This window comes from Diadema antillarum, unplaced genomic scaffold (assembly GCF_040938485.1).
Source record: "Diadema antillarum isolate AM-2024a unplaced genomic scaffold, OU_Dant_1.0 scf00000149, whole genome shotgun sequence".
Taxonomy (NCBI): Eukaryota; Metazoa; Echinodermata; class Echinoidea; order Diadematoida; family Diadematidae; genus Diadema; species Diadema antillarum.
In genome coordinates this window covers 713,505-785,593 of record NW_027271038.1, presented here as the reverse complement: position 1 = coordinate 785,593, position 72,089 = coordinate 713,505, and the positions used below count along the sequence as shown (strand labels likewise).

The window sequence follows — 72,089 nt, the reverse complement described above, 5'->3', positions numbered from 1 at the left end:
ATTATTCTTTTGAAGTTGGGGTACACAAACTTACAATTTTGTAAATCTCTTATTCATGTGTTCCACAATGTGTACATTTGGGTGTAAAAGCAGGACCCTTAGCAATGCTGATGCAGCAAACATCTACATGTAAATCAGAGGATACAAGGTGTTATGTGTATAATGTACATTGTTTGTATTTAATAATTCCCCTTACAGAAGAGTGTTTATTATTTTTTTTTTTTAACAATAAACATACGTAGGACTCAGAAATTGCTATCAACCTCATCCCAATGCTTAAAAACTGAGAAATTAACAATAGCTCGTTAACAGTACTTACTTACACTGTAAAACACATTCCAATAGAATGTTGTTATGCCAGAGTGTTCTCCAGAATGCTATGTAGTAACATACAGTTGTACAAGACATATGAAAAAGTTTAAAAATTCATAGTCTACCAACAGCTCTTTTGGCATATTTTGTACTTTGGCTTTGCCATGGTGCTCTCTGCTACAAGTACTGTACATATACACTTCCATGTATGTATAGACTGTACGGTCTGTAGTGTAACTGTGGCAGTTTTTCTTGGCAGTTCCAGGGATGGTTCCATGTAGCCCCTTTGTAAAAAAAAAAGAAGCAACAAACAACATGAAACACACACACACAAAAAAAACTTTCTGAGCATCTTCAGTGCCATTGCATCAGATTTTGCAGGAATCATCCCTGTAGGGTAGTGAATGCAAGGCTACACTATAGCATGTTTTGGTACCTTGGGGTACCAAATATGTACACTGTAATTGTAGATATCTGCCATTTGTTGAATTATTAATTTATTTTTTTTTTAAATTCTAGGGCTGTACATCATGTACCCTGGATTACAAAAAAAAAAGTACCCTAAAATTGGTTGAAAGTCATTCTAGTGCTTTATGAAAAAAAAAAAATGCTGCAACAATGAGCTCAAGCAGTGCTGCTGCGTCTTAAAACTTTGGTGCTCATCACACACACACTTTACCAGTGATCTCACACTGGCAGCTGCACTGCACTATGGTACAGTATCATGGATTACTGGTCTGCGGAAGACATAAAAAAGGTGATCATAGGACATGTCAGTGCTTTAAATTAATCTCATCCTAATCACTGTTATTATAACAAGTTTTGAAAAGTAAAAACAAAGAAAAGAAAATTATAATATCAATCATTACTATCATTGCAATTGCAATTAAAAAAACCCCTTTTAACATGGCTAAATTAACGTCCGAATCATTGTCGTCTGCTAAATTTTGACATCTATGATGGCAGTGTGTAAAAATACACGTGTACATCTTACAAACAGAAGATGGTGTCACACAACAAGGTGCCCTGGGATATGCTGGTACCCCAGGGTACCGCATGGTGGTACCCCAGGGTACCGCATGGTGGAGCATCATGTATTTTGAAAGGTGCATATGGTCCCTGATAGGGCTTTGGAGCAAAGCTCTGTTCATTTCAATCATCTACAATGCATCCAGCATAGGTGAAACTTTTGCAATATTGTCTAGGGGTATCTGTACAGGGTACAGTGTGTATGTGCAAAAATATAATCCAGTGTAACTAATTATGGGGCCTTTATTAGCGTGTTATACAGTTTAGTTGGAGATAGTATCAGTGTACAATGTAAAATTGAGGGCACCACAGGGAGGTTTTATCAAGGTCAAAGTTATTTTGAGCTCATGTGAATGTCAAGCCCCTTGGAGATCTTGTGGATATTATCAGCAGTGGTAGTGTTTGATCACTTTTGATACATTTCCTTTAAATTCATTTGATGGACACCTTTAACTGAAACTGCAGTTACATTCTAGGGTACATTCCCTGCAGTTCGATTCCCGCCCAGTGCTTGTGTTACAAATGCAAACAAAAGAAAACTGACTAGAAATGAATATAAATTATTAGTGGAAAAGTAAGCAAAGAAAATGGGATTCCATCGGGATTCGAACCCGAGACCTCCGGATTGCTAGCCCAGTGCTCTACCGACTGAGCTATAGAAAGCCCTAGTTCAGTGTTCATCCCAGAAACCCTGAATTCTCAATGCTCATGTGGTCAGAAGCTATAGCAGTGTGTTTGTGTGTGACACACACACACACACACTTGAACCTGGCATAAACCTGAAGGATAATTCAACTTTGAGATAAATGCGAGGTATCACTGAAGTGATGCAGCTTTTTGAGTATGTAATAAATGCAAACAGAAAACTGACCAGAAATGATGATAAAATATTACAGGCACGGCGATATGGTGCAATTAACTCGCCAAATTATTATACCTCGAAGTCTCACTTGCATTTAAAGTAGACAACTTGTGTATGCAAAACTGCTGGGGAAGTGTTGCTGGACAATCGCAATATCTCGTATCCGGGCAATTACCCCCAGAGGGCAATTACCCCCCCCCCCCCCCCCCCCCCCCCCCCCCGGCTAAATACTAGTTAGTGGTAAGTTTAGAGTTAAGATTAGGGTTAGGGTTAGGTTTAGGGAAGGAAGTTTGGGTTAGGGTTAGGATTAGGTTCAGGATTAGGATTAGGATTAAGGCCAGGGGAGGGTCCGGGGTAATTGCCCAGGGGGTAATTGCCCTAGACACGCAATATCAATATCTCACCTCAGAAGCCATCAAATGATTAAATCTATACAGCAAATTGAAGAAGAAACTATTCTCTAACTCGCAATGTTGGTTATTTTGGGTTTTATGGAGGATAAACGTGTGAAAATAACATTGAAACTTAGGTAGTTTCCAAAACAGAAAATTTGGTCTCAAAACAAGTGTTATTTTTTCACATTTTCCTTCATTGCTCCGAAATGAAACTTCGGTATAAATGATTATGGTAGTATATCCATACTGTGTTCCAAATATCTTTTCTGTATCATTTGGCGCACGGATATGTCCAGAAAAAATCGAGATCACTGTCACTTATGACCCATGTAAAATCCATAGCATAAGCAGTACGCAGTCCGATGTATCGGTTTTCGTGCTGCGTGAAACAGTAGAAGCACATTGCAGGGTTCCTGTCTTGCCCACTCACCACCCTGTGGACCGAAAACCGAAACCTGTCGCATTGCGCCGAACCTGCCACCGCTGATTGGCTATTGACCAACTGGCTACTGACTTCTGGCTACTGACCAGTAGAGAACACATGTGCAGGAGGATGATCTAGTTGTACATGTCCAGTATTTTCTCTTAAATTTGGTTGTCTTTTTGCTCTTATTTTCACTTAACTACTAATTGCTCCAACACGAAACTTCACAGGTAGTGAGTCTGGTGTATACAGACTAGCCAATATATGTTAATCAAATGCATGCAGGCGCAGACTACAATGTATGTCCAGAAAAAATCGTAACCCTTTCCCATGGCTGACTCAAACAGAAAAACACACATATCTTGAAAGATACATCAGCACTTTCTCCCAAAAATCATGTGAAGGATGATATATCCATATTAGATATATGTGTGAAGTTTCAAGGGACTGGGCGGTAAAATAAGGGAGATAGGAGGTGAACTTTAAAGATTTTTTTTGTCCTTCCCTCTGCACAGTGCTCGATGACCGTTATGAATTCAAAAGCTTTGGCCTCTTATTGGTGAGTTACATGTTTTGCACCGTATCGCTGGGGCTGATTAGTGGAAAAATGAGCAAAGAAAATGGGATTCCATCAGAATTTGAACCCGAGTCCTCCGGATTGCTAGCCCCGTTAAAGCACTTACAACTTGTATGAAGCTACCCTGGGCAAGAAGACATTGTTATTATTATTAATATTATTATTATTAGTCTTATCATTATTATTATCATTATTATTGTGATTGTTATCATTATCATCTGTCTTCTTCTTCTTCCTCTTCTTCTTCTTCTTATTATTATTATTATTATTGTTATCATTATTATTCTTATAGTTCATACACTGTACTGTACATACATTATGTAGGCCTACACAGTAGTATGATAGAAATTTACTGTGTACTACTATTGTAGTTTTGTCCGATCATATGTGTCTTCTGAGGTATATTTGTGCATTGCAGGGCTTGAAATAAGATATTGGAAGGTCAAGGCCATTTTTAAAAGGACACTTTCAGCGTATGGCAAATTGGCCTTGGATGCCCCAAAATTTCAAGGGGCATTAAGGCCACTTTTAAGGGGCAGCTACTTCTGGTCAAAATGGCACCAAGGCCATTTTTTTTTTCTCGAAAATGACAAGTAGTGTGCAATGAAAGGCACTTCGGTACCAGAATTGCAGTATAACACGCAATTGATACTAGTGATACGGCGTTAATGTAAAAGAAGTCTGAATAAATCAATTGGTCTTTTGATATGCGTGATATGATGGAGAAATGACGGCCAAAAGAAAAAGGGCAAGCCTTTGACCACAGGGGCATGATGGCCAAAAGAAAAATGGCAGGTAAATTTATGGCCATGAAAAGACAATTTTTCTTAGGGGCTTCACGGCCAACCAAAGAGGCATCGATTGGCCATGGAGCTACTCTGTTAGTAGCTCCATGGATTGGCCATGGCCGTTGATGGCCGTCGATTAATTCGAGCCCTGCATTGTAAGCATAACTCAGGGCTAATCCAGTCGATACTGACGAATGCTAGTGAATATCAGTGTGTTCATTGTACAATTTTGTACATGAACTTAATTTGCTTGCTTTCTCACCAGTACACCTCTGGAAATGCTTTTGAGCATTCTTCAAACATTTTTAAACTTTAGCATTGCTTCAAACATGTGTGTGATACACTGTGCAACTATTTTGTGTAATGAGGTGAGATGTGTACAGGCTGAACAAAAAGCTCTCTTGCTTTGGAGAGCTATTTGTAATGAGATGCACCAGCTGTGTGTATGACTAGACGATAACCATTTCAAAATAGCCAGGAAAATGTTTGCTATTAAAGAGGTAGTCATTGTCATCCTCTGCATGTGAGTTGATGTTCAATAGAAGGATGTGGGTTATTATCAAACATGTTTCATTTCATGCAATGGGGCCCATAAAAACAGTGTATCAAGTTTAACTTTTCTAAAAGGGGTATGTGTAGTAATGTCAGTGAAGCAAACATTGTTAGAAAACAGTCACAGTTTCTCTTCAGAATTCAAATGAATGCTGTGTGTAGAAATTTACTATACTGCATAGAGGAGCCTCCCTATTATTAAATAGCTCTTTTCAGTGTACCGTATAGGCAACTCCCTTTAGAACGAAGTCTATGGGACCGGCATTTTTCTTTCATTACATTATATTTGGCTAAACAGTTTACATACTTTTATATAAATGATGATTTTTGAACCTGAATTCTGTGTAACAAGAGTTTCGTTTACAATATAACCATGGTCATTCTACAGTCTGTAAAGGAATGCACTGTATATGCCGTATAGTTTTATACAATTGTAGTTAATCTATTTTTTTTTTTTTGGGGGGGGGGAGGGGGGAATCGGGATTTCCTGACGTTTTTGTTAGTGGTTAAATTTGCAGTCATGGAGTACAGCATTAATGGATGGAGAAATCAGTATAATTCACTCATTTTCAAGAAGCGAAAGTAGCGATCCTGCATTGAAAACAAAAATGCCATACAACAGTGTTTATACTTTAAAATGTGAACGTGAGAATTGCCCGTAATACAATGCATTCCTAAAGTAATTCAAAGATCATTCGAGTGAAGCAAACATTCATGGTACCGGTACTTGTGCTAGTTACAATGTACTAGTACATGTATGCACTTAGTAAACATGATTTAACACAAGTGTGCAGTACACATTGTATCATGTTCACACGCAATGCATGTATAATGTACAATGTACAGGGTACATAATGTACAGTACTTTTGCTGCTGTGTAAACAGTAAAAATCAATAGCTCTTTTGGGATCAGGGTTGGTAATTTTGTACATGTTGTTTAACTTGAGAAATTTGTAATATAAAGACTCTCAAAATACATGTACATTGTACATCCATGCATTTACCGTATGCAAAATATATGCATTTCCTGGAAACATGACAAAATGGAGAGCTTTTGTACATGACAGGTCTCTTATTTATGGTACACTGCTGTCTGAAAGTCACTGCATGTGCATTACAATTGTATGGAGCTTGCTAAAGATATTGCCAGGGCTATGCAAAGGGTATTATTTTTTGCCATCTGTGTAAAGGATGTTTACATGCACAGAGCACAGGCACTACTTTCTGCAGCAACGAGTGCAGGAACAGGGTAGACAAACATGGGAGGGATACACTGTAGGTGCAGATAGCAATTTTCCTCAGGGTCTAGCCAACTGGTTTGCAATTTTACCAATTCCACTACACACTGATGCTTGCTCTCCAGTCATTTCACATAGACATTCGCACAAAAAATGTGCATGCTCTCTGCCCTCATACACAGGCACATCCACACACACACAAACACATGCACACCAGGCGCAAACATATACACACTGCAGTAGGTAGGATAGTAATGAATTCTTGTGGCCATGAACTCTGCAAAATGTTGGCTCAAGTCCAGAGCATCCACCACTCCCCCACCCCTCTTCCTGCAGTGACTTTGCCCCATATCTGCTCGCTGGGTTTTGTGTCACTGCAGCAATATGCATCTGTAGGCCTATCTTCACACACTAAGCTACAACAAAAATGTGTACTGGATCTTCAAGTGAGGTAGAGTGTACATTTTGCGTGTCTAGGTCCTGGTGTATAGAAATTATTCCTTGGCTTCATATTGCCAGTGACACAAAATGTTAATAGTATTTCATACTAGATCATACAGTATTATTAATAAAACACAAACAGGAGAAAATTTGATGCATACAATGTACAATTGTAGCAACTCTCTATAAATACAAAATTATGCAATAAACACATTTATGAGGCTCCAAACATTTTTGCTATTATCACACTCCAAACAGAAGAGAAATGGAAATACACTGTACAGTGTAATACGCATTTGCACCTATTGGAATGGATGGTGTTTAGTTTCTATACTGACATACAAAATGTATTGCTTCTAGTATCCTGTCTCTTAGCAACAGAATCTTAAAAAAAAAGCACTGGGGATGAATTGAAGTGAATGTGATACATCTCTATGTACTGGGCTTATCACAAGGGTAGCACAGAGTCTATGGTGGACTTTTCTTTGGATTCAAATGCATTATTCTCGTATGCATATAATCTTGTATTGAGTAGTACTCTGCAGTTGTATTGGACATCACCACAATTTTCAAGAAATAAAGTACAATTGTACAAAAGGTCATCCCATGGCAGTCACATTGACCATAACCCATCCTTCCTGGTGTGCATATTTTCCCACGCTACAGTTTGTAATCATGTCTTTATTGATAAGTAAAAACAAAGGACATGTTGACATACATGTACGTGTATACCAGGTCTATGGTCCTGTTCTGGACATACATCTTTTGTATGGCAGGTAAAGACACACTTACAAATACTTACAGTGAACAAATTACAATATAGCTATATTTACAACAGATTTGTGAGGTTGACGTTGAGGTTAACACAATCTTAATCATGTTACATTTCCCCACGCAGTACACATAAAACTCTATTACATTTCTGATTGCTGACATGTAATCAACTGTACTAATTTTATATTTTCCTGGATACGTATTACATAATTTTGAGTGTTTAAGTGTCAATAACCAATGACTTATTCTGTTATTTTTGTCCAGAATGCTCCATCACATGAAATTCAAATCATTATATTTGTCTGGGATACATGCATTTTCAAGTGTTTTAGTGTCAATGTAAAATATGATATTTTTGCGGTGTGAAATTTTTGTGAAGTGGAGCGGAGAGCCTTTTTCATGGCATGAAAATGAAAGTGCCTTTGGCATTCAATGCATATAAACATCGAGAGTAGACAAAAACTTTTACATGCATTTTCATTTCGGAAATCTTGGCTCTCGCTAAATTCACAAAATTAAAATGCACGCGAGCATTCCTTGTTTTACAGTATCCACGAAGTTTGCAAATAAGAAGTTTCTGTAACTTCTGTGTAGTATTTTGTGTGATTAATGCAGAGTTATAGAATGTTGCTATGACCTTTGAAAGCCGTCTTACAGCTGTATCTTTCCCATACAGAAGTCCAATGTTCTGTGTGGCACCACTGAGTTGTGTACTATGATAAAATACACACATACACTGTATCTGTGTATGGATGGGTGTATGTGTGTGTGTGGTGGGGGGGGGGGGGGTGTGAGGGGATGTTTCCTAGGACAAACAAATCATGACTCTTGAATGAATACTGGTATTTTTTTTTTTTCTGGGGTTCAGTATCCATGAAGTTTGCCATAAGAAGTTTCTGTAACTTCTGTGTAATATTTTGTATGGTCAATGCAGTAATAGAATGTTGTTATGACCTTTGTAAACTGTCTTATCTTTCCCATCGTTTTAACAAACAGAAGTCCAATGTTCTGTCAGGCACCACTGACAGTACATGATGATAAAATACTAAAAGGTACATGTGTGCATATGTGTGTGTGTGTGTGTTGGGGGGGGGGGGGGATGTTTCTTAGGCCAAAGAAATAAATCTTTACTCTTGAATGAATACTGGTTCTTTCTGGGGGTTTTGTATTCTATAGACAGCATTTGTAGTGCCCTAACTTACAGTAAGCACAGAAGAAATGAGGAAAAATATGGAAATTCAAAAAATTTCAAGTCATTTTTCACTGAGCATATACTTGTATCTCTTGTACTATATGCAAGATATATTTCCAAGATGTGAATTGTACAGTACATCATCATTTAGTCACAAAACTTGTCTTGAATGGTCTGAATAGGCTAAAAGAATTGAATCGTGTTCTCTTTCCTTGTTTCGATCTAATAATTCATCTGCAGGGATTGGCATTCCTCAGGTATTTCCAAGCAGTGTGGAGGTAGAAGCAGGTACTTCCATTCGACTCCTCTGTAGAGTTGAAGCAGAGCCGCCAGAGGGTTTCAAGATCGCCTGGTTCAGAGATGGTCTGAGTGTAGCAGTGGGAAGCCAAAGGTAATTGAAGATGGTTAGATGAATGATCGGTGGTTAAGTGCTTAGTCGATGAGTCAAAGTCTCTTTATTGATGGCTCCAAGTCGGTTAATGATGTTGACATCTTGATAAAATGATGATGGAAGATGACATTACCTGTTTGTAATATCATGAGAGCCTCCTACACTTCTGTCGTGTACTTCTTGGCACATGATATTGTGTACTTAGGTTTTTCTAGTGATATATGTACAGTATTTGCAAAGCAAGACCGATGATTGATTAAAGAGATTGGACAGCAGAGCTTGATTGAGAATAAATCATTTGCCCAGTGTTCCGTTTTAAGCTGAAATATGTTATTTGTTTGTGTATCATAGAGCTCCAATTTAGTTTTGGTAAGATAAGTTTTTCTGTTGTTTTTTTGACAGAAAACTCAACTCTAGACTTTATTTACTAAATATCTCAAGTACGTTTATACTAAAGCTGAATACATGGAAGTTTTAGTCGATTAATTTCAGAAAAACACAATGAACAGCTCATTGAAGATGATAGATTTTCAAAAAGACTTCTGGTATACATGTAGATATGAATGTTTGGGGCAATTAAGTGCAATGTATGTTTTTAAGCATTGCATTCCAGTCACTTGTTTATCAAAAGTATTTGAAGGAAATTTGATTGAAAAGCTTTGCTTTAATAGCATACTTGTTATTTGATTTTTTTTTTTTTTTTATTTGATGTTAAAGCTGTCATGTGGGAATCCTGACAACATTTTGGGCTGTGGTTTTGTTTTGCAATATTGCGTGGGCATGAGCACCTGAAAGGTGTGGTCAACTTTCTGCTTTCCATAGTAGTTACAATCTACAAAAACTCACTTGGGCACAGAAACTCACTTGGGGAAGAAATACCCCCAGTGGTGGTACCAGAGGTATCAACACCAAGGGTACATTGTATTAATCTGACAGTAGTTACCTTCTGTATTCATCTGTATGCTGAGGCAGAGTTTGTATTTAAAAGAATATACAGTGTATGTACAGTGTCTTGCCTTTATTTTGCCTTTTGTCTTACCTCTTTTGAATGTATAGTTATAATGTATTTTTACTGGAGCTTAGCATTGGTGCACATTTTAATTTTTGGTTTCTATTTCAGCTATACAAGTTTACATCACAAAAGAACAAACATTTTTTTCCTTTTTGGGTTTAAATCATCTTGCGGACTTTTGTATGTAATGCTATTCCCTATATACAGCTGCATATATGCATGATTGCAGGTACTGCTTGTATGGTACATGATCTCTAGGAATTTGCTGTACTTTTGGCTGGTCAACCACATCCCACTGTATTGGGGTGTGTACACAGTGTACCTACTGTACTAATGTCATCAAGAACAAATTTAGACTAACGTAACCAATATGTTATGTACAAGGGCACTTGCCACTGGGCATTACTGGAGTAGAAGAGACTAAGGTATACCTGTAAATCTGGTTTTATGGCAAAATGACCTAATATTTTCTGTGAAGAAAGTGGTAATATCATCATTGTATTGCTTGATACATTGCACCTGAATATAACAATATCCAAGTGTACCAAAAAATACAAGATAAAAGAGATACACTGTAATAGAGTAGGCTTATTTTCGAGTCAAGTAAAAAAAAAGGGGGATTGACATGCATAGAAAGTACTGTACACAGTATGCAAACCATATATTTCGCATGTAATTGGGTCTTGTACGACAATTTCAGGAGTACATTGTAGTTGAATTCGCTGTCTAGGACCACATTGATGACATAAGAAAAAACTAAGAAGTGCTATCACCTCTCAAGGGAACAGTTAGCAATTAGCACCACCGTGGTTGTGGAATACAATGCATTTGTATTAAAGAAAGTAAAACTTAGATATTCATGGAATAAATTTTAACAATTTGCTATCTAAAGGCATTTTGAATAGGACTGCCATACAAAATTTCATTTGAGTAGCAATTTTGTAACATGGAGTTGCATACCATTTTGTTCAAAATATATGTGTGTATTGACTAAAATTGATGTTCAGTTTTGAGAAGGAAAATTATTCCCTGTTAATCTTGCCATTATTGGTCAGCTTGCAAATTCACAAAACTGAGAAGTATAAAGTATAGGCAGTGATTAGTGCAGTGCTTTTACCTATGAGAATCCACTTGATGTATGATGTTATTGTACCATTTGTGTACATTGTACAATGTTTATGCAGGGAGGTGGCACCTCCCTGGTGTTTTGTACAAAAATAAAAAGTGGCTTGATCAGTTTTCTCCTGATACATGAGGATTAGTTAGATTTTTTTTTTTGTTTCTTCTGCAGTGCTCATGTTTGAGAGCAGCATTCCCATTACTTGTTTTAATTTTGCAGCTTGGAATTTCAAGCTCGAAGGTACTACAATGTACTTTGTACATCACCTATAATATTCTGTAGTGCAGAAGAAACAGAAAATTACTGGCGCAGTGTACACTTAACTTTCATTCAAAATTATAGATGTGAGGTTTCTTCTGTAGTATTTTGGGAAGCTGAATCTTGCATGACATTAACTTATGGTAAGATTAATGGTTGTAGTTGATCATATGGTAATTAGAATGTCTATCACATTTCTCTGTAAGAATTTCAAGCAACCAAAGTTTTTTTGTTTGTTTGTTACAAACATTAAATCAAAGGAAATATTACCCGCACCTTTTACTACCACAGTATACATGGATTATTTCCATAAAAGTGGCACACCCTGCATGAATGCAAAGAGCTGCAGATAAAGAATAGTAACAGGGGTAATGCCTCTATTATCTTTTAAGTGCAATCCCATACATACGTACTGTGTTCAAGTTGACTTCATTGAACAGAGGCCGCGTTCATGCGAATTTCGTAGCCAGAATCACAAACATGAATCATGATTCAAAACGGCGTTTCAAATCACGGTCTCAGCGGAAGAGCGTTCATGCGGGCTTTCGCAATGCTGATTCTGGCTCTGCTCATCCTTTGCCATTGCGCAGCGCACTGCGCAGTTTCTGCAACTCGAGCCAGACCTCCTTATGCCAACTGATCAGTCAGTTATTATAGGCCTTTACGTTTTAATTTCAGTGAATACTTTCCAATACTAAGGTGTGGCATTCAGGCTCTGCCCAAAGAAGGGAATAATCCTAATTCTTCGTCTCTCCAATCGTTTCCCTAGGTAGACACAGCGCTGCAGCCATTACTTTTATCAACTCAATCGGAGAGTAATTACATGTATTATTCTATTGCGTAATACTCGTTAGATATTACGTCAGGAGAGCCCGCCATGTGTGCATGCGCAGTAGAACCAATACGTCATCGTGCATGCTGAGATTCGGACGTAGGATTTTATCCCTCCGTTTCTGGCTTTTTTCTTTCGGATTTTGCCTATCTAGTGAATGTGTTTTGGGGTAAAATTGCTTCAAGACACTAGAACTGTACCCTGCAATCGGGCAGACAAACAGTTTCGAGTATCAAATAATGGATTCATCGGTTCCGCCGATCTCGATGAAAGAAAAATTTCGCGCTGCCGCTCCACGTGAGCCCACGGCAGCTTCACACGCCGCCACGGGCGGACAACCAGCCGCCGTACAGGGGAAGCTCACAGAGCTGTGTGCCCCTACGGCTACACAAGATGGCGGGAAATCGAAACCTGCTCAGCGCACAGCACAAGTAAAGAAGAGCAAACCTACAAATCCCGCAAAAACCCAGTCATCGACAAGCTCCGATGTGAACACTAGACTGAGTAAATTGGAAGACTTGCTGGAGTCGGTTATTCAGCGATTACCGGCCGAAAATCGTACTGCAAACTCTACAGGAGTATTGCATCCGTCTGCAGTTACACCGCAGCCACGGGCTGCACACACTACCGATGATATGTATACACATACGAGTACACAGCAGCCATACAGTGGCGAACATTGTGAATACACGGGCGCCGGTATGGGGCAAACGCATTCAATCGCGGATGACGAGGAACGCTACCCAATCATGCCAGACGAAGTGCCACATATTGCGGCGAAGTTCGCAGTGAACGCAGATATCGGGGAACCGATAGAAGAAGAAATTGCTCAGTCAGCTACATATTTGCTCACACATCAACTGGAAAACAAAGCACTAGAGGAGACAGCAGCTAAATATGCTCTGCCCAGTAACTGCCAAGCTATGGATTCCCCAAAAGTGAATCCCTTCATTTGGGACAATCTTCCGACACATACAAAGTCAAGAGACTTGAAACTACAAAAAATTCAGAAATCGATGACAAAGGGCATTAATGCCTTTGTCCGTTCGCTTCCATCGGGCAACATCACGGACCCACAACAAGATGCGCTGGCCCTACTTTGCAGTTCTTCTTTTGAGTTGAATTGCTTACGACGTGAGCTAATCAAACCAGACCTAGACTCGAGATGTGCCAGGCTGTGCAAGCCAGAGAATATGGTTGGTACTACCAACAAACTACTGTTTGGCGACAACCTCAGCAAGAAGGTTAAGGACCTTATGGAAGAACAGAAAGTTACGGCAGGGGTGATGAAGGGACAAAGAAAGAGCTACTCAAGCCCACATCCCTACAGGGGATTCAGGCCCTCGCCGGGGTTCGCTAGTGCTACCCACCGAAGCTACAAGGAAGCAGGCTGGTCCAGATCTCGTGCCCCTGCCACTGCGACTCGGCCTTTTTCTGGTACTGGTGACCGGCCTTTTTTAGAGCGGAACCCGAGGCAGTACCGCCAGAGCCAACCACAAGGCAACAAGAAGCCACTGCCTCCAGCGCCTCACACACAACGGAAACGCTAAGCCTTACAGAGGTGAGAGATGAAATAACTCTAGAAACCCCTCATGATTCTCCCAAAGTTGGAGGTCGACTGTATGCCTTTCAGGATAATTGGCGAGCTGTTACATCTGACCCATCTATTTTAGAGGTCATAAATGGTTACAAACTAGAATTTGCGGCCACGTTGCCACCATCCAGAAACAAACCCCCAAGAAGCTACAGGCTTTCTGAAACTGATAGAAGAGCTCTATCCATTGAGATTAATAAACTGTCTGAAAAAGGGGTCATTGAAAAATGCTCCAGAGAAACAGGAGACTTTGTCTCTAATATTTTCTCTAGACCTAAGAAAAATGGAGGTACACGCCTCATACTAGATTTAACAGATCTGAATAAGTATTTACCTTACCAACATTTCAAAATGGAAAATATCCATACTGCCTCACAGCTCTTGTCAAGAAATGCCTACATGGCATCAGTCGACCTCCAGGATGCATATTATGCAGTCCCCATCCACCCATCTCACAGAAAATTCTTCAAATTTGTTTGGGAAGGCCAGTATTGGCAATATAAGGCCCTGCCTAATGGCTTGAGCACTGCTCCTCGATTATTCACGAAATTGTTGAAACCTCTCTTGGCAATGTTAAGGCAGCAAGGCCACACTGTGGTTTGTTATCTAGATGATACACTCATTATTGGGGACACAGTAGAACAGACAAAGAACTCTGTTAAAGCAGTCACTCAGGGCTTAGAAAGCCTAGGATTTCTAGTACACCCAGACAAGTCTGTACTACAGCCACAAAAAGTGATCCAATTTTTGGGCTTTATCTTGAACTCGGAAGACATGACTCTTCGATTGCCAGAGGCAAAAATGCATGAAATTAAGACGCTCTGCTCAGAGCTCAGATTGTCCCCAAGCACTACAATTAGGCAAGTTGCCAAAGTGATCGGAAAGCTGGTGGCAGCCACGCCAGCAGTCCAGTATGGGCCTTTGTTTTATAGGGCCACAGAGAAAGAGAAAGTTGTTGCCTTAAGATTGCACAGAGGTCACTTTGACAGGAGAATGTCATTATCACATGAATCTAAACAAGAACTCATTTGGTGGGTTTCCAATGTCCAGTCGGCATTCATGCCACTAAGAAGACCCAATCCGTCTGTTGAAATTCGTACAGACGCAAGTGGTAGTGGTTGGGGTGCCACTAACCTACACAATTCCACAGGGGGTAGGTGGAATGAAGAGGAGTTAAGATATGTCAAAGACAGTAAGATAAATTATCTTGAACTGCTAGCCGTAAAATTTGGGCTGCAATCACTATGTAGTAGAGCTTACGATGAGCACATTCTCATCCGCACGGATAACACCACTGCAGTTTCCTACATAAACAATATGGGAGGAATGAAATCAGTGGAATGTAATAACATTGCGAGAGACATTTGGATGTGGTGTATTGATCACAATGTGTGGGTAACGGCATCACATTTGCCAGGCAAACTAAACGAAGAAGCAGATCGCTTGTCTAGAAAGTTTGATGACCGGACAGAATGGATGCTTGACAGGGACATTTTTCAATCCATCACTGCTAGATTTGGAGAACCTGAAATTGATTTATTCGCATCTAGACTGAATAAGCAAGTACAGAATTATGTTTCATGGTTGCCTGACCCAGAAGCAGTGTCAGTCGATGCATTCACTCTCAATTGGAATGGATTGAAATTCTATGCATTTCCCCCATTTTGTCTGATTGCAAAATGCCTGCAAAAAATAAGGGAGGATAATGCAGATGGATTAATCATTGTACCCAACTGGCCCAGTCAAGCATGGTTTCCCCTCTTGCGAGAAATGACAATTGGGAAACCTATGTTGCTTCATAGGAGCAAGACACTCCTAACACTCCCAAATTCGAACACACCTCATCCCTTACATGCAACTCTTGATCTTCTTTGTTGCAGGCTTTGTGCACACCACTAGAGCACCAAGGAATTTCGAGGGACATCATTAACATCATGGCCGCTTCTTGGAGAGATTCCACCAAGGCGCAATACAATATCTACATTAAAAAATGGTACCAGTTTTGCCGTGAGAACAATATCAACTGCTACTATGCGGATGTTACGGATGTCCTCAAATTCCTCAGTAAACTCTATCATGTGGAAAATGCAGCTTACAGCACCATAAACCAAGCTCGCAGTGCTTTATCATCTTTCTTGACACTAAATGACGCTTCGTGTACAGTTGGTACACATCCCTTAGTCTGTCGGTTCCTGAAAGGAGTTTTTCACCTACGGACTCCCTTGCCCAGATACAAAGAAATCTGGGATGTTGGTCCTGTTTTTAGATTGTTGCGTATTATGTCACCAGCAAAGTCGCTGTCTATGAAGAAATTAACATTAAAACTGTGCATGATCATTGCTTTGACTTCAGCGCAAAGGATTCAGTCTCTGAAATTCATGGATCTTGATCATTTGCAATTGAGAAACAATTCAATTACCTTTCACTTTGAAAAACTGATCAAGCAGAACCGACCAGGGAATGTTGGGTTTTCGGTTACCCTGGAATCTTATCCTCCAGACAGACGCCTATGCGTAGTAAGGTACCTCAGAGAGTATATTGAGAGAACAAGTATGCTCAGGGGGGATGAACGACAGCTATTCATCAGCTACAAGAAACCCCACAAAAGGGTATCATCACAAACTATTGCTCGTTGGCTGAAGGAAGTGCTTACATCAGCAGGTATCAACACTGATAAGTACAAAGCGCATAGCACTCGAGCAGCATCAACTTCAGCCGCAACCAGGGGTGATGTACCAGTGACTGCAGTACTTGAACAGGCTGGATGGTCAAACGAACGAACGTTTCGACGTTTCTACAATAAGCCAAAAGACGCCAAAATGAGCTTTTCGCAGGCTGTCACTCGTGTAGCAGAAAACTAATGACCTCTTGGTAGGTGCTTCAGTTATTCACATAACATTTATGTTACGTCTGGGGGAAAAATGTATCGTCACAGGCTTTAAAGTCTCCTGACGTAATATCTAACGAGTATTACGCAATAGAATAGAAAGATTAAACGAGAACTTACCTGTTCGAAGCTTTAATCTCGATTCTATTAAGTAATAGGAGGGTGATATTACGTCTTCTCCACACCCACCCTGCTGTTCTAACAGGAGTGTAAGTCGGCTTTGTTTCGAACAGGATTGCAAGTTCCCGTTATCTTTCATCTAGTGACAATCCATTTTTCACTCTTCGAAAATTGGTTCTACTGCGCATGCACACATGGCGGGCTCTCCTGACGTAATATCACCCTCCTATTACTTAATAGAATCGAGATTAAAGCTTCGAACAGGTAAGTTCTCGTTTAATCTTTCTATTATATTAAACAGCTAACGTTAGATACTAGCATAGAATCGGTGTATGGCGTTGATGTAAACAAATAAATGCAAGTATGGTACCGAAACACACGATTCATAAGACGTACACAAGCGCGCGAACAGAGCAAGAAGCTGTGGGATACCCCTCGAGACACGCATGCGCACAACGCACAATGACGTCATAGAATCATGATTGAAATCACGGTTGCGTTCATGCGGTTTCTGCGATCGTGATTCTGGCAGAATCATGATTCAAAACGCCCTATTTTCTGCGTTTCAGATCGGCGTTTTGAAACGCGTTTAAATGGAAAAATCGCATGAACGCAACGCAACTAAACACGTTTAGCGACTAAACGTGTTTAGAAACGCAATTCTAGTTTCGCATGAACGCAGCCAGAGTAAACTCAGACCCACAGAATACAAGAGGTATGAAAATCTATGTCATGGAATAAGAAAGTTGTGGAATTTTGAAGTTTCACATGTTTCAGAGTATGGACATCGATTGCAACCTTACAGACAAATTGGAAAAGGCATTGATGTCATCTCGATAAAAGTCTCCTGTCAGAGAAATATTTGGTCATGGTTTTGATGATTTTGATAGTACAAGCTCTTTCTCCTAGTTAAGTCATTGCTGCAATAATCTGAGACGAAGGATACAAATTACTCCTATTGATTTCATTTAAAAAAGGAAATTTTATATTGATGATTTCTTTGTGTTCAGTTAAATGGGAGATGTGTGAAGTGATGACATTGTTCACTCTGCCAATTTGAATACTGTAAACGTGGAAATTTTCGCGGTACATTAATTTTCGCGGATTTCGCGCTACGTTCGGCTAGCGCGAATTCAAAAACGCGCGAATATATCTTCGCAATTTTCTATGCACATTTTGAACGGCCTGGTGCGCTTCGTCGATGATACTGCTACGTAGTACAGACATGTTTACGCATATAGCAGTATCATCGCACGCACCGCACGCACCAAGCCCACGGCCGATTGGTGTGCTCATAGAGATGTATACTAATAATATACTAGAGCGCGGACTGCGTGTGGCGCGTACGCAGTGCTCGTGTGCCGAGATGAAGAGGCCGCGCGCCATCTTTGTCCGGGCAAAAACAAACATCGCGTCCGGGCAGCGCAGTAGTGGTGGACACGTAAACACGTACAACAAGCGCTCAAACACGTATTGGCTGTCGGCAAGAAGATGAGGGGGTCGGAGATGAGAGAAGGAAACAACTCAAAAATTTAAGTTGCTAGCAATCTCTTATGAGTGGTAAAGAAAATGAAAATCAAACAAAATTTTACTTTATTCTCAACGAGGTAATACTTTCAAGCCGACCAACACGACCATGGTCCATGCAATAAAAAGGGTTCTCTTGGTCTCTAGACAGCCGGATGCCCCTTGTGATACAGTATACTGTCAATTTTTGTATTTTTTTTTTTGCTATTATATTTGTTCTGTATGAGGGGACTGCATTCTATAGTCCTATCTGTGTATGCGAGTGTTTCATTGTATTTCTTTTTTTTTTTTGGTGGTGGTGGTGGTGGTGGAAATGAAATAACAAATCATTTTTGTAACGTGTAGGCATATAGGTTCCATGACATATTATGTTCAAGCTCAAAAAGCTAATGTTGAAGCTTACATAAACCCTAACCCAAATCATAACACCCGAACCCTAAATCCTCACCCTGCCTTGAACCAAAAGCCAAATAGCTCAGACCCGTGATGCTAATTCTATTTTCAGAAAGATATCAATGCCGGAGCATAATACATTGTATGTCCTGTCACCAGGCATATATATTATTCTGAGCTTTTCTCACACTATCACCATAGTGAAATTAACTGCTGGTATAGCAAAGGGTGGAGGAACGATTTTTTTTTGGGGGGGGGGGGGGGGGGGGCGGGGGGGGGGGGGGGGGGGCTCAAGGGCCAAATAGGGCACTTAGAAAAGAACACTTTTTAAACTTTAAAAAGGGGAGGTTTTTTTGTTTTTATTTTGGAAATGGGGCAAATCCCCCCTCACCCCCCCCCCCGTTCCGCCGACCTTGCATATAGTTATGTACTGTATTAGCTATCTATATATAGTAGCAATAGATCGAGAATAGCTGAGGGAGGGCGGAGTGCCCCTGACAAATTTTGCAAGACCTTTTCTTTTCTTTTTCTTTTTTTTTGTCTTGAATCAATCTGTTTAACACACACTATAAATGTAATTTTAGTTACTTGTGAAAGGAAACTCAGCTCCCCTTCTTTTCACCAGTCTCTTTTCTCCTGTTTCTCATCCAAAAGCAGCACATGAACCAGGCATTTTGCAACATAGATCTATGCTACTTAAAGTAGAATTTGCGAATTTAGGAACATTTTCGATTTCCAAACTCCGATGGAGACCTTGGCATAGATGCTAGCCTACTGCCGTTGCATCCCGTCGTCGATCTCCCCCTGCATGCTTCGCTATAGCGCTACACGTTATCGGTACGGTCGCTAGTCGAAATTTGCCCGGACCAAAATGGCGAACGCCTCCTTCTATCGGTCACAGGGATTTTACGGAGTCCGCCCTCTAGTGTTCTTAGTATATATCTCTATGGGTGTGCTACATCCCCGCGACTACAGTACTAGTCCTACAGTACATGTATCGAGTAAAATACATTGTACATGCACGCACTTGAGCGCTTGTACTCGCACTCGCGCCGCTCGCTACGTCGCTTATCGTACGCTGGCATCGCTGGATGAAAACAGCGACTGTGTATTAACCCGCTGCGGAGCGCGAATTTAAGAACCCGCGAATATGTTTTCGAGCCGCTCAGCGCGAAAAATTAATCGCGCGAAAATATGACGTTTACAGTATATGGCTATGGCTAGTATCACTGATTCTGTAAAAAATAGGAAAATGTAAATTCATTTTCTCTCTCATTTCAGGTCCGATCTGTTGAAGCATCTACCATTCTATTAATTTGATTTTGTTTGTTGTTGTTAATATTGGATTGTGAATGCATTCATGCCTTCTTTGTATCTTCTAGAGTAACCCAACTATTGGCGGGTAGTGCCATCCTACATATTACCTCGGCTAGTCATGGGGACTCGGGCCAGTACAGCTGCAGGGCTAGCAACCAATATGGGGCCAGTAGAACTAGTATCCACACAGCAACTGTCACTGTTGTGGATCCAACTCCGGCAGGCCAAGATCAGTGGGGTATCAAGGTTCCCCCCTCCACCACAAAGGCTGTAGTGGGAAGTGATGCAGTCCTGGAGTGTCTGTTGTGGAGGGAGGAACGGATGGAAGTTAGCTGGAATAGAACAGGTGAGAAATTTGCCACTTGTTTATAACTGATGCACTGTGCTGTACCCTGGGTTGCATGGTACCATCATGGCCCAGGGTACAGCATTGTTTACCAAAAACCACATCATACGCTTAAAGACAAGGTTGAAATCAATCAGTGAAATGACAGGTAACCAGTCATCTCTCTTCACTATGTGGTTTGAAGTGTACAAAGTAGATGAGTGTAAAGTAGTGACTGTAAAATTTAATCTGACACTGCATCTGTGGATGGGATTGGCAGAAATTTGGTCCCAAAAGATGCATGAAACTCTGTAAAGAAACAAGTCATGAAGGAGCATTTGGAAATCTTGTTGCATTTTGAAAATCATTGCAAAATTTGTGTCTTTAGGGGAAAAAAAATGATTTTTAGGAATCTCCATCTATAGATAAACTAGAACTTTGATGGAGAAGGGAGAGATGATGTGGTGATAGAGTAGATTTTCTTATTATTTCTTGTTATTTTCATTTTTATATTCTGAAATAGATTTAAGCTGTTGATACACAGACTACAGTAGGTTGGCAAGATTAAGGGACAAGATGATCAGTGATTTAAAAAAGAAATTTGCATCAGTGCATATTTAAGTCAGTGTGATCTTACATGTAGAATACAGACAGTTGTGAGGACATACAATTGTATGCTTGAAGGAGAGGTCTGAACTTTATTGGATGGAAAGATGTAGCATATTACATGCTTCAATGAAAACTTGTCCCACGCATAGAACAGAAGGCAGGGAAATATTGTTGATGTTCATCTATTTGAAGTTTCCACAAGATTGGTTGAGGTCGAGTCAGATTTCAAGAATGCATTGAGCACTAGTCCACAGTGCTGAGCATGACATGGGGGCCATGACGTGTACCATGCAGGAGGTTTGTGTTCAGACGAGCTCCTTGCTTGTGTCACTCCAACCAATGTCAGTGTGAAACAGCATTGGTTGTGTGTGCTTTTGTCATTTTGAATATGAATGGGGCTTGTTCAAAAATATTAGAACAGCTCAGTTTACCTTTTTGATGAAATCTCTTCTATTTGTGATAAATTGGGGGAAAATGATAATATCAAGATGTGTGGTAAAGGTGTTGTGAATACTCTTGCTCAAAACATGTATTTTCGTACCAATGTATTATATGCTAGGCCCTGTGACACAATTCTTGCCAAATGTGTATTACATGTGCAGAGATTGCTACTACAAGTGTTGATACACTTTACCAAAAGTTGGGAACTTATCCCAGATATTATATATTAGATTATAGAATTACATGATAATGGAAGTTGCTGTATTGCTCTCATTACTCACATAACTTGTGCTGGCAGAAAACATAGACAGAAAATGTGACAAAAATGTAGCTTCTTGAATTGTTTTGCATAGGTGATGGCTTTCCCGTCAAACAAATCATGAAAAAAAAAAACACAATACTTATACCCAGTGATATGTTCCTGTCATTATGAAAGATCTATAGGGAGTAGTGAGAATAAACATATTTTTGAAATCATTATCTTCATTGAAAAGTAAAAAATAATCACATTTATCACCACCATAGACTAATATTATTAATATTGTTAAAGCACACTTGAGAGAATTAATGTCTGCCTCTTTCAATAAAAGTTTAATCTCAAGTGCTAACCTATTCAAACTTAGAAGTCAGATTTTTAGGCCCCTTTTTCAAAATGCCACAAGGCACATACATTGTATAGGATCCTTGCTGTCAGTTTATTCTAATTTCTATCTACCTTCAGCTTTAGTGATTCACTGTTACAGAGAGCTACACATAACTGCTACTGCATAAATGAGAGAGGGAGAGAGAAGGGGGGGGGGGGTGATAGAATGAGTGCAAAAGAGCACGGAGAGGCAAAATGGGATTGTACATAAACAATCCCCTTTGATTCATGGTGATTGGACAAGCCAACAGGTGTCCCATGTAAAGAGTGGGAGGTGCGGAGAGTGAACTTGACTGAAGCATAGTTATTGGTTACACTCCCATAGGTCAAAGGAACAACTGATTTATGGCAAGGCCAAGGCATAGGGTTAGGAATTAATATTGTTGTCATGCTTTTTTTTTGGGGGGGGGGGGGGGGGCAGAGGGGAGAGGGGGAAGGGGGGGGGGGGGCGAGGGGTTTGAAGAGGGGAGGATATAGATATGAATCCTGCCAGATTTTGTCAGTATGCTTACTATCATCCAATGTGTGTCAGCAATGTAGAACATTGAGGTAATATCACAGGCAGATACTGTTTCTTTTTTTCTTTTTTCTTTTTTTTTTTATTTTGTGGGGGCAGTAAAAAGGGTTCAAGAGAGGGAAATGGCCTGATGAAAGAAATTTATTTCATTCTAAGAAGGAATTAAGATGAATCAGTTTGATGATAGGAAAACAGAATCTCTACAGAAGATACAGTTTGTATGCCTCAAGATAAGCAAATTAAATTCTCCCTTGAAATGAAAACAAATGTACATATATGCCAAGGTGGTTCTTACCATTTTTTAACTACTCTGTCACATTTGTTAGGATTTGAAACCCCAGAATGTTCCTCATTACACAATGTATAATCTCCATTGTTGTGATGGTATATGCCAGAGACATTACGTCCTTTGCAGGGAATGTCAATCTGCATATTTGGAGTACATCTTGTTTCAACAATATAATGAGAATGATCATGAGGGACTCAGATTCGTGTGTCATGACAAGTTGGTATAAGTTGACACTAGAAATATGTGCAGAAAATGGTATGGCTCAAAGGAATTCAAAGAGTAAGGTGGAAATTGTTACATGTCATGCATGTTTCTGTAATGTTCCAAGAAATAAATAGGAAGTAGATGAAGAAAAGCCGACCATGAACAAGCATCTTTGTTCTCAGTTCAAATGAAAATCTTTTCAAACTTTCATGCAACTTTGCACATGATAGTGCTTTGGCAGGTAAATGAGTTGCTTTAAATTCAAAGCATATCAGATAAAAAGTAAAATTTGAATATTCATGCCAAGGAACAAATCATGTCTGATGTAATTTCCCAGAGACTATCCTTGCCCACACATAAGGAGGAGATCTCTGAACTATATTGATAGCATTGTATGAGATTGAGAGGCATGAAATAGCCGACATGCAAGCACTAATGATGGGCAGAGATATTTGGCTACATTGTGTACTTGATCTTGGATGTCTCGGTCAAGTGATAGCAGTTACAATAACAGTTGAGTTGCTTAATGTTATCTATGTTAAGATATACTAGGTGTGTATATGTGGGTGGGTATGTGAGTATAAAGTATTTGAGTGTGGATATAATATGTACTGCTGTAGCCAACTTTCTTATTATTTCTTTGTATAACCTCAGATGGTAGGCCTATTCCTTGGCAGAGAAGCACTGTACTTGGCCTGCATAACTTGTTGATAAGGAATGTCACTGTCAATGACAGCGCTGTCTATCGGTGCCAGGTGGAAGACACCAGCTCTGGAGAAGTGGACTCTGCTTCGGCAGCTCTCACTGTTTTAGGTAAGTCAGTCTCTGAACCTTTCCTTGTGAGCTGCATGATAAAAGAGAAAACATTTGTAACAACCTAACATTAAGAACATGCTGGTGTTTGTTTCTCTCTGTCATCCTATGTTATGTAACTGCCTCTTTGAATTTATTGTCTGTCATGAATATTGATCTCTCTGACCATCAAAGAATTTGGAGTCTTTGTAGGGTTTTTTGTATCAGATAAGGTATTGTGTGATTGCTGACAAAGCATACATGAGTTGAGTAGATCGAAGATATGCTACTTTTTTATCTTGGATTCAATTAGGATAGTTCAGGATGATGAAAGAAATGATCCCTATAAGTAATGAGAAATGCTGTTTGAAATCAGACCAGGCTCTGGTGGTTACTTAGATGTAAGAGGTGGTCAGTATGGGACTAAGCAATTGTCTGCAATATGCTTGCCAGGGCAGCCCAAATTTTGAGAGCGTGAACAAGAATTAGTTTCTGTGGTTATTAGAAGCATGTTGCTTGCCACATAACCTCCGCAATTATGTGGACTGAAAGGTGGATTTGAGAAGCATGTTGAGGGTTGGGGAGAATTTTTAACAGCAATGATGTACATAAATGTACTGTACATGCCATATATTCCAAGGGGCTTTTATTATGTGAATTTAGCAAGTCTGGTGATTTCAAAAATTGTACAAAATGCAAAAGTATTAGCAGTGATCTTTGCATGAATTAGACATGCATGCATGCTTTTCTCCATCCATTGAACTCTACGATCGCGAATTCAACCGCTAGCAAAATTGTTAGGAAGCCCCATTATAAGAAAAATTAGACTTGCTAAATATATGGGGTATACAGTACTTAAATCTTGGTTTTGCAAGGGAAGTTGCAGAAGAGTACTGACATTTGCCTTGTTTTTGCTGCACTTGATGTCTAGGTCCACCTCGTTTCCTCTCGCCTATGACTGACCTTGTGCGAATTGAGAACGCGATGGTCAGAATCGTTTGCAACGTGACAGGCTCCCCCACTCCTCATGTCCAGTGGTTCCACAATGGAGAGGAGGTAACTGGCCCTGGTCGCATCAGCATGTACCATCAGCCAGGGGGCATTGCAGAACTCCACATCTGGTCATCTATGCCGCAAGACGAGGGCTTCTACCAGTGCTTTGCCACCAACGACTTTGGCACCGTGTGGAGTGGCATGTACTACACCCTCAAGTTACCTGGTAAGGGAGACGCCTCTTGTTAACAGCTTGTAGATGTGGATATCTAATAATTCTCCCTTTTAAAGCCATGGGTTCACTGCTTTATTTCTCTCTGTAATATTGTATTTCCATTTATCACACTTGGAATTGTTCTAATATATTTGGTGATATGCACAGCAAACTTATGCCAGCCTATATCTCTACATCCAATCCTAAAAAAAACCCCCAAAGATCCCCCAAATTCAGACCAGTAACTGAGAATCCACATCACAAGTAATCTCTCATTTCACTGTTTTTTTTTTTAAATCAATTTTCTTCTTCAAATTCATGAAAACCTTCCGTCGAGATGTTTTCATTGCAACTGATTGACAAATTGCCCTACCTCGACGTAAATAAGCACTGAATTGATCAATGTTTTAGTAGTAGCCATGATAAAAAATCATGGGCGTACATACTCGAGCAGGATTCGAACCTACGACCTCCTGATCACCGGACAGGCGTCATCTCCACTAGACCACCGAGCTTTCGCCCGACAGCAAGTGTTGGTTCTAATCCTTATAGCACGCAGCGAGTACTGCTTTGTTATTCAAATTCATGAAAATTCTTCCGTCGAGATGTTTTCATTGCAACTGATTGACAAATTGCCCTACCTCGACGTAAATAAGCACTGAATTGATCAGTGTTGAAAACATGAAAACAATGTTGAAAACATCTTGACGGAAGAATTTTCGTGAATTTGAATAACAAAGCAGTACCCGCTGCGTGCTATAAGGATTAGAACCAACACTTGCTGTCGGGCGAAAGCTCGGTGGTCTAGTGGAGATGACGCCTGTCCGGTGATCAGGAGGTCGTAGGTTCGAATCCTGCTCGAGTATGTACGCCCATGATTTTTTTATCATGGCTACTACTAAAACAATGATCAATTCAGTGCTTATTTACGTCGAGGTAGGGCAATTTGTCAATCAGTTGCAATGAAAACATCTCGACGGAAGAATTTTCATGAATTTGAATAACAAAGCAGTTCCCGCTGCGTGCTATAAGGATTAGAACCAACACTTGCTTTCAGGCGAAAGCTCGGTGGTCTAGTGGAGATGACGCCTGTCCGGTGATCAGGAGGTCGTAGGTTCGAATCCTGCTCGAGTATGTACGCCCATGATTTTTTATCATGGCTACTACTAAAACACTGATCAATTCAGTGCTTATTTACGTCGAGGTAGGGCAATTTGTCAATCAGTTGCAATGAAAACATCTCGACGGAAGAATTTTCATGAATTTGAATAACAAAGCAGTTCCTGCTGCGTGCTATAAGGATTAGAACCAACACTTGCTGTCGGGCGAAAGCTCGGTGGTCTAGTGGAGATGACGCCTGTCCGGTGATCAGGAGGTCGTAGGTTCGAATCCTGCTCGAGTATGTACGCCCATGATTTTTTATCATGGCTACTACTAAAACACTGATCAATTCAGTGCTTATTTACGTCGAGGTAGGGCAATTTGTCAATCAGTTGCAATTTTCTTCTTTCTTCATCAAATTGTGTGATGCGCTCAGTGCTGCATTTTCTGTTATCTCACCTTCTTCAAGAAATGTCTAAAAACTTTTGTGTTTCATTAATGATATCATTGTAAAGCGCATTTTAACATGTATGTTTGTGCTATATAAATGCACTGTTACTGTTTTTATTATTGTCCTCCTTTGAATTTTTGCATTGAAGAAGTCATGTTTTCTTTTTCACAAGCAGCATTTTCCCCTTCATTTTTGAAGGGAAATAATACCTTCCTGACTGAACGTTTTGGTTGCTGGAAAGACTATCTATTATTCCTTCTTTCTTATGGCAGTTGTCGAAAAACAAAATGAAGACCCCCAAAGAAACATTTTATACACTTGCAATAATCTGCTGAATGCAAGCAAGATGACATGTCCTTCAATCAGTGTGATGCTAATATGCTGGATTGTAGCATGTACTTTTCACTAGTGGTTTTGGACACCTTTGATGTGTTTATGCATTTACCAATGTACCCCTGTGTTAATCTGTATATTTTTGTCACTGAACAGAAACTCGTCCACCTGTACCCACCAATGTGACTGTGTTTGTAAATGACAGCACATCTGTTATAGTGAAGTGGAAGCAAGTGGTGGACCCTGCAGTGTTGAGCTACTCTATATATTACTACCCAACACCAGGTGAGTTCCATGCATTGCCAGATGCTGAATAGAAGAATCCCATTAGCAGCTCACTTAGGAAGTTATGCGGGGTGAGGTGGGTGGTTGCAAGGCGTGCCATGATGTGCAGAAATGGTGTATCAGACAAAGCAAACAGTGATCAGTACACAATGCCAAGGATACTACGAAACCTGAAGCATACGCATCATGAAACATGAAATGGCATGACAAAATTGTCACATACATTTACCAGTAAGTCTGGAAATGGCATAAAACACAGTTTTTAATAGAATTTAAGGGCTGTTATTATCTTTTTTAATCAGTAACAGGCTATTCAGTTGAAAAACAAATTTTCATTTAACATTTTTATGTGACCTTCATAATGTTGGTACACAGATGTCAGTCCAGTGTTACATACGTTCGCCTGAAAACTTTCGGTTTGCAATAAATTTTGATAGATTGCCTGTTTGAAGCAGTTTGGGGGGCAAAGTTATCTCTCACTCAAGATCATATTGTATGGGGTGTGATGCACATTGGGAACAAAAAAAAAAAAAAAAAAAAATGACCTGACATCCCTGTAAATCTATTTACCTTGGAAGTACTCCAATACACTGTATTACCCTCTGTGCAAAGAGAGGTGAAGATTTGATCAAAATTGGATAAAGATTAAGGAAGTCATGAAAGTGTGAAGTTTCACTGATACAACTTGCAAAACACTTCTCCATCAGTCAATATGAAAATGCTAATAAGTAAGGTGATGTCATGCCCTCACAATTTGCTGTACAGTTTGCACACAAAATCTTGGAAGTGTATTTTTGTTCAAACATCTTTGCTCAGTCTTATGGCCTACTTACTGATCATTATTTGAAAATAATTCAGCCAGGGATAATAATATATTTTACAGTTTTTTAGCAGAAAAATTGAATATTCATCAATACTTTGTACACAATCGATGGAAAATCGTGAGGTGCTGACATCATCAGCTCACTCATATGCATATTCATATCAACTGTTCCAGAACTATTTTTGCAAAAATTTAATAACTGCCCTAATTTTCATGTGATTTTGATCAAATGTCACTCATAAACTTTTACTCTCATTTTTCAGAATGATTTTTAACTGGTCTAGAGCTCCCCTTTAACAATTTTTTTTTTTTGTTTTCCTTTGTCTGTTTATCTCCCTTTGAACCTGGATAACAGATGGCCCCTGGGCGTCTGAAGTGGCGTACAAGACTGAATATGAGAAAGTGCTGTCCCACTTAGGCCCTACACAAACTACACCTTTCAGATCAAGTCCTTTGGCAGGTTTGGCGGCAGTCTGCCAAGCAGTCCAGTGTATGCACACACTTTGGAAGATAGTAAGTGGGTCTTACTGAATGTGCACTTTAATGGGATCGTCTGGCAGTTTTACTCAAACATACCAGGTTCTTCTACCATCTGCAACCGTATTGTATCAGTGAACTAAATATATTATGTAGGCACTGCCTAGAATGTTTTGGACTGTGTGAACTCTTTCCTTTCACATGAATGCACTGTAGCTTTAATAAATACAAACTTCTCCGCTAATCTGGTTAATCTAATAATGTTATGTACACGTGCACACAATTAAGAAACTGTATCTGATTTCCTGACTATCACTTGTGCCATTTTGCTTGCTTTTTTTTTCTTTTTGTCATAATTTTTGAGGAACTGTACGATTCTTTCATTAGGTTCATCTTTCCATTTTTCTGAAGAAATATTTCAATTCTTTTTTGTACACTGGCCTGGAAAATGCATATGAGATATAGATGGAACTAAAAATGCTTCATACTGTTGAAAAATATGTCAGGAATTCAATTAACAACATTCTGATCTTTGTTAAAATATATTTAAATGCCTGCTGCAAGAAATCTTATGTCATATGATTGTAAAGTAAAAGTGAAGTTTAACAACACGTCTGATTATTTCCCAAAATGCTATCCAGGCATTGCTGTTGATATGATAATAATGTTGATGACAGTGATAATAATAATGATGATTATGATGATAATAATATTTAGAATTTTAATGGTTGCAATAGTGATAATAATTGTGATCGTACAAATCCTGTGCATACTAATACTAAAAATAATTGTATTTTTTTTAGCACATAACAATTAGATATGATAATTCATCTTGTGTTTCACATCATAACACCGTGTAGAAAAGCTTTATGTATACGACATATTTTTTTAGTGTACATGTTGATATTGTGTACTCATGTTGATATTGCATATATGATATGTTTTCTTCAAATGTGGTACTCAAACCTTATTCAGGAATGTTTCTATCCCTTCTTTCGTTACTTTCGAAAATAGTCCCAACTGCTGCCCCAGATTTCTGGCTCACCAGTAGCAGTCCTTACAGCATTGACATCACATGGCAAACTTTGCCTGCAAGAGAAAGTAACGGTGTTGTGAACAAGTGAGTATCATTCATTTGAAATAAAAGGAGAATTTTTTTTTCTTTTTTCTTTTTTAAATGACAGCTATAGTATTAGTCTATCATAGGTACCATTTAACACATTTGTTGATAGAGATTGCATTTGGCAGCCAGACTACTGTAAAACGAGGAATGTTCGCGTACATTTTGATTTCGCAAATTTCTCGAGTGCCAAGATTCATGAAATTAAAATGCACATGAAAGTTCATGTCTGCACTCTATGCATTGAATGTCAATGGCAGCTCTCGAAAATTTCATGTCGCAAAAGAGGCCGTCGGCTCCATATATATCATGTTATAAATCCTTAAAGGGCTAGGGGGTGGTAATCCGTGCCCCTCGATGTTTCATGCAATAATTCTGTAACACAAGAAGGCCTCATCATGAGGCTTCTTGACTTTGTTCAAGTCTCACGCAACTTTTGAGACCAAATTTGCAATGTCGGCATGCACTTTTATGAAGCCACGCCCATTTTTGTTACTGCATGTCACCCCAAAATGGGCACAATTTTGTGTTTTTGTGTACGGGGAGAAAAATTCTCTCTCATGAAAACTTGATTATTTTTTACTATCAATCACTTTGATTAATTTTATGCTAATTTTGGTAGAAATGTGGTCAGTGACAATTTTCTATAAAAAAAGCAAAGAAAAAAAGGCGAAAAACAAAGAAATACATTAAAAATTCCAAAAACAATAAAATACGTAAGAATTGAAATGATTTTTGGAAGGTTTTTATGATGTGCAGTTGTTGAATATTTTAAAGCAGATATACAAACCAAAAAGGTAGACTCTCGATGCTTTTAATTAGGCTAAAATAAGATCTTGGGCTTAATTTACATAATTAATTGATTAAAGGGACTGTACAGTACTGGTTGAGGTGGGGATTCATGTTTTGAACGTTTCTAAGTGAGATAATGAGAAACCTTTTATGAAATATGAAAGAGCATGTCATTGTAAGAAGGATTCAACATTTATTTGATGAAAATTGGTTTTCAAATGGCTGAGATATCCAAAAAAGTGATGATAATTAAAGGCAACAGGCCATACCTTTTATTAGGATCTCTTTGTTTCACCTTGTTTTGGGATATCTCAGTCATTTCAAAACCGATTTTCATCAAATTTGCAGGCTCTTTGACATCTCATAGAGTTATTTCTGAATATCTCGCAAAACGTTAAATGCTAAATCCTCACCTCGACCAGAACTGTACACACCCTTTAAAATTAGAAATTGATAATAGAAAAAAATCTTAAAACACAATCTTGTAGATTACAATGTGGGTGTCATGCAAACCGAATTTTGGTGCATTTGCACCACTGATGGCTGAGATCTTTTGGGGGGGGGGGGGGGGGGGGAGGTGGAATCTGCCCTCTCCGGTTTTAGCATAGCCAAAAAAGCCCAGCCTGATTAGGGTTAACGGACATGCTCTTATATAGCTGGGTTGGGTGGTTTTGGATCTGCAAGGACACACTGAGATTGGTTGCCACTACCTAGTCAAGTAATAGCATCATTTTTGCTTTGCTTACGTCTACAAGGCATGTGACAACGATCTATTTCAGTCTTTCCAGAGAATGTGGTTTTCATTCATAAATGTATGGTTAACCAGTTCAGAAGGGACAAAACACTGAAAGAGAGAAAAGAATAATTTCAATGTTTCCCTCATACCAGATTGTTTGATTGCTGTTGTAATGACACATCAAATATGCAGTATTGGTAAATCATTGCTGTGCCTTAAATTCTAGCCATGAATGTTGACAGGAGTTATGTTGAAAAACGTCAGTGGATTTGACACAATTTTGTAGTCGAGATATTTCTGCATTTGAGACATCTATCAATTTACACAACAGTCAGTTCAATTCAGCAAAGAGCTGAGCTGTAGAATGTGAGCATTTTTGCGGGATAAGCAACAGAACTGTAATGGCTGTGGTTCCTGGTTACACAAATTCAATTTAGTGTGAAGTGGAGATGGAGAAACAAACTGGTTGAATTTAATCTTTGAAAGGAGTTTCTCACACTGTTGACATAGCTGATATTCTGCCAAACTAGTTAATATGTGTGCCAGATTGAATTTTGCTGCTGCGTCAGACAGGCAAGTGTTAAAGACCGGATAGTGTGGTGATGCCTTGGAGTGGGAGGGGTGGCCAGGCTTTGATGTGTTTGAGAATTCCCGCAATGAATTGTATACAGCCTTATCATTGATCTCGCGGAGGGGTTGCTGTAATTCAGTGTTAATTTAACTTTGTTTTGTAGTTAATCTGTGGTGGCATAAGGTACTGGTACTTTATACACGTATATATTTATACCCTGCAGTTTTTACATACTTTCACAAAACACACACATACATATTTATACAATTATACAGGTATATAGGCAAATATACAGTTGGATACATTTTTTCACTCTCGTTTATGCATGTGGGCTTTAAAAGAAAGAGGTGCAATATGTTATGTCATGTTTTTCTTTGTTATTGGGTGTATTAATTTCTGAGTTATTTATAAAATGAAATTATTCATTGTGTGTTGTGTTTATTACCTCTGCAGTTTTTAAACATTTTGAAATGTGTGCTTTATGCATTAGAAATCATGTATGCCACTTGATTCATATTATAGACAATAAATGAGACGAAATGAAATGAATGAAATGAAATGAAGTACACACACAGCCGCAGAATGTTGATTGGAATCTATAGAGTTAACGATGAGCGTATCCTTCGATGCATTTATTGGCTGGCAGGCACTATTCATGGTTTTTTAATGTACCTTGGTGGGCAGCCAATGAACATCAATTCAATTGGACCACCCATGCTACAGGGCCTTTAACATGGACCTAGTTGTAGTGGATGAAGGGTGGTCCAAGAGATGGCTTTTTATCAACACAATCAAAGACTATTTAAAGCTGTAGACAACCCATTATTGTATTTCTTCAAGATCACATTTCCCACAGGATTTCAAACTAGCATACTCTCGACTCGTTGTGAACGCGTCTATGGATTTTCCCTTCTGTCATGTCCTAGATACAAGATCTGCTACCAAGTAGAGCTCTCGGAGCGCAGATTCACCTGCTTTGAGGTCTCGACAGCTGTGCCACACCTGCTGCTGAACAACCTTGAGGCTGGCACGGAGTACAGCATCAAAATGGCTGCTGCAACTCACGTGGGCTTTGGTCCTTACTCTCAGTGGGCCATCATTCGCACCATGGCAATTGAGAACTGTACAGGTAAGGAATGCCATGGGGTGCTGCAGTAGGCTTGTGGACATCAGGTATGCTGAAGTGATGTCAAGACTGATTTGTTCAAATCTAGACAGTTTTCTCTGATGTCATAGTGATTTGAATTTTGTGAATTACTGTATGTAAAGACTGTTGTGAAGAATTGATGGCAATGCGTGATGTCATAAATTATGTGGTTCATAAGTTGTTGATGAAGTGAAAGCATTCTTTACCTTAATTTGTGGAAATACAAGATAGATTTTGGTGGACTTGTTAGTATGAGATAATTACTTCAATTTGATGTGAGGTAAATGAAATATTTGCCTTGTGTGTATGTATAGTTCAATAGAGCCCCGAAGTGTGACGTCTTAGCCATTTTATTGCTGTGGAAACTGGCTCTGAACAACTTCAAGTTGCTCTTATATCTGTGAACACAACGGTTGCTAACCATGCTCAAACAATAATGCCATCTTCACTTTGGTACTCTTGCCTGGAAACCAATGGCAACATGCTCTTCAGAATAGTGAAAATGCTTGTTTTATTTGTTGGGCTAGGTCCAGACACGCTGCAAGTTGTCCCCAATGTTGTGAATTCAACCACTGTGGAGGTCACCTGGTCTCTGCCAGCATCTACGACGGCATCGACACCAGACCCTGAGGGGCGGACTGGCCTGCTTGGCTTCAAACTCACCCTGACGGCACTCCGTGATCGTTCACAGCAAATGAGAGTGTTTCCAGTCCATGCAAGGAGTACCATTCTTGGAAACTTGGGTAAATCTGTGAAGGATGTCTGTAAATGGCTTCTTTAGTATATAGTTTTATTAAAAAAAGAAGAAGAGATTATTAATTCAGAGGGGTGAACATGTGCTGTAACAGATTTTTCATCAATTGTCACCCACTATACAAATGTAAATGTACAGAGGGTGACAACTGATGAAAGATCTGTCATAGTATATAAACTTGTATGTTCATTGATAAGTTACAGGGAAGCAGCCCATTACAGTATAGAAGATCTTAATGTTATGGCCAGTAGTAGCTTTATACATTAAAGTGTGTCTTCCCTTTCTATAATATCAGGTGCTGTTTGTATTTTACATTGGTACAACCTCACATTACTAAGTATCCACACAAAATATAAAAGTCATCACAAATACTTAACCTGCTGAGGACGAGTCCCGAGTATACTCGGGCAGGTGTCTATGGGAAATGCATGTTGTAGCAAAAATTAGTCCGTCCTCAACGAGATTAAGCACGTTATGTCTTAGGCCAGGCCTGCCCAAAAAAAGTTTTTAATGACAATGTATGCATGTACAGCCATACAAGCATGCATACATACACACATATAGACAAACAGACTATGTTTATAAAGATGGTGATGATGACAATGAGTCTAATTATTGCTTTTGCTTCAACAAATATACTACTACTGCTACTGCTGCTACTGCTACTACTGTTAATGCTATCACTATTACAACTATTACTGTTTTGTCACTTTTCACCAATTACATTGTCAACCATATGTTCTCCCACCCAGAACCAGCCATGGCTTATAATTTGGTGATGCAAGGTTACAGCCATTGCGGTGAGGGTCATGTCACAGGGGTCACCTTTCAGCTGCCTCAGGCCACTGATGGTGAGTGTGTAAAGATTTGGCATGCTGTAACCCAGGGCACTGTTATACCCTGGATTACAGCATTGTGTAGCCCCATCTTGTGTTGGAAAAGTGTACAGTTACACACTGTTATCATGGCGGCGAGATCTGGGCAATATATGAAAGTGATCCCAATGCCGCTTCATTTTTGTTATGATTTGTTTGATGTAATCACAAATTAATGATATCTTTTTTTATTTCATAACTGTCAAAAATGTTAGAATTTTTTGCAGTAATCCAGAACAGGATCATTTTAATCCACAAACTCAGTGCACGATTATTTGTTTTCGACCGTGGACTGATAATGCATAGTGCAGTGGTACTTTTGCTGCTGCTGAGCACTGCTGCCCAGCTGCACTACCTATACCACCACTGGCAGGGCATTAGTGTTGTACTTGTTTGATACCAAAATCAGAGAGTGAGAGAAAGGGAAAAGAAATTATAATTGAATTACATGACTTATTTGAGGTATTATCATTCATTGATTGTGTTAAGATCAGTGACACAACCAAATCTTCTATTATAAGACATTAGAGATTACTTGACACCTTTTTTTTTTTTTTTTTTTTTTTTAGGATACTGCAGTAAAATAAAAGTAATTCAACACAATGGTGACTTTTTATTAGTACCCCAGGTTACCAAATAACTGCATCCTATGTACAATGTTTGGCTTTGACATCTCAGTCCAGTACTCTGGAATAGCTCCTTACTAGACAGCTTTTTTAGATGTCAGCTGTAAATGTCCAATTGGCCAAAGATTTAGCAACTCCAACCACTCCCCCTTCAGAGTCATTAATGCCAAGTTATTGCAACTCTAACATATGTAACTGCCCAGCTCAGAACTTTTAATTAAAAAAAAAAAGAAAAAGCAGAAACAGGCTGATCTCTGTCATGAACCAAAATATTGCATTTGGGTTGACCGACTCAAATTTGTTGAGTTTGTCTTAAAACCTGGGAGAGTAATCCCTTTTTACCTACTGTCAAATTTTGGTGGCTTAAAACAGAACTGAAATTGATGTTAGCCAACTATTTTTTTTTTTTTTTTGACAGGCACTGCTTTCATTAGGAAATTTATTGATACTTCTGCAGAGCATGCCTGAATAACCCTAATATTTAAATCCTCTTTTCTCCCTTTTCTGTGAAACTTCATCTCCCAACTCTCTTTTACTTCAGTCACTCTTTTAATGGGTTAGGATGGTCCAACTTTAATCAATTATATGCCATTGTAAAGCTGAGAGCCTACTCTTACAAACTATGTTGAAAAACGGGAAATTCACTTTGGTCAGCTTTTTGTGGGATTTGAGCTAGGCGGTGACGTATGTGCTGTGATAAACATAATTTGAAAAACAAAAGCAAAAGTGGTTGGGCAGTGGGAGAATTGTGAGGCGGTGATTTCATTGTTTGGTTCAAAATACATTTGAGATTGCAGCAAATGATAATTCAACAAAATACATCAAATTTTTTATAACTTTGGCATAGGATATAAAATATCAGGGAAAGGTCTGTTTTCCTTGTAGATTTTACTCTATTAACCCATTGAGGACGAGTCCCGAGTATACTCTGGCAAGTCTATGGGAAATGCATGTTGTAGCAAAATCAGTCCATCGCAACGGGTTAATGATAGTTAAAGTCAATTTGAAAATGGAGTGGCATTTTGCTTTAATTTAATGTGTAAGATGATTGCAGCGCACTTTCCAGAATCGTACCTTTGCATGCTGGACAGTAGAACAGTGTGATTGACTGATTTGATATTACGTTCATACATTCTTCCTTTGTAACATCTGTGTGCAGGTCAGAACAGGCCCATCTTGCTGGCTCCTTTTGACCTGAGGGGTGCAGCCATCTCAGCCACTGCCATAACCCTCCAGTGGCAGCGTCCTCAGACATCTTTTCAGGTGGACTTCTACATGGTCTATGGGGAGCCTTCCCGAAAGGCGTACTCTAGAAGTTTTGAGCGACGAAGGTAATGCCACTGTATTATTTGAGACATTGCACTGTCATCCAACAGCTGTGAAAAAAAAGATAATTTGTGTTGTAAACAAATAATTGTTCATAAAGCTGTCACCTTTTGCAGTTTACAATGTATTTAATTTATATTGTGAATGTTGACTTGTACTCAGATATTTACTGATTTTTATAATCAGCTAATGTGTTGCCATGGTGATGGTAATGTGTATGCTTGTTTGTATTCACCAGGACATTTTCATTTCCAGTGTACTGTAGTGGTTGTGTTAATAATCAGCAAGAACAGGCTATTGGTTCAAATCTCGTTGGATTTGCTGTAATCCCATTTTTTTAAAAGTATCCAGGTGCAGTTAAACCCTTATAAGATATCTTGACATATCTCAACTTGGTACATGAATGTAACCTTAATTCTTTCACTATCTTGTCACGATGCCAGCACAATATGTGCTGCCACTATTCGAGACTTGACCCCTTTCACGGAGTACGTCCTGAGGGTCAAGGCGTTTGGAGGGGACATGGAGAGTGTGTACAGTCACCAGATATACCTGAAGACGCTGGAGGATGGTAAGGATTCTCTGAAGTGGACTTTTTTTTGTTTGTACAAAACAATGAAGTTGAACTGCATTTCAAGTTTGAAGGAGAGAATTATTGCTGCCACTGTTATAATAAATGAATGTATAATGCTTGTTTAAGGAATGCACTTCAAATTTCCTACCCTGGAGATGATTATGTTGTGAATGTGAGATGTATGTGTGTGTGGTTCCCCAATATGCAAGTGCATTGCACACTATGAACATTAGTGTTGGTTTGGCCTTCTCACTGTCTGTTGCTTTGTTTGTCTGCCCATTGCTTCTGTTTGTCCATATCCAGTCTTTTTTTTTTTTCTTTTTGTGCAGTGCCTTTATTCACAAATGACTGTAGATATCCTCTCACACTTTGATGGTTGCATATGAGTGACCTTACAAAGATTGGCAGGCTAGGCATTGGGTCTTGATTTCTGAGGCACAAGCCATTGGGTGAAGGTCAGAGATTTTAACTTGAATTTGTTCAGGACATGGATTGACATAGCTCAGCAGATAGGTTTCTGTACCCTCTTTCAGATAATACCAGTAACATTTGTGATTGCAGTGCTTTTGTTGATATAATGGTGAATTCACAAATATCTCCTATCAGTATCGCTTGTTTGTGTTAAGAAGGAAAGCATGTGATTTGATGACATGATGACAATGACCAGACCTGCGTGGTGTGTCATACAAGAACCTTCACTCATTTAACATCACACCATGAGCGCTTTGATGCATGTGTCACAGTAAGAAGGGCATAACTCATTCAATGTCACACCAGAAGGACTGTAACCCATTTCTTGTCACATCAGAAAAGCCTTCACTCATTGATCTTAGACTCATTTGAATCAATGGAAAGGGTGTTGATTTTTGTGGGCATGACAACAGCAGGGCCCAAGTCATTGGAGATCATCCCAGCAAGGTCTTAGCTTGGTGGTGAGTTGGTTCAATATCCAGTCCGACCTTGATCATCTTGCCATCTTTCATCTTGAATTCTGTATCATCTTGATGCGTTCACGCTGTGAAGGCAAAAAAAAAAGTGATTTCAAACGCAGTTAAAACTCCTACAATATTCACAAGATTTACCTATGATATTCCCAACAGAAATGTATCATAAATTTTGCTTTAAAATGTTTTAATTTCCATGAAAAAAAAAGAACTATAATTTGGAGTAGGCTTGCATAGATTTCATCACACTTGGACTGTACACTACCTAGACTTACTTACCTACCTCTGGGTCGGCAGCTATACAAGCACATGTACATAAACATTGTTTCTATCATATCCAAATGAGTGCCGACACCAACATCGCTGGACTAACAGAGGTCGGATCTTACAATGCTTCTGCTGTTACGTCCAGATATCTGGGGTTTGTCGCCCAGTGATATTTCAGCTCAGCAGTTATGTTTGTGTGTTATCATACCTCTGTAAGAGGCAAAATGCTCTTGTCAGGTTAGAACATAGAATGGAGATGTGTGTGAAAGTCACATCTCACATATGATTTAAAGGTCCCATGTCACTTTTCTTGGCAAAGAGCAGGGCTGAAGTGGTCCTGGCCACACACGTGCTGTGACACTCTGGAGAATATGCAGGGATGTGAGAGTTCAGAGTTAAATCTCATTTCAGACTTTTTTCTCTCAGCCAAAAACCCACTTTTTGGGCAGTTCAAATGCATTGAAATGTTCACAGAATAATATATTTCAGACTTATTTTTTCTTAAGTTTTAGATTCTTCTAGTCTTTTTTTCTTCAAGTATTCTCACACCCCTGAATATGTGAATGATAACGACCTCATGTGGTTCTCCCAAGTGACTAGCAGTAGTTATCAATCTGTATCAAACAGGCACATTTTGCAGCATATGAAACAAGAAATGCCATAACTCACCAGAGGTCATGTCAGAAGCACCGTAAATCAATTGATGACATGTCAGAAAGGTTGTGACGCATTCATTGGGCACCAAAGGACCTTTGTTAATCTGATTTCACACCAAATACTGTATACGCCATATATTTAGTGAGTCTGAATTTTCGCGAATTGGGACTTCATAAACCCAACAATTTCGCGAGTAGTGAAATTTGGGATTGTGGAGTGCTGTACTAAACGAAGAAATGTATACCTGTGTGTCACATTAATATCGGGATCAGAGTTATTATTTTCGCTTGTCTTTGATTTTGCAAATTGCACCTGACTCGCAAAATTTGCAAAAATAAAAACCTCACGAAATATTTGGCGTATACAGTAGACTGGGCCACCAGTCATTTGATGCCATATCAGAACTCTGCACACTCATCATATTCAATTTAATGTCACACCAAAGGGCCTACAGTCACGCCAAAAGTCACACGAGAAGTTCATTATTTCATCTGATTTCGTTGATAACACTTGACAGACCTTAGGGCATTTCATGTCACTCCAGAAGTCTTCTAACTCTTTTGATGTAAAGTTATAAAACAGTAAGGCTTTAATTTAATCCATTGCATGCCATAAGTCTGTAACACAGTTGCTGATATGAGATGACATATCAAAAAGCCCTTAACTCATTCCGTGTCACCCAAAGTCTGATTTGATGTTATCAATTGATACATTAATAGGGTCTTTACTTGATTGATGTCATACCAAAAGAACAGTAACAAATTTAATGTCACACCAGGGTCCCATTTCACGAGAAGGTCGTAGGATAGCAAATCTTGATAAAATACTGTACAAGCTGTTATTTTTGCATACAGATATTATTGCGAATGAGAAGGTCACAGACATTTTAGCGACATGTTTTCACGATTCTAAGTTTAAGGGTATAAGTGGACTAATGCCAGTTTGTTGGCAATATTTTCCCTTGTTGTTGAATTTGTGGCCCAACCATGATTGGCGGAAATAACAGATTATAAAGTAGCAACTTCTTGTAGCAACAGCCAATCAGAAGGCTGGATTTTTCTTGTTACCATGACATTTGCCCTAACATTAACCCTAAACCCAACCCTAACCACATCATCTCACCTTATCAGTAACCAGTATTTAGCCAGGGGTAATTGCCCTGATACACAGAAGAGCATCATCTCAATTGATGCCATACCAGGATGGAGAAAATTCCCTTCATGACTAATCTGAGAGTGTGTAATCCTTGTATTTTTACACCAGAAGGACCCTAACTCACCTGTAGTCATCAGAAAAGGCAATAACTCACCTGATGTCATACCGGAAAATCAATACTCACTTGATGTAATAGCAGAAAGGCATTAATTCAACTGATGATGACAGCATGGCAATAGCTCAATATCATACCAGAAAGGCAATAACTCACCCGATGTCATACCGGAAAGACAGTAACTCACCTGATGTCATACCAGAAAGGCATTAATGCACTTCATGTCTTTCATTGCCGAAAGGCATTAACACACTTGATGTTATAGCAAAGAGGCAGAAGCTTACCTGATGTAATAGCAGAAAGGCATTAATGCACTTCATGACTTAGCAGAAAGGCATTAACACACTTGATGTTATAGCAGAAAGGCAATAACTCACCTGATGTAATAGCTGAAAGGCAATAATTCCCCTGTTGTAATAGCAGACAGTCATTAATTCACCTGATGATGACAGCAAGGCAATAGCTCAATAACATGCCAGAAAAGCAATAATTCACCTGATGTCATACCAGAAAGGCAATAACTCACCTGATGTCATACCAGAAATGGCATTTATACACTTCATGTCTTAGCAGAAAGGCATTAACACACTTGATGTTATAGCAGAAAGGCAATAACTCACCTGATGTCATACCAGAAAGGCAGTAACTCATCTGATGTAATAGCAGAAATGGATTAATGCACTTGATGTTGTAGCAGAAAGACATTAACTCACCTGATGTTAGACTGGAATTCGCTCACTTGATGCCATCGCAAAAAGGCCTTAATGCACCTGATGTCATACTGGAATGGCAAAAATTTACTGGATGTATTACCAGAAAGGCATTAATGCATCTGATGTAATAGCAGAAATGGATTAATGCACTTGATGTCATAGCAAAAAGGCATTAACTCACCCTCTGTCATAACAGAAAAACATCAACTCACCATGGTAATAACGCACCTGATGTCATACCAAGAAGGCAATAACTCACCTGATGTCATACCAGAGAGGTATTAATGCTCTTCATGCCATACTAGGAAGGCATTAATGCACTTCATGTCATACCAGAAAGGCATTAACACACCGCCTGCTGTCATACCAAAAAGGCACAATCTCTGATGATGTCATGTATAGTACCTGGAGAGCATGACCCTCATGCTACAGCATCAGAAGGGCCTTGTCTAAGTTGATTCACACCAGAAGGTCGCTAACCTGTTCAATGTCATTCCATACTGGGACAGAGTGGCTGTGACTTGACTGGACCCATATATCTTACTCAGCTGGCAAAATGGGGAAAAAAGAGGGTTTTGATGATTTTGTATTACACCAGAAAACTCCAGACTATCCGTCAGCACAACTGGAATGCAGATTGACACAGATCTAGAGAACTCCGAACTGCTGTAACAAAATCCTGCATTTTGAAGGATTTACAAAGAAAAGTAAGTTTCTTTGCCTATTTCATGAATATTTGAGGCACACACATGTTGACTTCTAAACTTAATGCAAGACATTCATAGATGTGTCAAATATGCTTGTTATACACGTATGGATTACAGCTCTTTTGTAAGGAATAATATGAGTGTAGATTTTCAAGGTAGCAATTACGCTTTGCACTTTGGACCAAAACTACTATAGATGTTGTAATGCTGAGTATGTCACCTTTTTGTCACAGAACCCCCTCCTTTTCTCAAAGGAGGGGGTATGGACTTCATAATAAACTCATAGTACTGATAGGTTGCTAAAAGTAAATCCCATTCTGGATGGTTGAACTTAGCAGTTGACATGAAAAATACTGTATACGCCATATATTTCGCGAGTCTAAATTTTCTCGAATCCGGACTTCCCAACAATTTCGCGAGTGGTCAAATTTGCAATCATGGAGTCCAGTACTGAATGGAGAAAATGTATACGCATACGTTACATTCATGTGGGCATTAGAGTCAATATTTTCACGTGTTTTTAATTTCGCGAATAGCAGCTGACTTGTGAAATACGCAAAAATAAAAACCTCACGAAATATGTTCAGGAGAGCAAAAAATATGGCCGCCAAAGCACTATATCAAATGGGAAAGCCTTTCCTTTGACATGCTGTGTTGGCTTCATTTTTGGGGTAAGACAGCTAGGATTTGGACAGGACATCACTTAACTGATTATCTGACCATTAAGCCAAAAAAGTCATTTTCACCAAAATTTCAGATACGAGGTCTTGTCGCCCCAGCGACAATGAATATATATTTTTTTAACTGTTTAAAATGCCTTGTTGACATATATTATTCAGAGAATTATAGTCCCCTACCTAGCTATGTATAGTTATAGTCAAATTTGGAGGGGAATCTTGATGCAAAAGAGAAAGTCTGATTTGATATGACTAGGAAAGGTTTATTGGAGTAACAGCCACAATGGTTGAGAACCTCCGTGTATCTGATTTATTTATTTTTATGCCTCCGCCACGAAGTGGTGCCGGAGGCATTATGTTTTCGGGTTGTCCGTCCGTCCGTCCGTCCGTCCGTCCGTCCGTCCATGCGTCCTTCCGTCCATGCGTCCTTCCGTCCGTCCGTAATGAATTTTGTGGACAGGGTAACTACCAAAACCTTTTGAGGTATCCTAATATTCGGCGTATACAGTACTTATTTAGATGTGACATCAATGCCAAATGTAAAATCATCACTGGGGCGACAAGACCTCATATCTACAAAATGTCAAATGTTCAGGAGAGCAAAAAATATGGCCGCCAAAGCACTACCGGTATATCAAATGGGAAAGCCTTTCCTTTGACATGCTGTGTTGGCTTCATTTTTGGGGTAAGACAGCTAGGATTTGGACAGGACATCACTTAACTGATTATCTGACCATTAAGCCAAAAAAGTCATTTTCACCAAAATTTCAGATACGAGGTCTTGTCGCCCCAGCGACAATGAATATATATTTTTTTAACTGTTTAAAATGCCTTGTTGACATATATTATTCAGAGAATTATAGTCCCCTACCTAGCTATGTATAGTTATAGTCAAATTTTTCATGGCTAGACTTGAAAGTTAGACATATTTCTGATACATGTTTGTATTACTTCACAGTTTATATGCAAACTAGCATGCTCGTTACAAGCGTATGATAGTAGCTTCATAAGATTGCACTCATCTTGAACAGCAACACGGCATGGTTGTGGGTCATGTAGCAATGTTGTTCGGCAAACATGGATGCTTTGGTGATAATGACACCATGTTTGCAAAAAGCTCCTATGAATTTGAGTGAAGGTAGTATTTTTAAATTGAGAACTAGCATTAAGTGTTCCAATTATTCGCCTGCTGGTGGCATGCAAACCTACAGTACATCAGTATCTAAAATCTGTCAGGGATTGCAATGCAGTTTTAATACCACAATTTTGAAAGATACTTTTTTTCATACCTTTTTACCCGCAGGACTAAATTGTGTGGATTGGTGGAGATACGTACGTAGCAACATAAAACTGCTAGTGATACAGACGCGGCTACACATGTCGTCCAGTTTTTGACTTCTGCAAGGGACAACACAGGAATAGCTACAACTGGACTTGCCTTTACCTTGTTCAAACAGAGAGAAAGAGAAGGAGAGAACAACATCAACAACAACAACATACAAATATGTCCCATTACCAAACAAAGAGGAAATTGAAAAAAAAAAGAATTAAACTAGCTGCTATTTGGAGGGGAATCTTGATGCAAAAGAGAAAGTCTGATTTGATATGACTAGGAAAGGCTTATTGGAGTAACAGCCACAATGGTTGAGAACCTCCGTGTATCTGATTTATTTATTTTTATGCCTCCGCCACGAAGTGGTGCCGGAGGCATTATGTTTTCGGGTTGTCCGTCCGTCCCTCCGTCCGTCCGTCCGTGCGTCCTTCCGTCCGTCCTTCCGTCCGTCCGTCCGTCCGTAATGAATTTTGTGGACAGGGTAACTACCAAAACCTTTTGAGGTATCCTAATAAAACTTGGCATGTATGTGTATTAGGGGGTGAAGTTGTGCCTATCAACTTTTGGGTGCACATGCTCAAGGTCAAAGGTCAAAAGGTCAAGGTCAAATGCTTAAAATTTCACTATTCCCCCCATATCTATGCAATGCCTAAAGATATTTTCTTTTGAAACTTAGTGTATACATGTATTACCCAATTAAGATTCTCTGGTGAAAGTTTGGGATCATGAGGTCAAAAGGTCAAAGGTCAAAAGGTCAAGTAAAATGTTAAAATTTCACTTTTTTTCTCTGTATCTTGGAAATTGTTCAAGGTATCTTCATAGAACATAGTATATATGCATGTACTGACTTGCAGTGATTATCTAGGGAATTTAGGGTTCATTGGGTCAAAGGTCAGGGGTCAAAGGTCAAGGGCAATACTTCAAAATTTTACTATTTTCCTTATATTTATGCAATGCCAGCAGGATTATTATTTTTTTTTACTTGATGTATGCATGTATAACCCAATAGAGATTCTTTGGGATTTTTTTTTTTTGCCAAGAAGGTCAAAGGTCAAAAGGTCAAAGATCAAGTGAAAGTGCTGAACTTACTTCTTTCTCCATATCCTGGAAGTGGCTCAAGTTATCTTGAAACTTAGTACGTATTTATGTATGTTCTGCCTGACAGTGATTCTCTTATAAATCAAAGGCCAGGTAAAAATACTGTTCAATACAGAAATTGCACTTTTTCTCCATACCTTGAAAATTACTCATGGTGCATAAACTTATGAAAGGGTCAAAGTCAAGTTAAAGTTCTTAAATCCCCAAATACATGCTCTCCTATTCATCCAATTAAACATAGGTCAAGGAAGGTAAACATTCAATACATTTGTGACAAATATGTCATTTTAATATTTTGCCAATTTTGTGAAAATGTAATCACACATTGTCCACATGTACTATAGACCTATTAGGAGAATCATGCATTATGGCAGAGGCATACCAGTCGCCATAGCGACATTTCTAGTTTTGTTGTTTTTTTTAAAGAAGTGGAGACATTAAATGATGATGATTTGAATTGAATAAGGCCAAGAGAACAAATTAAAGGCAGAGTATTTTGATTATCCTGTGTGAACAGATGGGGGAAAAGCCAGCAGTTGTATATCTTTTTGCACAATAATGATCGGTTATGGGCAAGTGCATTTGCATTTGCATAACAGGGTGTGCATACTATGAGGTATCCACAAAACACTCAATCGATCACACTGTATGCAAATGCTGTAGTAGTGTATCAATCCTCTTCAAGAGTTGTTGTAATTTGCTAATATATTACTAACTTGCCCCCTTTTTTTTTAAATTTCACACTTTCACTGTGCAGAACTTTCCTCCATAATGTGTTGAGTCTTCTCAAGTTGATTTCTAGAGTGTGCATGTGTCATAGTATTTTACGAATTATGGTAAGACTACATAGGCGTGCAACAATGTCAACAGTGTAATTATATGAATGTAAACATTAATATACCTCATTATCTGGTATGCACCCATATTGCATGTTATTAGCAGTGGTTTCAAGAATTTTTACTGGAATGTAATGTATGAGACTTTTTTTTTTCTCTCCTTATACATAACAACATGGTACTGTTGACATTAGTGCATCAATAGCCCTAATACAATCATAATGAAGCCACCATTTCACCCCAAGTCACTTACGCAGTATTAGTAACTATAATTTCGTGCTTGTTAAGTCTTCTTTTAGAATTGCATGTTCACATTATGGCTGTCCTTTCTACATTTTTTTTTTTCCAAATAGGAATTCCTGTAATTATACCATCATAATCATGAATTCTACTGTGATTGCTCAAGTATATACACCTCAGGTATCTGCATTTATCGCCAAATAGTCCTGTTGTAGAGAAATAGTGTATGACTGAGATACCATTCTCTGACAGAAGTAAGCAAGCAGAGATGATCTCCAATACATCACCTTTGAATTTTCACAATGCAGAATGCAAAACTGTGTTACACCTGTAGGCCATTGTGTTCATAAGATACAAAGTTATTGTATACAACATTTATTTCTCTTTTTTTCTTTTTTTTTTGCTGAATGGAAATAGATTGATTGTCAACTTTCGAATGAATAAAAAAAAATAAGGAAAGTGAAGAAACACCGCTTCGCAACAGTCAGTGACAGGTCACATATATGAAATGTGGATGGCATTACTTAAATGCCTTTGAAATAAAATGCTAAATTAGCAACCTGTATCCATGTAGTATATACTTGTCAAGAATAAGATACAATTTGTAGCCGTTGAAGTGTTTGACAGGAAAGAATAGAATATTTTAGCAAGCGTAAGTTGAATAACTGACAGATTAATTACATGTATGAAAAGTGAAAGAAGCTTGTTTAATCCAGTACATCATTAGTACTCTTATTACATGTGATTTGCATTAGTGATCAATGAAATAAATTAACAAAACACTCTTTCAAATACCACACCAGCTTCGTTCCATAGTGTTTATTTGGAGTCTCCCAATTTTCATGTGTGAATGTGTGTAGCATTGTGTTTTTCTTCACGCAAATTTTATCTGCACTATGATTTTAGAATAAACACACATTTCACTCTCGATTCCTGTTGTGTTATGTGAGCTTGAGCTCAATGATGCCGGAATTATAGCCCTGTTAAGAAAACAAAACCTGTGATTTATGTTGTACCATAAACCCAGTAACTCCATATATGGGTGTTATAATTTCATGAAGGTGTGATTTAAAGATATGTCTGTAATTCTAGAAAAAAAAGAAGAAGAATGAAAAAGGAGAAAAGTAAATACCCTATTTGACTAATAAGGGGATGCCTACTTCAGTGGCCATTAGTTAATCTAGGAGAGATGCCATTATAATGCTTAAAAAACTTGCTAGGAATTGCAAAGGAATTTTTGACTTCTGTCTGTAATGACTTCTCTGAAATTTGGCTCTTGCCAAGTCAATGGTCAGACAGTGGCAACATATTTGAGACCTACTGATAGGTAATATATACCGGTGGATACTGTATGTGCTGTTGCTACCTTACTATACCTGATCTTATCATCATCATCATCATCATCCATTCCTACTGATTTACAGAAATTTGTCGAGTTATCTTTGATATCATAATTTATATAGAAATGAATAAATGAATGAATGAATAAGTAAAGAAATAAGCGTAACTAGATTATGTATTGCATTTTTTTTTGTCTTGTCACAGTCAAGTTTTCAGAGCTGATGGGTTTCACCCTAACCCTTCAATCCTCGTCATCATTTGTTGCCATTAGTATTGTCATAATCTAATATTCTTGATTTTGTTTCTTTGTTTTGCTGAGCAAACTTTACCACTTTGCCTAGAGCTGGAGAATTTAATCATGCCTCTGCTACCATCCATCATCATTATTATCATTCCACTATTGCCATGATTATTCTTATTTTTACTTTCTTTTCTTTCCATGAAAGTTTTCCAGTTGTCAGAGACGGTGCATTTCATTGTCTTGATACTGGCATTGACATCATCATCTACTGGTGTCATTATTTTCAGTCAGCTGTCATGATTATTCTCAAATTGTCTCATCTGTGTTTTCCTCATTCAAACTCTCCAGTTCCCTCAGAGCCGACTCATTTCTCTGTGGTTCCCTTCAACGGGCTGGATGTAACAACAGTCGTCAAAGTGAAATGGCAGCCGCCTCATTCACCCAACGGTGTGATTGTGGAGTACCAGGTCTCCTACAGTGCCATCAACCGTACCCAGCTCGATCCCGCCCGGCAGATTGTTTCGACAAATGGTAGGGGAGGCATGCACCTTCAGGGAATAATTTCCCTTCTCAAAATTGAATAGCAATTTCAGTTGCTGGGCATATATTTTCAAGAAACTGGGGTACAATTTTATGTAAGGAAATTGCTGAACAAATGACACTTTGTATAGCGATCAAACCAAAATGTACAGTGAATTGCAATGTGATACCAGGAAAATTAATCCCTGCACCTGGGAGTTACAAACCTTCTTTGAACCAACCCTCAACCCTAGACATTTCTGTAGCACATGTAGCAGTAAATTCTGTCTCCATAACATGGGCTCACAGAGTCTCACCGTACATTCTTTGTTCTGAGTTCATCAGATGATAAGTAAACCTGAAAATTGTTCAAATGATTAAAAAATATATATATATATTTTACACCTTTATTGTATTTGTCCTACATGTGATGGTGATTCTCTCCGTGCCAGTTCATATGCTATTGTGATGACACATTTTCTGGTGCTGTTTGATCATGGTGTACATGTAAATTAGGACACTCTGTCCAGAGGGTTCTTCTATGATATCTATTTGCAGTGTGTGCCAGGCAGTTCATTTTGCTAGAGATGGTACTGTGTAGACATTCCAGTTGATATGTAAATCCTGATGAATGTGTGATTTAAGTTCAGGGGCTGAAAGCGTATACAGCAATGTATCAACAGTCGACTGTCATGTTGCAACCCAGATTGTTACCTCTTAACCCTAACTAGGGGCGAGCCCCCCCTCGACGTTTCTCGCAATGTATCGCTATCGCGAGAAGCCATCGCCGCAATGTTTCATGACTTTTTTCTTTCGAGTCTCCCGCATCTTTTGACACCAAATTTGCGATGCCCGCGTGTGCGGTTCTGAAGTTGCGCATAAATATGCACGTGCATGTCAGACCAAAAATTGCTAAAAAACATGAATTTGTGTACAATTTCAATGCAAACTGTGTTTACTGGCAAATTTCATAAAAGCATGATTATTTTGGGGGTTTATTGATTAAAATCAATTAATAACACATTTTCTTGTCCTGAACAATGTCACGGACAAATTTCATCGAAAAAACAATGAAAAACATAAAGTCGAAAAAACAAACAAATACATAAGAAATTAAAAATACAATAAAATACTCAGGAAATTTTTTCTGATTGTGCAATTTTTTTCTCTTACATTTGCTAAAGGCTAAGAATATTTACACCAAAAATGTGCCTGTTTTGAGCTTTATTTAGTGATTTATACCAAATTGTCTGATTTCATGCATCATTATGCATAAATTAGCATAATTTAGTGTAAATGATAATTTTTGAAAAAAATTAACTTCATGGTACTTTAGATTACATCATAGGCAATGTGTGTGCCAATTTTCATCGCGATCACGCGGTCGACGGCCGAGATCCGGAGGGGGGGCCTGGAAGGCCCCCCCGGCTCTATCATCTACCTAAATAGCCCGGCCTAGTTAGGGTTAACCCGCTGAGGATGGACTGATTTTGCTACAACATGCATTTCCCATAAATCCCTGCCCGAGTATACTCGGAACTCATCCTCCTGTGGTTAATGAGAGACAAGACGAGAAAGTTAGTTGAGTTTTCATTTTCTTTTCTCCTTGTGCTGTGTCTGTCTCATCAAATCATGATATGTTGACTGCCACTTAATAAAAGTGTTTTAGTCTACATTAGTAAGCAAATCACAAGTGCTTAATTCTAGTGGGGCACTTTGTGTGCAAAATGTCCACAAAACGGTTAATGTTTCTTTAGCATGGAGAAAGGTATGAAGAAGGTATTTTATTAGCTTTCCCCAACAGAAATGGGAGTGTCAACGTGATTGATAGAGCAGGGTAGAGCAGGGCATTCCATCCCCGTTCCATTCCATTCCATTCCAAAAGTAGATTGTGTGGATGACTCACACCATGTTTCCTCCCCCACGTTGCCAGGAACTACTCACCAAGTGGTGGTATACAACCTGAAGGCCGGCTACCACTATATCTTCAGAGTGAAGGCATTCACCAGCGTTGGAGGTGGGGCCTCTTCTACTCCGCTGCTCTATGTGGTGAAGGAGCACCCAATGACGACAGGGACACCATGTGAGTGTAAATCCCAAGAATGCCTTTCTCCCTTTTCACTGGTCTGCGATTGGCGCCCTGTGAACGATAGGATGTTAGAGCAGCTGAGTTGCGAAGTCGCCCTGATTCTGTGGGAGGCTTCCTGCAAACTGAGATGTTTTGTCACATACTCTCTGGAGAATTTAAACATCCTCCTGATTTGCAAATTATTTTTTCCCATTGAGATGCTTGTAGTACACAAGTATCTACCTGATCACTCCTTGGAACCCCACTGATATTTAAAGGTCCAGTTTTACCTTTGGAAGCAGTGATTTCAAAAATGTTCAAGATATCACATTTGATGCATATGAGTGGGTCTGTTGTACCACAAAACATCCCACTATATAAAATTTTCGCAATAAAGCCTAAAATATAAGGAGATATAAGTATTTTTCTTAATGAACCATAACTGTAGACAGTTTAGTCTGGAAACATTTTTATTGTAACTACTGTTCACATATTGTATTTTTAACTATACTTAGCATTGAATTTATTGATTCAAATTTTTACAGTGGTTGTTTCTATCCCTACACATTTTAGCATTATTTTAAAGCACTAATGTTGGGTTTTTGTTTCATCTGCAAGTGGTAAATTATGCCTTTAATGTGCAAACACTGGCAGTCATGGAGCAGTGTGTTACAATTACAGGACGGGAATACTTTCAGTTTCACTTTTAGTACTTGACCCTTTAGGACCTTAACTGCCCTCAGTTGCCCCCCTGTTTGTGTCATGTGAATGTTTGAAAGACAGTGTGTTTTTGTGCCTGGTTTTTATCACCCTGCCTTGCAAATTAATCTCCAGTCATAGCATAGAAGTTACTGTTGCTTTTTGTGAACTAAGGTTGATATTGCAAGTATCTCCATGTGTAAATCTTGCTTAAAGACATATTTTAGTTGATTTGAGATGTGTGTGATTGCAGAATTTGTTTCGTTTTGAGAAAGCACTTTTTCCTCATAAATATCATGAGACTAACTAGAGGGAAGTCAGTTCAGGATTTCTCAAAGTAATTATTCTTCATGGGATGGGTGAGCATCTACTTGTAAGCATTTTATTTTCTTTTTTTTTTGTGAACTTAAGGCTTTACCATTGTGTATTCCAGAATTTAAAAAGTAAACTTAACATAACTTTTAATTTATAACTATAACATGCAGTATGTAATTACACTGTATTTCTATGTCACTTTCTCAGCTGGTGTTTCCCATCTGTCTATCTGTCTGTCTGTGTGTCTGTCTAGTTGTCCATTCATCATTCAATTCCTCTCTCAAGCAATCTTCATGCCCAACTATGAATTAGTCTGTCTATGTCTTTACCTGTCTGTCTACCTGTGCACCTTATATCTATAGATATGCACTGGTCTATATATTTTGGCACCTGATTTGTCTTTGTCCTTGAGATTGCGGTGAAGCAAAAATCTGTATATTGAGTGAATGTATCCATATTGTTTTGATTTTCATGGGCCACTGTGTATGTCACTTTACTTTGCCTCTCCATGTAGTGGATCGTCCCTTTGATGGGCTGGGAGGAGAGCTTGAGAAAGGGATTGTGGCAGGCATTATCCTAGCAACCATCTGCATCATGATCTGCACCCTCCTGCTGGTGGTCAGGCACAGGTAAATCTGGTGTGGCGTTGGGTAAGAGTGTGCTGTCTGCTTCTTACCACGGTGTCAGGTAGCTATGGAATTAAATGGGTTGGGGGGTGGGATGGAGAGGGAGTGTTGTGCACACTCAGTACCACATTGTGAGATGGTCTTGAAATTAAATGTGTGTGTGGGGGGGGGGGGGGGGGGGGGGCAAAAGACCCGGAAGTGTTGTGCATAATAATTTTTCGGAATCACAAGTCATGGCGTCACGTATGTATGATAAAATAAAGACAAAGAGAATTCCACAAATTACATTTGTTTTGAAAATGAAAAGTAACACATTCCCTTGACTTGTTCCTCTCATACTATATGTGAAGGGTACCTTAATATCATTTTTTATATGTGACGTCACAGAGTGTTGCAGTCTTCTAATCCAGCAGTGACTGTCCCAAAACTTTGGAAGAATTCATAACTTTTTTTTTTCAGATTGTCCAATTTTCCTCAAACTTTGCTGGTATGTTCCACTAATATTGCTGCATTACGGCATTTCACATGCATATTATTTGGGTTTTGTCCATGCATTATATCACATGTGTGAAACCAACCTCTTTTTTTTCGTCCTGACCAGGAGAGACTGCCATCACCAGTTCTGTGTCACTGACAAGGAGGGAAGCCAAGCCAACCACATGGAGATGGTCGGCCAGGCAGATCCCCTTACCTACAGATTTACCACCCCTTGCCGCAACATGCTGGTCATCAGCATACCCATAGTACAGCGGAAGAGGTCAGTGTCTGCCCTCCCTGTAGTAAACTTCCATCGGCATTGTATCAGGTGTTAACACGCCATGCCTGCTCTTTGTAGACTCAGAGATCATTGAGATCATGATGTCAAGTTTAGAACAAAAAAAATATTTAGATGAGAACAAAAAGGTCCATATCTGAGATGTTATATTGTTTTGAGGACAAGCAGTATCAGATTTTAGATGGTGGTCATAATTCTAATGTCTGTGTAACAGCTTAGAAGAGGTAGAATGAAAATGATGCATTTCAGTGGAGTGCTTAGTCCCACTACTAGTTTTATATGTGCAGATCTTGTGTTCCTGCGTAGCTAGACCCAAAATGTAAACATTATGCCTTCTCTGTATGTGGTGCTGGAGACATTTAAAAGAATTAAGTGAAAATAATGATAATAATAATTCTTTGAGAGGAATTTTTTTTTCTGTCTTCCCAGATTTCAAAGGGTGTAATATCATCTAGAACTATTCTAAGCAACTTCTTTGAAAATTGTTTTTTTTTCTGGAAATGATGCGAAAATGGTGGATTTTCTATACAAGGCTGAGGAGGATTCTATTACTGCATGTCAACATAATGCAACCACAGTTTATGTTATCGTTAGATCTTTAACTTCAGATATTCAAAACTACGGTAATGGTTCAAATTTTAATCGAATGTTTAATGATCTGATATTTTTCTCTCCTTACTTCCATTCATGATGTTTATCTTGTTGACATTTTTCTGTAGAGGAATTTAGAGAGGGAATTCTTTCATTGTAATTCTTACTTATGTACCAATATTGAATAAAGGAAAATGAATGTTGAATTTGCATGCAAGGAAAAGGAAGGACAAAAAAAGAGAAGATCATACTTTGATATCATGACTCTTCACATATTCAATGTAGGGAGATGGCTGAATATTGTTGCTACAATCTAGTATTGCTCATGAGCTATAAAGTGCATGTACAAGTTCTCACTAAGCAAATAACTGCACCCTTTCATAATATATGCAAACAAAGTGGCCCACCTCTGCATGTATTCTTTCTCTGAGACAAATAAACCAAGAGATGCAACAGAGAGATTGTAATACTAATACAGCACAACACATCCTACAGAAATTGACTTACAACAGATAACATGCACATCCTTCAGTTGACGTTTTAGGCAGTATGATAATACAGTTTTCAAAGCCAACTTGGGTGCATCGGATATCCACTCATAGCACTGACTGGTACCACAAAAAAAAAGGAAATGAATGCTGTCTGGAAATAATGTATTGTGCAATCCACCTGCGTATCCCACTTTATTGTACAAACTTGGTATAAACTTTTTTTTTTTTTTTTAGAAAATGGTAAATAGTTCATGGGGCATCACCAAAGAATAGAGCCTTTGTGTCTGTGCTTCATTAGTTATTGTATACGCCATATATTTAGCGAGTCAAATTTTTGCGAATCAAGACTTCCCGGCGATATTGGAGTCGTTAAATTCATGATCGTGGATTACTGTACTGAACTGAGAAATGTATACATGTGCGTCACATTCATATTGGGATCAGAGTCATTATTTTCGCTTGTCTTTAATTTCGCGCACAGCACCTGACTCGCGAGATTCGCAAAAATAAAACCTCACAAAATATTCAGCATATACAGTACTTTGCCACTTAGCAGAGCTGTGGTGGTTAAGTATTATGAGTTGACATGAGCTCTAACACTTCCTTCTGTCTTGCAAATACTTGAGGTTATAAGTAGAATGGTACTCTTACCAGGAATCCTTGCATTAGAACGCTACTTCTATCCTATAAATGATGTTGTGGGTTTGAAGTGGAAGGTAATGCTTCTGTAAATTCCTGTTTGGTGGGGCTGGGTTAATTTTTTTTTCAAACATTCCAGGTGAGTTTTGTTGACCCTAGGATAAAGCTCATATTTCAAATATCACTTGTTTGTTCTCACTTTGAAAGAATTGTGATGACATTCCACAGTAATCATCATTTCAAGCCCCAGGTTTTCCATTTCTGGTAAGAAATTGCACCCCCCCCCTCCCATGAGCAAATTTATGAAATGTTTGTTGCAGATTATGATTAAACCGAGCGTAATGAATGTTTAAAGGCAGTTTGCTAATTTGATCAATATTTTTGAACCTCGTGATTGATTCAAGCAGCTGGATATTGTATGGTGTCCTGTTCATGAACAAGAACTATTACACCTTGACTCAACACAGCCATCCACAACTTTCAACGACAACTTAGCTGGATAGGAGAACTTTACATGAATGCAGGTAATACAAGAGACAACTGAACCCAATACTTTTGTCTCTTCTAGTACTTTTGAAATGACAGTGTCACATTCTTTGCCAAATCAATCCATGCTCTCATGAAAAAAAAAATTCTTTAAGAACCCATTGATAGGACCAAAATCTGTTTGATATGCCCTTAAATCATAGATTACTGTTCTCTCTGTGCCATGTAGAATTTGACATCAAAATAACTGCAGTTAACTTGGATTAAGCTGCAGTGGCATAAGTCAAATTTTGCCCAAGTGATATGAACAGTGTGTGAATCACACCATGTGAGTTGTTGATTGCCAAAGTTGTAGCCTTTCCTCTAGTCCCAGTGCATTTGACATATGCAGAATTGAGACTAGTATCAAAACAGGGATCGTGTTAGTTATGATAGATGACAATCATTTAATCTACTGCAAGGGTCCATGTGAATAGTCTGTAAAGGTTAGTACAAATATTCATACAAATATGACAACAAAATTTACTAACTATGGGCATGAATGAAAGTTCCTTTGTTTTTTGTTTTTTTTTTAGTGTTTGGGCACTGCAACACAACAGCACAGTCAAGAGCACATAAACATGATCGCAATCTGTAATGCTTTCCAGCTGACCCCAAACCCAGAATTTTCTGAGTTGCAGGACTGAAGTGGCAACACAGTTCTTGGCTTAACACATACTCCATACCTATTTCATATTGAATGTCGTTCATGCAAAGTGAAAACTCACTAACTTGTATGTTTGAAGTGGTTCCTACAATCTTGCTGGTAGCTAATGGATATAGGCATGTTATTTGACATGTCATAGGTTTAAGTCATGACTTAGGCAGTCTACCTTCTAGTTTTAGTCCATGTGAAAAATTTGTGGCATTTATTTTAGTGTACAGTGTAGCAGTTCCAGTGTTTTACTCCATAATTTCAGTGTACTTGCAATTCTTATATGCTGAAAAAGACACTATCATAGACAATGTTCATAGGTTGGTATGGAGCAATTAACAATTTTCAGTGCAATAAATCATTTAATTCATCACTTACTACTTTTTTTCTTTTGCTCGCCTTTGACAGTGCTTTTGACCATTAGAAATAGATAAATCATGATCATTTGCATGAGTAGAAGAAAGGAAGATGGGACATGGGTCAGTCATACAAATTATGTGTTTTTGTGCCAAGACTTACTAACAAACATCCTTCACTTCCTAGTAACCGCAGTTAAATGCATTTACCAGGACAAGAGCTTGAATGCTTACAGCTGACTGGTTGTTTCCTGCTTTGCTGCCATGTCATCTGCTGTCTTGATTACAGTGTAGTTTGACTTATTTCCAAAACATCTCATGAGATGGGCCCTCAGAAGGCTGTAAGTGACTTTGGTTTGGTCAGTGATTGACATGGTTGGCACACTGTGGGCGGGGGGAGATATGAGTTCTGCAAAGTGTTGTCACAGAAGCAAATCAAGAAAAACAAGGAAAAGTAGAAATTACGCGGTGCGTAATATATGTCCCCGCCGGAAGTAGCATTTTGTAGCAAAATGTGCAATATAGGTCAAAGGTCAAAGAAGTCAAAGGTCAAAATTCTGTGTAAAAGTTTTGAAGCCCTCACCTCGTGCATCACATAAAGCAAACGGAATCGAAATCGGGTTAGAAATGGCGAAGGAGTAGCATTTTATAGCCAATGTACAATACAGGTCAAAAATCAAGGTCAAAGGTCAAAGAAGGCAAAGGTCAAAATTCTGTGTAAAGTTTTGAAGCCCTCACCTAGTGCCATCACATAAAGCAAACGGAATCGAAATCGGGTTAGAAATGGCGAAGGAGTAGCATTTTGTAGCAAAATGTACAATATAGGTCAAAAATCAAGGTCAAAGGTCAAAGAAGGCAAACATCAAAAATTCTGTGTAGAAGTTTTTGAAGCCCTCACCTAGTGCCATCACATAAAGCAAACGGAATCGAAATCGGGTTAGAAATGGCGAAGGAGTAGCATTTTGTAGCAAAATGTACAATATAGGTCAAAAATCAAGGTCAAAGGTCAAAGAAGGCAAAGGTCAAAATTCTGTGTAGAAGTTTTGAAGCCCTCACCTAGTGCCATCACATAAAGCAAACAGAATCGAAATCGGGTAGAAATGGCGAAGGAGTAGCATTTTATAGCAAAATGTACAATATAGGTCAAAAATCAAGGTCAAAGGTCAAAGAAGTCAAAGGTCAAAATTCTGTGTAGAAGTTTTGAAGCCCTCACCTAGTGCCATCATATAAAGCAAACGGAATCGAAATCGGGTTAGAAATGGCGAAGGAGTAACATTTTGTAGCAAAATGTACAATATAGGTCAAAGGTCAAGGTCAAAGGTCACGACTGAAATTCTGTGTAGAAGTTTCAAAGCTCCCATGTAGTGCTATCATATAAAGCAAACAGAATCAAAATTGGCTCATAAATGACAGAGAAATAGCAAATTGAAGATTTTGATCACACACGGACGCACACACGGACAGACGGACACACACACGTACGGAGCCCGTTTCATAGTCCCCTGCTCGAACTCATTCGGCGGGGACAAAAAGATAAAGACACAAAACAAAACAAAAACTGGTTCTGTGACATAGTGATATTCTAGTGGTTCTCTCCCTGAAGTACACAGCCTCTTCCACTCCAATCATGCCTCAATTTCTGCTTCTTTTACCTGCTATCCCTGTTTGCAATAGTTGAGTGTGGTACACTGAAGGGACAGGAACACTTGACAATTTTTGTAGATTATTCAGTATTGCCACATTAAGTTTGATTGCAAATTGTACAAACAAGTCTGTGCCTCATTGAAAGTATGTTAACATTTACGTCGGCAAGCAATATTATATATTTTGTATATCATAAATGGTACTGCTGTCATGCCCTTTATTTGCCATTCTTTGGTTTGTTCTCATTAGTGTCACTTTTTATGCCTCTGCCCGAAGGGTGCTGGAGGCATTATTTAATCTGTCTTTCAGATGTAATTTTTTGTAGTATTAAAAAGTAGTATTAATGTGAAATTTGGAATTTGCTGTTAGTTTGTTTTCTTCAACTTGGGTTGCTAGAAGGTTTTGGTGAATATTACACATTTGTATTGTGTGGAGGATGGTATACCGTATGTTCAATATTACAGGGCAATGGAATCATACGGCCTGATCACTGAATTTATATATACTGGCGTATTTTAAATTACCATCATTACAAAGGCTAGAGTACAGCTAGAAAAATAAAATTGTAGCTCTTTCATGCTTTTTGTTCGTTTGTTTGTTTTGTTTTTTTTCGGCAGATTTTGTAGCCAAAGAATGTATTTTCTTCTTAGTGTGTGTGTTATGCCAGAGTTACAAGTGAGAACATAAGTTTCAAAACTTGCTGAGAATGCTTAGGGCCATGCACTCAGTAGCGTATGTGCGTAAACAAAAATGACTTAAACATGTTTTAGTGCAAGCAACTTTTTATCACATATGCTATGATCACCATCATTTTCATGTAATATTGTCATTCTACCATGAAAAAGGTAAATATTAGGACTTTGCAGCTAAGTGAATCTGTTTACATTGCTGCCTTCCTGAAACACCTCTCTCTTCAAGTTTCTGTTTTAGCATGTACAAGTATTATGTGAGTTCAATTATCTCATTTTTGAGAACATTTGTTTTATAGGTCATATTTAACAAGTCATTTGAAAAGAACACTTGACAAGTGCAGTTTATTTCATGATTTAAGTTGCAATAGTAATAGATTCTTTCTTTTTTTCAAAATTGTATCCCTCAGTACGTGTACCAAAGGATACTTTGGATTAAGTAGTGTTACTCCACCAATTCACATTTGTGTGCACAATACTGGCCACATTTCTTGGCAGAGTTTATTCCAATATAGAGTAGAGGGGTGCATCAATTAAAAATATCTAGCAGCCTACAACTTTTTGTGTTAGTGCCCTTCATGTAGCTCTTTCTGTCATCTATATACACAAAATGGTTGATTTTTGAGGGTGTGTTTATGTGCATTCTCAATAGCCACATTTCTTGAATTTTTTTTTCTTCAAATTTTGTGTAGATTTTTATCATGGTCAAATCTGAACTGCCTGTATGTTTTGGTTATTCTGCCTCCAGTGTTCAACCCATTACAGGGTTGCCACTGTGTCATATTTCTTTTTGTGTTTTCTTTCATCCACATTGCTTGTACATCATGGTAAAACTTAGACCCCTTATAGTGGGGTGCCCTAGCACTCAGTCATTTCAAATTCATGTAAAAGTTTCAATTTTGGTACCAAATTGAAGGTTATGATCTGAAGAACAATTTTGGTTCGAGTGTCAAGCATGTATCATAAAAAATTCAAAATGGCGGCCAAAATCCAAAATGGCCGCCAATTTCAAGGTTTTTTCGCATTATGACTCGTAACTCTTGTTCTATTGAGTCTAGAATGAAGATTTTGCTCTCTATACCTATGATTGCACATGTCAGGAATTGAATACGAGTAAAATGAACACATTTAGAGCACATCTTCAATTCAAAATGGCCGCCAAAATCCAAGATGGCTGCCGTTTTAAAGCTTATTTGCAGTATGACTCGTAACTCTTGTAGTATTGAGTGTAGAATGGAGATTTTGGTCTCTATACCTATGATTACACATGTGAGGAATTGAATAAAAATAAAGTGAACACAATTAGAGCACATCTTCTAGTCAAAATGGCCGCAAAAATCCAAGATGGCTGCCATTTTCAAGCTATTTTCCGTTGTGACTCGTAACACCTGTACTATTGAGTCTGGAATGGAGATATTTGTCTCTACACCTTTGACTACACATGTGAGGAGTTGAATATGAATAGAATTAACGCAATTAGAGCACATCTTCTATTCAAAATGGCTGCCAAAATCTAAGATGGCTGCCATTTTCAAGCTATTTTGCATAGCGACTCATAACTCTTGTACTATTGAGTCTAGACTTTAGATTTTGGTCGCTATGCCTATTATTGCACGTGTCAGGAATTTAATAGAAATAAAATGATCACAATTAGAGCACATCCTCTATTCAAAATGGCCGCCAAAATCCAAGATGGCTGCCATTTCAAGCTTATTTGCTTTATGACTCGTAACTCTTGTACTATTAAGTCTAGAATTTACATTTTGGACTCTATACCTATGATTGCATGCATTATCAATTGAATGAAAATAAAACGAACACAATTAGAGCACATCTCCAATTCAAAATGGTCGCCAAAATCGAAGATGGCTGCCATTTTCAAGCTTATTTGCAATGTGACTCGTAACTTTTGTACTATTGAGTCTAGAATGGAGATTTTGGTCTCTATACCTATGATTGCATGTGTGGGGAATCAAATTAAAAAAAAAACCAACACAATTGGTGCATGCATTCAATTCAAAATACCAACCAAATCCAAGATGGCTGCCACTTTCAAATTTCCTTTTTTCCGCATCATGCCTCATAAGATTCATACTTATGCTATTGGTAATATCAGTCTCTCCACCAATTTTATTTACTTGTATGAGGAATTGACTGCTAAACAAATAGACATCATTGGAGCATATCTTCTTTCATTATTACATAAACAGTTGCTCTAAGAAATCCGTCCACAATGCATTAAAGTAACAAAAATGGTTGACAAATTGTCCAAATATACATATTTTTGTGGTCGCATTGAAAAATGTTCTCGTCTAGCAACTTCTGGCATGTAAACACAATCTGACATGTGCACTTCAGCTTTGTCTTAACACATTTGCACTGAGAGCAGGCATTTGGGCAGGTGCACTTCGCATCCAGGTGAAAAACATCCTTAGCAAGGAGTAGCATGGTCCAAATGGGAAGCAGCTTGCCGTCTTCTTTTTTCCATCCATGGTTCATTGGCTAGGCTGTTCGCAGGCATCACTAACATTAAGGCTGGCTTCCAACGACGCTTGAAAAACTGACCTAGCGCTCATAGACCTTTCATCAGCATACGGCACAGTGTGGAGACGAGGTCTCCTTTTGAAATTTTCTCAAATCCTGAATTGCCAGACTACTCTGCGCTGCTTGTCTTTGGTCTAAAATTCAGGGTCACTCTGGGTAAACAGACCAGCTCTGTTAGGACTCTCAATGATGCCCCCCCCCCCCCTTGGTTCTGTGTTGGTTCCATTCCTTTTCAACATATACATGAGTGACATGCCCACCACTTCATCCAGGAAATTTGCTTATGCAGGTGACCTCGCCCTTACATATCAAAGAAGGTCCTTGGATGACATCAGCCAAGTCCTAACCCAAGATCTGAAGACAATGGAGGAGTACTTCACCTCCTAGAGACTTCGCGCCAACCCTTCAAAGACTACCATTACTTCTTTCCATTTTAGTAACCATCTTGCCAAAGCTAAGCTGAAGGTTGCCTTCTGTGGCAAGCCTGGAAGCATAAGGAGTTTCCAAAGGACCTCACTTACCGAGAACACCTAAAGAGAGTTGCAGACAAGTTGAAATCATGGGTCAACATCGTCAGGAAACTCGCCGGCAACACTTGGGGTTCAAAAGCCAGTACTCTCCGTACTGCAACACTGGCCCTCGCCTACTCAACTGCAGAGTACTGCTCGTCTTCGTTGGCCAAAAGCTGCCACACGAAATGAGTGCACTCAAGTTTACCCTCTTCACTGGCTACCTGTTTTAGCACACATCACTCCCCCCTTCCTACGCAGGATGGAAAGGATGGTAAGTGTCGCCAATGCCATCAATGCTGACCCTGACCTCCAAATCCACGACGACCTGAACAACTTGCCTCAATGCGCCTGAAATACCGCAGCCAGTCTAGATGTTCCTTCCATCACGCTGGAACACACTGACTCCAAAAGTGAATGACGCAGATGCTGGTCTGATGCTGTCTCGAACACAACTCAAGTCACGTGCAACACCATCACTGACCTGACTTTAAAGCCAGAGGGCTTCAACCTCCCTCAGAAACAGTGGCTCACCCTAAACCTCATCTGAAACCTCCATGCAAGGACATATGTCACCGTCTACACAAATGGGGTTCTTGTCTAGCCCAGCGTGTGACTGCGGCCATCCTTTCCAAACTCTGCGCCACATTGTGGAAGACTGCCACCTGCCGAAGTTCCCATCAGGGCTCAAAGAACTTATTCAAGCAAGTACGCGATGCTACCCTGAACTAGATCTGCAGCTGAGATATCAACCTATAAGTCTATAACCCCTCACCTACGACAGGAGAAAAGATAGACATGTGGGCTGTTACCCAGGCATTCGATTGAAAAACAATTCTCTTAGATGTGGATACAAAGCATCTCTGGATGGAGGAATTCTCTCCACGTCCATAGTCTTCTGTGAGAACAACTTTACTTGGACGAGGTCAACATCATTGTCTTCACGTGATTCAGTAAAGTAAAGGATTGTCAACAATACTAGCAAATTGTCTCATGGGAACGGCATTTCATGCATCAACATGCAGCAGGATCGCTTACCCTTGAACTTGAAGGAAGAAGTACTAACTGATCCAGTTTATGCGTGGAAAAGGGTCATGGCATGCACACTGTCGCACCCAGGTTTGTGGCTATACTGTTCAGGGAGATCATTTAGTTGTATTTCTCATTTTGAAGGAGATCCAGATTTCTTTAGTCGGTTTCGACTAGAGCGTTGATGTGATGGAAATCACTTAGAAGGATTGCGACAACATTAGTGTCTCCAGTATACATCATTCCAAGTGATGAAGAATAGAAAGCATTGGGCAGATGTACTACGACGTGTGTCAATTTGCACTGATCTATCGGTGAACCGTTTCCAGCATGGAGCACTTGATTGCCTGACATGACATAGACACTCTGTCATCAGCAAAATGCTCTCCTATGATCTTACTGGACAAGAATGAGAATAAAGATCCTCCTTGTTGCTATCATTTGCTAGAAACTTTTGACATGACAATTTCCCAGAATTATTGCGGAACCAGATACTCGTCATGTGCCCTTTCCAAGTTATTCTCTTGTCCCTCCTTTGCTTGATACTGGTCCCAGACAATCTCTAATCTTGACAATCACTGCAAGTTGTAGCAAATACCTGGGCACAACATCTTGTTTAAATCTGATGTAAAGTTGTTGCCTCGGACAGTTATACCAGGAAGTGAGCGTATCAGTGCTACACCGTCGATGATAATGATGTCGTAACAATCTGGTGCGAGTGGTTCCCTGCTGACATGAATGGCACTATCTTTTGTATCTTCTATGCCAACAAATCCGACTTGGTACAAGAGTTGAGCTACCTTGTGGATGACAATGTAGGTGGGTGTGAGGAAGATTCATAATGAAAAACTCTTCCCAATCCCCTCCGCGATAGTATGGTAGGAAAGGTCAGCTGCCTTTTTATGCAAGGTCAACTACTGCTTGGTCAACTACCAACACAGGGACTTGGTGTAGGTCGGGGTGCGCAGTTTTCTCTTTCACCTGTTTCACTCCATGTGAAATCATTCATGGAGAGGTGGCCTTTTCATGGTAAAGTGGCAAGGAGGCTTCAATGTTTTGCTCTTTTTTTTGGGGGGGGGTCCCTGGTTGTCCAACAGTGTTGAGCTGCATGGTAGGAAGACTATGACGCTGGAGTGTGTATTTCTTTATCTTAGGATGTCATATAACTGCAGTCATCCATGCCTGTTCATGCTGTTTCTCCTCATCAAGCAAATTCGTTACTACTGCAAACGGTTGCGCATCTTTCATGGGAGGTTGGGTGACAAAATTTTGGCCCACTGGTGGTGTGAACATGTACGAACGAGGAAGGATGGGTTCACTGCTGCATGTTCCTGCTTTCTATGAGTTGATTCGTAAGCATTCTCTGTCCAACCCAGGCTTTTGTGATGAGTTAAACTGAAATATTAAGACGCCAGTTCCCTGGAAGGATGAGCTTTATTGCAGTACGTGGTGTGGGACTGTGATCCAGGTTATCCAGGACTGAAACTGTGAAAATGTCTTGATGCAATTTGTAGCACAGTCTATACAAGTTTTGTTCCTTGTTTAATCTGCAACAGCCAACGACAGCCTCTGTAAATCTAGATTCAGTGCTAAGGACTTTATTGTGTGACACGCTGAGACTATACTTGTTAAGTAGTTCCACCAAGGAGGTTCGAGAGAATGGAGCCACATTGTCTTATTTTCTTTGAAACAATGTTTGTGAAAGAATTGACGAAATAAGAATCAAAATTACTCGACTGGACTTGCCACTAAGCTTACATGGTAATCTATAAGGAACTATACTTGATCATTGTACCACGGAATGAAGCAGAAAATGATAAAATCTGCTCTCCCGGAGAACACAGTTTCAAACATTTCGCATGATATAGCTCTGATTTACACTTTTTCACATATTTCTGGACAGGATTGACTTTAGTTATATGATTATGTTTTATCATTAGGTGAAATTTCAGGTCTTTGATGATTTGATTGTCCATCTATTGAAAACTGACAGCTCATTATATAATTCAAGCCAGTTGGAACACCATGCTCTTGAACTTCCTTGGTTCTACAGTCCAGCTTCTTGCTCCTTGTTTGGGAAAGCAATCTGAGGAACAAAAACACTGGAAGAGGCAGCTCACAATTCAGATTCGCAGAAAGAGAAGTCATATTTAGCAAGGCTTTCTGACTCACAGAGTATCTTCAGGAATTCTCTTTATGGCATTAATTTGGGTTTTGAGAGGAGTTGACGGAAGAAATACAGATGTTCTTTGGAACCTTTTGGGGAAAAAAAAAAATCATCAAACCTGATTGCGGTTTCTTCATCCCAAACAGCTTTATTGAGAATAAATGCTGCCATTAATAATATCCGTACTGCCTCATCCACGTGGTGTTCGAGTTGCATCTGATATGACCTTTTTAGCATCTTTTAACAAACGATTTAAACTAGGTCTTTCCTCTGTCAAACTAGGGATGTGTTCTGGTATTCTTTTCTTTAGGCATGAATGGGTGACAGTTTTCTTGATCACATATTGTTCTAATGTTTCAGTCATCATATCCGTCACATCAGGATTTGTACAACTTGTTGTCTCAGATAGGTGAAAGCAGGTATACTTTATCACAATAGTCACGTGGGTGCGCTAGCAGTTCCAAGACCTTTCTTTGGAGTATAATGCCTCTGTAAAACATGGAGCTATTGACCCCCTATTCATCGGATGTGTTGAAAATGTATTTTAGGACATTTCTTTAAGATTTCGCTGTAATTCTTTCCTTATTATCATTTCCTTGTGATTATTTCCTTTTTGTCTCGCCCACCGGAGGTGAAGGCGAGACTAAGGGATCCAAATGTCGTCCGTCCGTCGTCCGTCCGTCGTCTGTCACAAATGTTAAAGTTTACCTGCAAGACTCTCTTATGTTGATAACTTGGCAACTGTTACAGCAATGGCAGCCAAACTTGGGTGATAGAAGCACTAGGGGTATCTTCATGTTATGGTGTTGTCGGAGGTCATGTGATGATGTCAAAGGTCATTTGAGGTCATATATTAAAGAGTATGTGCAAGACTCTCTTTTCTATGTTAAAGTTTACCTGCAAGACTCTCTTTTGACAAATAACTTCACATAAGTTGCTTGGATTACAACCTAACTTGGGTCATAGATGCACTGGCGGTACCTTCATGTTATGGTGCCATTGGAGGTCACAGGATAAGGTTAAAGGCCATTTGAGGTCATACGTTAAAGTTTACTTGCAAGACTCTCTTATCACACGTAACTCGACACATGTTGCTACAATGGCAATCAAACTTGGGTGATGGATGCACTGGGGGTACCTTCATGTTATGGTGCCGTAAGAGGTCACATGATAAGGTCAAAGGTCATTTGAGGTAATACGTTAAAGTTTACTTGCAAGACTCTCTTATCACACATAACTCAGCACATGTTGCTACAATGGCAATCAAACTTGGGTGATGGTAGATGTCTCTTGGGAAGTTGAAGGTAACCACAAGGTCAAAGGTCACAGACGGGTCAACGAACTTTTAGGGCCCAATGTTAAGTTTTTAGGGCGCATTTCGTTTATGGCTCACAACTTTTGATCCCTTTGTCCGTTTGTGACCAAACTTGGATGGTAAATGTCCCTTGGGGTGTTGAAGGTCACCACAAGGTCAAAGGTCATAAGCAGGTCAATTAACTTCTGGGAGTTATAAAAAATATTAATTCCTTGTACGCGAATGGGCGAGACACAATTTGGCACTTGCCTTGTTTATATACATTTTGTCTCTAAATAATTGTATTTTTTTAAGGAAAAAAGCTTTAAAAATGGAATTTATGTAAATTTATGCAAATTAAGCAAAAGGCATTGTTTTTATTTGTAGATGTGTCCAATAATCTCATTACCCATGAAAATATCAGGTTTAGCACTTAAATCACTTCAAATGGAGTTTTATCCAATTTTTTGACAAAAGTCTAGAAGTTGGCGGCCATCTTGGATTTTGGCGGCCATTTTGAGTATTTCTTACTTGTGTGCTTGACACTCGAACCAAAATTGATCTATAGACAATTACCTTTACAATGGTACCAAAAATTAAACTTTTACATCAACTTGAACTGAAAATCAAAAATAACACATGCAAGGCCCCCCACTATTACTGTGTTTGGTGATGCTGTCCCCAGTGTTCTTCCTTTTATAGAGTCAAAGATCATATTTTGGTTGGTGTCTTGTATGGCCTATGGGCTACATTTCTTGACAGATTTTATCCAGATTTGGTGTGGAGGTGTGCCATTAAAAATTCTAGCTGCCTATAACTTCTTGTGATGGCACCCTCACTTGTTCTGTTTTTATACACAAAACAGTTCATTTGGGGGGTCTGCTCACAGTATGTGCACTTTTACTAGCCACATTTCTTGACTGATTTTGTTCAAATTATGAACAGATGTTTATCATGGTCAATTCTGAACCACTATATATTTTGGTGATGCTGCTTCCAGTGTTTTGTCTTTTACAGGGCCAAAGGTTACCACTATGTTATAGTTCAGTCGCAGCGGACGACTATAATTAACTCCCCCGAAACCCTCGAAACGTTTTGAATTTTCAACCGTCATCGAGGCAGTGCGAATCGGGCGTTCTCATTTTCGCCAAAATTTCACCTTCTCATATCTCCGCTATACGTGGACCAAAATTGCTCAAACTTTCAGTATCAATGCAAAATCATGATTTCTATCAACATAGGAAAAATCACGAGAAACGATCGATAACTTTTCAAGTTATTCAACATTTGATTTTTCGCTGTCTCGGAAAACTACCGTCCGATTATTTCCAGACACATCTGGACGCACCACTTAATATTCATGAAACTTGACATACATATGCATAAGACATGTGCGGACGTCAATGTAGCCCTGTTCGCTTTGCCGAAGACCTATTTTTGAATTTACAAGTGAAAATAAATGAGGTATCTTGTCAGAAATCTCGGAGCAGCAAACGAGAATAATGACGTCATATTCTAAGAAAACCTGATTTGCGCTTGCGCAATGAATGGACTTTCCCATGCTGCTTCGATCCACTGAGCTGATTGGTCGAATGCAATGCAGCGTACTGTTACTGTGCGATGGCGAGGTGGCTGCTGCGGATGCCTAGTACACTGCACATGCATGCTATGAGAGTGGTCGACGCGGGGTGTCGATAAGCACAATGTAGCAGTGCGCTGCAGGGGACTGCACCACCTCAAAAACAAGCGACTTACGATATCAGAACTGGCCTATTAAAAAGAATGTAGCTAATATTTGAATATCTATCAGCTATGATACCAGTTGCAAATTCATGACATTGGATTATTCGGACTTAACGCAGATTTTACTGCACTGGTAAGTAACATTACAACAACGAATTCCCGGTACGAGTTACGATCAGAGTACAGCAGTGCCGTACGGCACTGAAGTACAGGTGACGTGAGGGCGACAAAGATGTGGGTACGTGGGACTGTACCCTGTCTTCTCGTGTGCTAGAAAAAGTGCACCACTTTCGATTATTTCCAGACATATCCGGACGCATGACTTCTCGAATGTGATATTTCAGAGTTCCGGAAAGAAATACATACTTAAAAAAAAGAGTTTTTTATTGTTCACGAAGTCAAAATGTGAAATTTTCACAACGATTTCCGTTTTGAGAGTGAAGTTATGCTCCATTTTGGAATATTTTATCGTTATTTAAAAAAGGTAACATAATGGCAGGTTAAAATGAGGTTTTTACTTTTCATAACCGTTCGGATTATCAAAAAATATGAATAAATAGTAAAGTTACAGCAGTTTTGCTGCGACACTTTCCTAGCGGTTTTTGTGCGAAACGTGTTCATTCAAGAGGAAAGCGAGGTCAGGTCAAAATGAAAACAGTGAGTGAATTGTACCCGTCCGCTGCGACTGATTTCTTGAATGTTGTTTTATCATCCATGTTTCGTGGTGGATTTTCTTCAGCACTCTATATTAATGAAACATAGACCCCTACTGTTTCTGGTGATGCTGCACCCTCATGTGTTCAGTCCTTACACATATAATAGTTTATTTTTTGAGGACCTTCTTGTCTGTAGTCTACTGGCCACTTTTCTTGATGGATTGCATTCAAGTTTTGTACAGAAGGGTGTAACTGTCAAATCTTGACTTGTGCTAGCTTTGGTTATGCTGCCCTCAATGTTCAGCCATGTATTACTGTATATGGCACATATTTTGCGAGTCCAAATTTTTGTGAATCGGGAATTCCCAACAATTTCGTGAGTGGTTAAATTTGCGATCGTTGAGTCCTGTACTGAACAGCCAAGTGTACACGCGTACGTCACATTCACATCGGGATCAAAGTCTTGATTTTCATGTGTCTTTAATTTCGCGAATAGCACCTGACTCGTGAAATTCGCGAAAATTAAAACCTCGTGAAATATTTGGCGTATACAGTAGATGAAAGGCTGCCAGCGTGTTACTATTTCTTGAGTGTGGTCTGCTATCAGCATTTCTTGATTTTTTTTTTCCAGGACTATGGACTTGCATCATCTTATGTTGAAATTTAGACCCCTATTGTTTCTGGTAATGCTGTTCCCAGTGTTCTGCATTTTATAGGGTCAAAGGTCGTATGGTAGGTGTCTTGTGTGCAGCGTACAGGTAGTGTTTCATGACGGATATTGTTGAAACTTTGTAATGAGCTTTTTGATGGTCAATCTCGGTTCATGTTATTTCTGTTGAGGCTGCCCTAAGTGTTCCATCTTTTATTCGGTCAAAGGTTTAGATTGCTGACTTGTACACTCTACTGACTACACTTGTCTTTTTTCCCCCCTTTGGTATGTAGGTCCATCGTGGTATACACTTAACCCCCCCCCCCCCCCATAGTTAAACAACTCGGGGGGGGGGGGGGGGGGGGAATACACCTCCATTACGTGACAACAAATATTTCTAATTTGCTTCTGGTATTGTTGAGCACAATGATGGATTTTATATATAGTTGTTTATCTGGTATGGAGAGAGGACCAACTGGGAGATTGGAGATTTACATGCTCTAATGTATAAGTTGTGTCGGACTGCCACAGTACATTGAATACTAATAACATAGTCATTTTATTCTGGATAGTGTCTTTGGTATGAGAACTGTTTTCCCAGAGGGACCTGCCATAGTATCATCAGTATCATTACTTATTATACCCCCGCCAAACGAAGTTTGAAGGGGGTAAATAGGAATCAGCGGACGGTCGGGCGGTTGGGCGGTCGGGCGGTCGGGCGGTCGGGCGGTCGGGCGGTCGGGCGGTCGGGCGGTCGGGCTGTCGGTCCGTTGCAAATCTTGCGTCGCGAACTACTTCCTCAGTTTTCAACCGATTCCCATAAAACTTGGCACAGATGTGTGCCTTGGGTTGTAGATGTGCAAGACGTATTTTTTGACAGTACCCAAAAGTACGTTGCCATGGTAACGGCATATTATGGGCAAAAATGGGTACAAATCTTGCGTCGCGAACTCCTCCCACAGTTTTTGATCAATTTTTATGAAATTAGGTACAGATGTTCATCTGAATATGTTAATGTGCAAGACACATATTTCCGTTGTGGCAAAAAGTGCGTTGCCATGGTAACGGCATGTTATTGGTAAAATATAGGGCAAAATGCTTCATGGCAAAACTGCTTCATCAGTGTTCTTCCAATTCTCATGGAATTCATATTGAATGTTTGTCTTAGGATATAGGTCAGCATGACACATTTCTTGACAGTGACAAAAAGTATGTTGCCATGGTAACAGCTCACATATTATGAGCCAAAATGATGGAAAATTTTGTGTTGCAAACTACTTCCTCAGTTTTTGCCCAATTTCCATGAAACGTGGTACAGATGTGTGCCTTTGGTCGTAGATGTGCAAGACGCATTTTTCGACAGTACCCGAAAGTACGTTGCCATGGTAACGGCATATTAATGGCAGAAGATCAAGGAAAGATCTTGCGGATTTAACTACTTCCTCAGTTTTTTGACCAAAGCTTATGAAATGTTGTTTTGACCAAAGCTTATGAAATGTTGTGTGGCGGGGGTATAACCAGTCGCTGTAGCGACATTTCTAGTTATTATTAGCACTACCCGCTACCCGTGTACATGTTTGTACATGGGTTGATAATGGCATATAGTAAGTAAAGAATCATGTCCTTTGGTGTACACAGGCTTTGCAGTACATGAACCCAGGGTCTCTCCCCCCCCCCCCCCCCAAAAAAAAAAAAAAAAAGAAAAATCCATATCCAACAAGCCACAGTGCGCCCACAATAGATTTGTGTTCGATTGATTGTTCATTGCCAATAATGCACCTAAATGTGATAGACCTACTGGAAATGTGGCACAATTACACAGATCAGAAAAAGACCATGGCAGTTTAAAAGCACAAATACTGATACAAATAGGAAATTCATACTTGCCAACTAATAAGATTTTATCAGATTCAGTAAGATTTTTTACGTTAAAAATAGCAAAATCAGATTTTCTGTCAGAGAAATCAGATTTTTAAGAAATATTTAGATATACCTTTCATGTGTATTTTCTGAAGATTTGACTGAAACTAAGATTTTTAACTTCAGCTTGCATATAAAATAAGATTTTTGCAATCCACGAGTAAGATATTTCATCTTGAAATGTTGGCAGGTATGGAAATTGCAATAATCTCTTTATATCTTTCATTCATCTTTTTCTGTGTCAAATATGAGCACTTTCCTCGATCAACAGCATAAACCTTTCCTGCATGCACCTATGCCATATTTTGTCTTGTCACACAGAAGCCTTACAAGATCTAGAGTTATTCAATGGCATCATGCAGATGTTGCTATGGCAACCGGTGTATTTTAAATAAGTGCATTGTTGAAGCACTTGCCATTCCTTGTCTGACTGATTACAGATGAAGTGATAGTGGGTTTAAATTCTGGGCAGATTAGATTTTGAAGCCTATGGTTAATGTCTGTAAAGATTGATGTTCCGCTGGAGCATTGGAAACAAAGCTGTAACAGATGCAGGAAAGCATTGCTAAAAGCTTGTATTTTTTCAGGAGCTTGCAATTCTGAGAGTAGCTGTCCTGTATTTGAATGAGTGAAAAAAAAAAAATCTTTGTATTCCTGTTCAGTTCTTTTTATTATATGCCTCTGCCCAAGGGTATCAGAGGCATTGTGTTTTGGGATTGTGTGCATGTCCCACCTCTTATTATGATTGAAGGAAAACATTCAACACATTTTTTAGGCTCCTGACCCAGGTATGCTACATGAGATGCTGATATGCTGATATGCTGATTAGAATTGTGGAAAATTCCTCATGGTCAAATATCACTCAACTTTGGCCAATTATAAGAAAGGTAGAATTAATAAAGATAGATACTAACATGAAATAGTAGTTGTGTAAAGTCAAAGGTCACAGTACTTTAAAAAAAAATATGCGTGTATATATATATATATATATATATATATATATATATATATATATAGAGAGAGAGAGAGAGAGAGAGAGAGAGAGAGAGATATAGATAGTCACTTCCAGTCATTCAGCAAGGAATGTCAAGAGATGATGCAAGTTTTTGGACAGGGTATTAATATATTTTTAATATAATTCACAGTGTATTTGCCTGAACATGATACTGGTGTTAGGTATTGTAAAGGGTCAAGGTCAAAGATCTGTACTTAGGGTAAAATGTACTTCTCAATCCATAACTTTAGCTAGGAATGTCCATTGGTAATATCAGTTGGTAAGCAGGATAGGGGGAAAATATCAATAATTAGCTGTTTGAAATCACTTGGGTAAAAGATTAAGGGTCAAGTTCTAAAGATTACCAAATTTTGGCTTAAATGTCATTTTCTAGCCATAAAGTCTAGTAGGTATAAGCTTAATTATGATATTATTGTGCATAATTGACAGGAGTAGATGGGAGAGTACTTCCTTTGTGCATACAAAGCTTTCAACCAGTCCACAATTGGTGGTCGAAGTCAGTGAGCTTTATTTGAAAAAAAAATAATAAAGCAATTTTGAACAGCACAAATTCTAAGAGGTATATGCCGAGTAATAATAAGTTTGGTAATAATA

General features: G+C 39.0%; 2 protein-coding genes across 2 annotated transcripts in view; both read left to right on the top strand.

Annotated features, from left to right (window-relative positions):
• Positions 1–27,264, top strand: part of LOC139721744 (protogenin B-like) — a 44,915-nt gene extending 17,651 nt beyond the window's left edge. The window contains exons 3-7 of the mRNA XM_071633066.1: positions 8,825–8,975; positions 20,101–20,381; positions 23,718–23,876; positions 24,787–25,074; positions 27,104–27,264. Coding sequence (XP_071489167.1) covers positions 8,825–8,975; positions 20,101–20,381; positions 23,718–23,876; positions 24,787–25,074; positions 27,104–27,264 — 1,040 coding nt within the window. The remainder of the gene's footprint in view (positions 1–8,824; positions 8,976–20,100; positions 20,382–23,717; positions 23,877–24,786; positions 25,075–27,103) is intronic.
• Positions 27,265–32,522: 5,258 nt separating this feature from the next.
• Positions 32,523–61,377, top strand: LOC139721743 (protogenin A-like). The gene is made up of 10 exons (XM_071633065.1): positions 32,523–32,880; positions 33,426–33,641; positions 34,405–34,503; positions 36,313–36,484; positions 36,923–37,050; positions 47,726–47,908; positions 49,830–49,979; positions 51,493–51,607; positions 52,206–52,361; positions 61,284–61,377. The coding sequence occupies exons 1-10, from the start codon at positions 32,523–32,525 to the stop codon at positions 61,375–61,377; spliced, it is 1,671 nt and encodes a 556-aa protein (XP_071489166.1).
• Positions 61,378–72,089: the final 10,712 nt, after the last annotated feature.

Coding starts and splice junctions, on each gene's coding strand:
- LOC139721743 (XM_071633065.1), top strand. CDS start 32,523: ATGGCTTTTTATCAACACAATCAAAGACTATTTAAAGCTGTAGACAAC. Junction 47,909..49,829: donor GCAGATTGTTTCGACAAATG/GTAGGGGAGGCA, acceptor CCACGTTGCCAG/GAACTACTCACCAAGTGGTG. Junction 49,980..51,492: donor AATGACGACAGGGACACCAT/GTGAGTGTAAAT, acceptor CTCTCCATGTAG/TGGATCGTCCCTTTGATGGG.